The following is a 72,089-nucleotide window of genomic DNA, read 5'->3' on the forward strand; positions in this document are numbered from 1 at the left end:
GCATACACCACAGCAGAATGGAGTGGTAGAACGTATGAATCAGACCTTGCTGGAGAAGGTATGGTGCATGTTGTCCAATGCTAGCTTGGGCAAAGAATTTTGGGCTGAGGCAATTACATATGCATGCCACCTCATTAATTGTCTACCATCTGCTGCTATTGATGGCAAGACAACTCTTTGCACGTGTTTGGCTCAACTACATATTATCATGTGAAAAAGTCAAAATTGGATCCAAGGGCAAAGAAGGCTATTTTTATGGGGATTACTTTTGGAGTCAAAGGATATCTTTTATGCTGTACTATAACAAAGAAAGTAATATTCAGCGGGGATGTTGCCTTCGATGAATCTGCTATGGTAAATAAGGTAACAGAATATACCAAACAAAATAAGGGTGCTTCTAAGCAGGTGGAGTTTGAGGGAAAATTTATTTTTCCTACACAAGAAGTAAAAGAGGAAACAAATGAAGATTATCCTTTGGAAGAAGAGCCAGTAAAGATGGAGATTCCAACTCAGGAACCTCAATAACAACTTGAATCAATAGCAACCAGCAGGCCAAAAAGGACAATAACGAAACCTGTTCGTCTTATAGAGACGGTTGCTTGTGCAACCTCAATTGTAGCTGATAGAGTTCCTACCACTTATAAAGATGTAATCCAAAGTTCAGAAGAAGATACGTGTAGGATTGCCATGAATGAAGAAATGCAGTCCCTTCATCAAAATCATACATGGAAATTGGCCAATCTCTCCCGAAGGGAAAGAAAGCAATTGGGTGCAAATGGGTATTTGAAAAGAATGAAGAATTTCCTAACCAAATAGATATTCTCTACAAAGCAAGATTGGTGGCCAAAGGATATGCTCAAAAGGAGGGAATTGATTACAATGAAGTGTTTTCTCCAATTATAAAATATTTCTCCATTAGAATTATGTTGGCTTTGGTAGCACAGTTGGATTTGGAACTAGTTCAGATGGATGTAAAAACTGCATTTTTACATGGAAACTTGGAGGAGGAAATCTACATGACTCAGCCAGAAGGATTCAAAGTTGTTGGAAAGGCAAATATGGTGTGCAAACTTGAAAAATTATTGTACGGATTGAAACAATCTTTTAGACAATGGTACAAACGATTTGACAAGTTTATGTTGCAGCAAAGGTACAAGAGAAGCAAATACGGTCATTGTGTGTATTTGCGCAAGCTTAAAGATGGTTCCTTTGCATATCTTCTCCTATATGTTGATGATATGTTGATAGCTTCCAAGAATTCGGAAGAAATTGATAAGTTGAAGATTCAACTGAAGAAGGAGTTCGAGATGAAGGATCTGGGTGAGGCAAAGAAAATTCTTGGCATGGAGATAATTAGAGATAGACGTTCAAAGAAACTCTGTTTATCTCAGAAAGAATATTTGAAGAGAGTACTACAACGTTTTGGCATAGATGACAAGACTAAGCCAGTTAGTACTCCACTTGCTCCCCATTTTAAGCTAAGTACTACTATGTCGCCAATGGATGAAGCTGAACGAGAGTATATGTCAAAGGTACCATACGCAAATGTTGTTGGTAGCTTGATGTATGCAATGGTTTGCACAAGGCCTGACATTTCACAAGCTGTTGGAGTTATTAGCAGATATATGCACAATCCAGGGAAGGAGCATTGACAAGCTGTGAAGTGGATTCTACGGTATATTCATAATATTGTAGATGTCGGGTTAGTTTTTGAGCAGAAAGACAATCAGTCTGTAGTTGGATATTGTGACTCGAATTTTGCGGGTGATCTGGACAAACGAAGATCAACTACTGGTTATGTGTTTACTTTTGCAAAGGCACCAGTTAGTTGGAAGTCTACTTTGCAGTCAACAGTTGCTTTGTCTACAATAGAGGCAGAGTACATGGCTATTACAGAGGCTGTGAAAGAGGCAATTTGGCTTCAAGGATTGCTAAAGGAGCTTGGCATTGGACAAAAAAAGTATCACAATTTTTTGTAATAGTCAAAGTGCTATTCAATTAGCGAAGAACCAAGTTTATCATGCAAGTATGAAGCACATTGATGTTAGATATAATTTCGTACGAGAAATCATAGAAGAAGGTGGAGTCACGGTGAAGAAAATTCATACTACAGAGAATCCTGCTGATATGCTGACAAAAGTGGTGACTGCGGTCAAGTTTCAACATTGTTTGGATTTGATCATCATTATTGAACACTGAAGATTGAAGATGAAGGCACAACCAAAATTTGTTATTAAGAGAAATTGAAGATGTGGAATTTTGCCAAGGTGGAGATTTGTTGATTGCCAAAAATTGTCCCACATCGGTGAAGGACAAAAATTGGATGGGATTTCACCCTATAAAAGGAGGCCTAATGTTTAGGATTTAAACACACTTCTCATTTGCCTTCTCATCTTCTTAAGGCATTTGTATCTTCTCTCTTTAGTATTATTTTACTTGTATTTTTGGAGTAAAATAAAATATTGGTTGTGTCCGAGGAAGTAGGCAAAGTTAGCCAAACCTCGTAAATTCTGGTGTTCCTTTTATTGTTGTCTTATTGTCTTATTTATTATTTAGTGACTGCCATAATTTTGGTATAGTAGTTGTGACTTATTCACACTATATACATTTGGCTTCCTCAACACTTACTTTTAGCCTCGAATTTTTGTGGCAGATTTATAGCTGAGAAAAGGATCTTACTTTATTGGCATTGGTGTGTAATTCATTAGATTAAAGTTGGGTTCTTGAGAGCTGGGCTTTTCAAGAATGGCTTAAGTTGTTATTAATATAAGAAAGGGGATATCATTATATCAATGCTGTCTAATCTTGGACAGTTTGGATGGATGTGTATGAATCAAAGTTAGCATTACAGAAGCAGAATTCAACATTGGAGAAGAACAATGGAAAATCCGTAGGCCAAGAACCAGAGAAGTTAGTTCTAGGTACAGGTCACATACTCCATCAGCAGCATCCTCTGGCGTTAGATATTGCTCTTCTCCAAATGTCACAAGAACTGGAACTACTACATCAACAATGTCCTTGCCTAAACGAGCCATATCGGCTGAAAGGAAACGCCCCACCACGCCTTCATCACCTACCAGTACTACATCACGACCATCAACACCTGTACAGGATACATCTGCGGAAGAATTACTGTCCAAAAAGTTGGGAGGAAATCGGTTGCCAGAATCTTTGTGGCCCTCAACAATGAGGAGTCTCAGTGCTTTGTTTCAGTCGGATACCTTTTCTTTACCTGTAAGTAAGAGAGAAAAACCTGTTTCTCATGCTCTACGTGATCGTACTTTGAGGCCATCATCAAATGTAGTGCAGAAACAGGGCGAAACACTTCCTGCTTCATGAAAGGCGGCACCTGAGAGGAGGAGGAGTCCATTGAAGGGAAAGAATTCTGCTGATCAAGCAGAGAATTCTAGACCAGTTGATAGTTTAAATGCTCGATTAGTTGATCAGCATCGATGGCCAAGTAGAATGGGTGGGAAGGTATCATCTGGTACTATGAACAGAAGTGTTGATCTGAGTGATAAGAATAGTAAAATTGAGCCAATTAGTCACTGAGAGTCACGCCTTCCTTGAGGAGATTATCATTGGATGGTTATACCAAACCGTTGCAAAAATCTTCCAGTGACTTGCTGTCACTAGTATCATCTGATGATAGAGTAAAAGGTAGAGTTCTGTCAGTAGATGATACTTCACTTTCAATGCAGAAGCCCACATCTTGGAAAGAACAGTACAAGGGAATCCAGTAGCTAGATCTCAGACTGTTTCAGCTCCTGGATCACGACTTCCGTCACCGAATAAGGCATCTGTTATATCATCCTCTGCATCTCGAGGAGTCAGTTCATCTCAAACAAGATCAGTCCCAAGTACACCATCTAGAGGGCCAAGTCCTTCTCGGATAAGACCATCTAGTCCATCTAGACAACCCAAAACTTCTACTTCTGTCCTCAGCTTTATTTCAGATATTAAAAAGGGGAAGAAGGCAACTAACCACTTAGAAGATGTTCATCAGCTGAGGCTATTGTATAATAGACATCTCCAATGGCGGTATGCTAATGCCAGGTCAGATGTGTGGGGTCCAGCCCACATTTTAAGGAAGTTGTTTTCTTCATTTCTTCTTCATTTTCAAAGTTGGCAGAAGTAGGCAGCCCACGTTTCTCATTTTTCTGTCAAAAATGACAGGCTGCAGAAGTTGAAAGGTCAAGGTTGGTAGTCATATTTTGCCTATAAAATGAGAGCTTCGGCTCTCATTCTTTGATCACAATCTCAGAGGAAAATATATCTGAGAGCTAGAAAGAAAGAGTGAGGTTTCACAGACAGAGTATAAGAAAATAGTCTGTGAAGAAAATAGAGAGTGTGAGCAATATTGTAGTGAGGTGAAATATCAAAAGAGGGTTATTTCTTTTGAGTATTGTAGTGGTCTTTGTAGTATTTTTCTCGGGCCTACAAAGAGTAAATTCCTTACTATAGTGATATCAGTTGCTCCTCTCGGGGTCGTGGTTTTTCCCTTATTCAGAAGGGTTTTCCACGTAAAAATCTTGGTGTCATTGTTACTCTTTTATTCTTGTTAATTACCGTATCTCGGTGCTACATTATTATTCCGCTTTTATTATCGTGAATATTATTTTGGTAGGGGTTTATTCCCAACAACTGGTATCAGAGCACAGGTTCTGCTCGTTCATTGAAATGCTATTCACTGTCGGTAGTACTATACTTGGTGAAAAATAAAAATGTCCGGAGTAAAGTACTGTCACACCTCCTTTTTCCGCACCCGAGGGGGCGAAGGGAGTTTTTCCAATTAAAGGACAATCGAAACGGGATTTATTTATTTATTTCAAAGTCGCCACTTGGGAGATTTAGGGTGTCCCAAGTCACCAATTTTAATTCCCGAATCGAGGAAAATAATGACTCTATATTACAGTCTGCGTACCAGAAATCCGGATAAGGAATTCTGTTAACCAGGGAGAAGGTGTTAGGCATTCCCGAGTTCCGTGGTTCTAGCACGGTCGCTCAACTGTTATATTCGGCTTGATTATCTGATTTTATACAAGCGTGAACTTATGTGCAAAATTTAATTTTTAACCGCTTTTATCATTTACTGTTTTATCAAGAATTGCAACGTTGTGAAAATGTATCTCAAACCGCGTTACAATCAATGTACCCGTGGTCGTCGACACACTTTGACTCCATTGAGATTTGGATTTGGGTCACATCAATGTGCACCCGAGTTTAAGGAAATTAAATTATTAAGGGCGCGCCTAAAGTGACTAGCGTATTTATTTTGGGTAAGACCGTGAAATTTTACTAAGCGGTCCATCCCGAAGTCCAAATATTTTTTAAAACAAATATTTACTGAGGGCCCCACAATTTGTATTTTATTTGGCGAGGCTCATCTCATTCTTATTTTTTAAAATGAATTTGCAACGTCATGGACACGCATCTCGAACCACGTCACAATCAATGTACCCGTGATTAGAAACGCATTTCGACTCCGTTGAGAATTGGATTTGGGTCACATAAATGTGCACCCGAGTTTAGGAAGGTAAGATTTATTAAGGCGTGTCCTAAAGAGTCTAACGTATTGTTATTTTAGGAGGGTTGTGAGATTTGCTAAGCGACCTGTCCTGGAAACTAAATGCTTCGATAATATACATTTTAACGAGGGCCCCGCATCTTGTGCGTTTTTGTTTGTCGAGGCTCATCTCGGCTTTATTTTAAAAGGATATCCTATAGCAACTATGTTTCTTGTCGTGTTTGTCTCTATTAATAAAAAATAGATAGTCCTAATTAATTACGTACTTGCCAGTTATCTATAACAACATTCGAAAATGCTTAAGAATCAGGAACGAGGCTGCGTGCACAGTCAGCCGATTAAATAATCCTGGGCCCAAATCCAGCCCATGCATGATGGGCCAAACCTGGGCCACTGCTTGCTCGAAGCAGGCCTGCTTGGCCTGTTTAGACCTGAACTCGACCTTCATGAGGTTGATATTGCAAGTTTTGTGTTCTTTGTCTTAACAGGTGGTTTACTAGTTATATGAGACCATTAACCAGAAAAGGAAGAACTTAACCCATGATGTACAGTTTTCATGCTTGACATACATTACAGCATATACTGCAAAGTAAACTAAATCTGAGATGCAACCTAATTCATTGAGAATACTTTTATCTAAACAACATACATATACGAACTGATATTCAATTACCATGCATTGATATCTACTAGGCGTGCAAGCTACTTCCAACATCCAAACGAGAATAGCATTTTTTCTACATTACATGATATTTAAGGTAACAAACTATGTATAAAAAAACACATCCTTCAGATCTTTTCATTTGTATTCTTGCTCAAATTTCCAATTACATCTGACAGTGTATTAGGTGTGTACCTGGTATAGAGAACGAAAAGAAGAAAGGAATGGTCAGCTGGGCAGTATGTAGCAAACACAGCAACAGCAGATACACAACAACAACACAGCAACAAATCAAAAATCCAAGTGTTTTCCACAGCCCACAGACAACCAGCAATATTTCCCAGAACAAGAAGAACCAGCAGATAGTCGAGTACCAAATGAGCAATCCCAGGAAAGAGTGATGAAACAACAGCAGTAACAGGGTATTCAATGCAGCAACACCAACAGTCCAACAACCACAAACAGCTCAGTCAATGCAAACAACAGAACTTGGCCAAGGCAGCTTGACCAATATGAATTCTTATACAACTTTCAGATAGTGTTTGGTTACAATGTTTTTGGAAACTACCTTATGTTTTTTCAGTTTTCTTTAAACTCAGTAGACCTCTCTTCAAACTAAAAGTTCCAGCCTCAAGACTAAAAATTCCATCCCCAAGACTAAAAATTCCAGCCCCTTTTTATGTTCTGAAACAGCTTATTTATAAGCTAATAACCCAGTGCAGTCAAGCTGCCTGGATCCTGCAACTTGCAGTCTGCCCATACCTATTAAACCCATCCTTAAGCATCTTTTGATGCCAGCCCTTTGTTCCCCACGTCTGGTTTTGTTTAATCAAGAGTTATGAGCTCATTTTATTATTCATTTTAAACTCCCATGCTCTTATGTCTTGTTCCCATTGGCATTAGTTTAATCCCAAATTAGTACCCTATTTGTCAGTTCATTTAAACTAATCTTTTCTGTCCTTTTCAAACCCCAGAATACCCTTGTTGGCCCTTGATTATTACTGCCCTGCCCATTGCAGTATCAGGGCATTTTGAACTTCTGAAAGTTCAATTTCAGAATTGCCCTAGCCTGATTCTTTTAATTGTTTTTTTACAATGTAGTTACAAACTAGCACTCATAAATAATGTCCAACACTCAAATCACAATACAGGTCCATTCAGTCAAGTGAGGTTGTACATATTAGAATATTTGCACATTCAGTCGTAGGAAATTAATCGACGACATTTATCAGGTCGACTATACTAATTATAACAGGTAATAATCAGTCGCTCATATAAACAATACATTCAGGGACCTAAAGGGCATCAGACAACTTTTGTTCAATTACTGGGGGCCTATATGAATTAACTCATTTGACGACTAATCTAATTGACGATCACGTTTATCATGGGGTACATTCAGAACACAAACAGAAAACAATTGACCAAATAAGAGGCCTTTGACAGAGATGGAAGAAATCCGAATGAAAAATAACAAAATAACAAACAAACACAACGAAGCATGCTGACAACTTAATTAGAACTAAACAAAGAGAAAAGAAAACTTACCGAAAAAGTTTGAAATCAAAACGACCCAAATCTGACTCAACTTCGAACTCTTGAGGCCGAACAAACTTTAATCAGGGTGTTCTCACATGAGAACACCTTGACTAAGGTCTATTAGACCTCAAACCCCTGTTAAGACTGGCCGGATTCCCCAGGTGCATGTGTTCTAAGGTCCGGATTTTCAGATCTGGTTTTTTAGGAGTTGTGGGTAGATTCGGACCAAACCAAGCTTGGTTTGGTCACGAGGAGGGTCAGGGGAGTGTCTGGTATGAAGATGGGGTAATTTGGCATAGGTCCGGGTTCGACTCAAATCTTCAAATGAAGATTCGAGACGAAGGAAAGTAATTCGAGGCAAATGGGTAGCAGATCCATGTTCAGGAGAGTGCGGGGGACTTAGGGTGTTCAGGAGGTGGTCACCGGCGTTCGTGCCGCCGGGTTCTGGTGAAAGGGAAGCTAGGGCGGCTTGCTAGGTTTTAGGGTTTCAGGTTTGAGCTTGGGGACGATGAAGGGGGGGTTCGGATAGGGGGCGTGGGGAGTGATAGAGGGTTTATATACGGAGTAGGGGATTGGATCTGAGCCGTTAGATCAGATGATCTCAACGGCTTGGATCTGATGGTGAGAAATGAGACGGGGTCGTTTGGTAGTTAAACGGGGTCGTTTGGTTTAAGTGAGGGGTTGGGTCAGACCGGTTATTGGGTCGGGTTTGAAAACGGGTTGCTGAAAGAGGTCCTGAGCCGTTAGATCGGCCTGGACGGACGGCTCAGATCAAACTCCTTTATACGGCGTCGTTTGGGGGGTTTGCCTGAGGCCTGGTTTGGACTGGGTCAGATCGAATTGGTTTGGGCCTATTTTTGGTTTATTTTCTTGGCCCAAACCGTTTTCTTCATTCTTTTCTTCTCTTTTTTTTTCTTTTTCTTTCTTTTTCTAATTTTTTAAAACTAAAAATAAAAATGAAGTTCAAACAAACATTAATTTAACACCTAACATAATTATCAAAATATTTAAATAGGTTAAATCGCACCCTAGAATATTTTTTGTGAATTTTCTTTTACTGAACGAATTATGGTCTAATTACCATGACATACGCATTTTGTATTTTGTTTAATAATGTAAAAAAATAGCAAAAATGGACAGAACCACACATGACTAGCAGCACACGTTACGGAAAATTGAAAATTGTACAGCGAGGTCCTTTGTTACTATTTCTTTTGGAGTGACTGTCCGTGAAGCAAAAATCACGTGCTTACAGCTGCCCCTCTTTGCACGAAGACACGAAGGGTTTTCGCGCAAAGATAAAGCGAGCGATTTTTGCCCGTCCGAATACTCCGTGTGAAGCATTTTTTGAAAAAGATTTGACCGAACCTTTGCTTCAGAGGTTTCCTACATATCCTGGGCTGAAACAGGAATCAGGTCAATGTAGTTCGGGAAATTTTGGTAGCTGGGACTACCGTGTGACTGTATTGCTTGCTGCTGTTGTGCGCTGTCGCATGCTGCTGTAGGATGCTACTGCTCAACCGATCTCCCTGTTACATTGCTCTAAAAGGAAAAACAAGAAGTTAAGCTAGAGTATGAGATCTCATCCATCTCCAACTTGTTCTTGTTGTCTTGCTTTCTTGTCGGCTAACGCTTTCTTCTGACGCCTTTATTTTGTGAACTTGGAGATGATGCTGACCCTTTGCCTTTTCTGAATGTCAGTTTTCATCACTTTGCTTGATTTGCTGGGGACACGGCTTTCTTCCTTAAATCTTTCAATGGTTTCTTCAATGGCATGTTTCTCCATCAACATTGTTATACTGGGCATGCTACAATGTTTCCAAACTGCTTCTTCTGAGACGCGTTCCTTCTTCCTTTTGAATGTGCGCATGCTTTGGCAGCCTTCTGCTTCTTGGCGCTGGGGATTTTATTGTTTCCTGCTTGGGGATCTCTGTTGTAACCTTCCGTCTTCAGGTGGGGTTACTGATTCCAAGATCTAGAGCTTAAGTGTATTCCCGCATTATACTGGTGGGCGACCTAGAACTTAAATGTATTCTCGCATTATACTGGTGGGCGACCTAGAACTTAAATGTATTCCCGCATTATACTGGTGGGCGACCTAGAACTTAAAAGTATTCCCGCATTATACTGGTGGACGACCTAGAACTTGAATGTATTCCCGCATTTTACTGGTGGGCGACCTAGAACTTAAATGTATTCCCGCATTTTACTGGTGGGCGACCTAGAACTTAAATGTATTCCCGCATTTTACTGGTGGGCGACCTAGAACTTAAAAGTATTCCCGCATTTTACTGGTGGGCGACCTAGAACTTAAAAGTATTCCCGCATTTTACTGGTGGGCGACCTAGAACTTAAAAGTATTCCCGCATTTTACTGGTGGGCGACCTAGAACTTAAATGTATTCCCGCATTTTACTGGTGGGCGACCTAGAACTTAAATGTATTCCCGCATTATACTGGTGGGCGACCTAGAACTTAAAAGTATTCCCGCATTTTACTGGTGGGCGACCTAGAACTTAAATGTATTCCCGCATTATACTGGTGGGCGACCTAGAACTTAAATGTATTCCCGCATTATACTGGTGGGCGACCTAGAACTTAAATGTATTCCCGCATTTTACTGGTGGGCGACCTAGAACTTAAATGTATTCCCGCATTTTACTGGTGGGCGACCTAGAACTTAAAAGTATTCCCGCATTTTACTGGTGGGCGACCTAGAACTTAAAAGTATTCCCGCATTTTACTGGTGGGCGACCTAGAACTTAAAAGTATTCCCGCATTTTACTGGTGGGCGACCTAGAACTTAAATGTATTCCCGCATTTTACTGGTGGGCGACCTAGAACTTAAATGTATTCCCGCATTTTACTGGTGGGCGACCTAGAACTTAAAAGTATTCCCGCATTTTACTGGTGGGCGACCTAGAACTTAAAAGTATTCCCGCATTTTACTGGTGGGCGACCTAGAACTTAAATGTATTCCCGCATTTTACTGGTGGGCGACCTAGAACTTAAATGTATTCCCGCATTTTACTGGTGGGCGACCTAGAACTTAAATGTATTCCCGCATTATACTGGTGGGCGACCTAGAACTTAAAAGTATTCCCGCATTTTACTGGTGGGCGACCTAGAACTTAAATGTATTCCCGCATTATACTGGTGGGCGACCTAGAACTTAAATGTATTCCCGCATTATACTGGTGGGCGACCTAGAACTTAAATGTATTCCCGCATTTTACTGGTGGGCGACCTAGAACTTAAATGTATTCCCGCATTTTACTGGTGGGCGACCTAGAACTTAAATGTATTCCCGCATTTTACTGGTGGGCGACCTAGAACTTAAAAGTATTCCCGCATTTTACTGGTGGGCGACCTAGAACTTAAAAGTATTCCCGCATTTTACTGGTGGGCGACCTAGAACTTAAATGTATTCCCGCATTTTACTGGTGGGCGACCTAGAACTTAAATGTATTCCCGCATTTTACTGGTGGGCGACCTAGAACTTAAAAGTATTCCCGCATTTTACTGGTGGGCGACCTAGAACTTAAAAGTATTCCCGCATTTTACTGGTGGGCGACCTAGAACTTAAATGTATTCCCGCATTTTACTGGTGGGCGACCTAGAACTTAAATGTATTCCCGCATTATACTGGTGGGCGACCTAGAACTTAAAAGTATTCCCGCATTTTACTGGTGGGCGACCTAGAACTTAAATGTATTCCCGCATTATACTGGTGGGCGACCTAGAACTTAAATGTATTCCCGCATTATACTGGTGGGCGACCTAGAACTTAAATGTATTCCCGCATTTTACTGGTGGGCGACCTAGAACTTAAATGTATTCCCGCATTTTACTGGTGGGCGACCTAGAACTTAAAAGTATTCCCGCATTTTACTGGTGGGCGACCTAGAACTTAAAAGTATTCCCGCATTTTACTGGTGGGCGACCTAGAACTTAAAAGTATTCCCGCATTTTACTGGTGGGCGACCTAGAACTTAAATGTATTCCCGCATTTTACTGGTGGGCGACCTAGAACTTAAATGTATTCCCGCATTTTACTGGTGGGCGACCTAGAACTTAAAAGTATTCCCGCATTTTACTGGTGGGCGACCTAGAACTTAAAAGTATTCCTGCATTTTACTGGTGGGCGACCTAGAACTTAAAAGTATTCCCGCATTTTACTGGTGGGCGACCTAGAACTTAAATGTATTGAAATTGCTTCCCCGTTCTTCCGAGAAAATTTTCGACAATCGGCAGAAAATTTTCTGCCCCGGTTTTTGGTGGTTTCCCTGGCGTTGCGTCTTGCTGCCATCATCAATCCTTTGTTTTCCTGCAGCAAACAAAAGGTTTTAATTAGTTTTTATCGTGGTGGTAGAGGGTGCCTTTCTGGCGGATGGTTTTTCCTTTCTTCTCTTTTCTTGCTCTATGTCCCATAATTGATTAGTGGGCAGAGTTGCTTGCTGGGGGTCTCTAGCCTGCTGGGGATTGGCTTTCAATTAATCCCCTTTTCTGCTTTCTCTTTAAGCACGTGCTGTGGGAATCTGCTTTTAACTCCCGACACCACTCCCTTTAGGAGCTTACTTCCTCCAAAATTGTCGGGCACGATCACTGCATTGCCTGGGATCGGCTTCTAAGACTGTTTGTATTATCCTGCATTGGATGAATTCCCCTCCGGTTTCTGGTAGTAAGCTTTGAAAAATTCTTTTCAAGACAAATTTTAGGAAGAGAAAATAAAAGCTAGAAGAAGAAAATCTTTCTGAACCCATATTTGGTGGGGAGAAGAAACTCAGAAGAACTTATCTGGAGGACATGACTAGTCCCCGTGATCATGACGTGCACCATAGATTCCCGACCCAGTCTATTTGTATCAATCGATTTGCCCGATGGTCTGACTTGCTGGGGATGATAAATGGCTGTCCATCTCGTTGCGAATGTGGTAGCTTTTGCTGATCTGTCTTGTCGCCTCATAGTGCCCTTCGAGGGGTTTTCACTAATGAGACTCTCTCTTTTCTCTCATCTCCCGGCGCCTTATGGTGCCTGTGAAGGTTTTCACCAATAAGACTCTCTCATTTCATATCCCTCATCTTACATCGCCTCTCGGTGCCTGTGAAGGTTTTCACCGATAAGACTCTCTCATTTTATTTCTTTCGAGGAATCGGGGCGTTGTAGATACGACCCTCTCTTCTGGAGATTCCTTTGACCATCAATTCATTCCCAGTCTTACGATCCTCTTCTTTGCTGGGGATCAGTGTGTTATTCTCGGCCTCATTTGCCTGATTTGACATCTCTCGAACATTGATCGGGAGGTCTTTTGGACGTTGATGTTGGTTTTGGTGTGGAGTTAAAGAAAGGCTATGAAAAAAGAAAATAATTTGATGGGTGGTGTGCTACAACTTTTGGAATCAAACCTTTGTTGGAACTTAAAACATAACCTCTGCCCCAGTTTTCTTGCTTGGGGAATTTATTTTTTACACTTATGTTGCGCTATGTGCGTTACGCACACTGTGCCTATTATGCACACTATGTACATTATGCATCCTATATTCACTATGATGCATACTATGACCGAGCCGTGAGGCGCCTACGTATCCTCTTTGAGGAATCAGGTCAAACGTAGTTCCCACGGTTTTATATTCCTTATGATTTTATTTTTTTCTTTTCTTTCTTTTCATTTTCTTTTCCTTTTCTTTTCTTTTCTTTTTTTTCATGTCTTTTCCATTAGTGATTCCAAAAGAGGGGTATGAAAGAATAACTTAAGGCTCAAAGGGGGAAACAAGGGTTAAAAAGTGTTTGGATAGAAGAAAGAATTGCCTCCGTCATCTCATTATCCAATAAATGCCAAATACAAACAAGTAAACCAAAAATTGCCATAATTAAATAAATTACGCATAATATCTCTTGACTGCATCTGAATTGATAGCCATGTCGACACATCTACCTTCGACATCTGTCAAACACAAAGCACCGTTGGACAATACTCTGGTCACGATATAAGGCCCTTGCCAATTTGGGGCGAATTTGCCTTTTGCCTCGACCTGATGTGGGAGGATCTTCTTCAATACCTGCTGCCCTACTTCAAACTTCCTGGGGCGCACCTTCTTATTATATGTTCTTGCCATTCTCTTCTGGTACAGCTGACCATGGCACACTGCTGCCAATCTTTTCTCATCTATCAGGCTCAACTGTTCCAATCGAGCTTTGACCCATTCATCATCATCAATCCCGGCTTCAGCGACAATTCGGAGGGACGGAATTTCGACTTCCGCTGGTATTACGGCCTCAGTTCCGTACACCAACAAATAAGGAGTTGTGCCTATGGAAGTTCGGACGGTGGTGCGGTAACCCAACAAAGCAAAGGGTAATCTCTCGTGCCATTGTCTGGACCCTTCCACCATTTTTCGCAGTATCTTCTTGATATTCTTATTAATCTTTAACTGTTGGCATACCTCTCTCATCAAGCTGCTATTAAGATTTGCACCATTATCCGTGATGATCACTTTTGGGATCCCAAATCTGCAGATGATATGGGAGTGAACAAAGTCCACCACTGCCTTCTTGGTTACTGATTTGAAGGTTTTAGCCTCAACCCATTTGGTGAAGTAATCAATGGTCACTAGAATGAACCTATGACCGTTGGATGCTGCTGGCTCGATGGGCCCAATGACATCCATGCCCCATGCCACAAACGGCCAGGGTGCTGACATCGTATGTAACTCTGTTGGCGGAGAATGAATCAAATCTCCATGTATCTGGCACTGATGGCATTTCCTCACGAAAGTGATACAGTCGTGTTCCATGGTGAGCCAATAACACCCTGTTCGAAGGATCTTTCTTGCCAATACATATCCGCTCATGTGTGGCCCACAAACTCCAGCATGTACCTCTGCCATAACCGTCGTTGCTTGACTGGCATCTATGCATCTCAACAATCCCAAATCCGGGGTTCTTTTGTACAATACTCCTCCACTGAGGAAGAAACCATTCGACAAACGCCGAAGGGCTCTTTTTTGGTCCCCAGAGGCATGTTCTGGATATATCCCCATCCTGAGGTATTCCTTGATATCATGAAACCAGGGTTCGCCATCTGCTTCTTCTTCTATGGCATTGCAGTAGGCGTGCTGATCACGGACCTGGATGTGTAGAGGATCAACATACATTTTGTCAGGGTGGTGCAGCATTGATGCTAAGGTGGCTAAGGCATCCGCAACCTCATTGTGAACTCTCGGGATGTGTTTGAACTTTACCGATCGAAATTTCTTGCTCAGATCATGCAAGCATTGTCGGTATGGTATGAGCTTTAGATCTCGTGTTTCCCATTCACCCTGAATTTGATGTACCAAGAGGTCCGAGTCTCCCAAGACCAAGACGTCTTGGACATCCATGTCAGCAGCCAAGCGCAGACCCAGAATGCAAGCCTCATACTCGGCCATATTGTTGGTGCAATAGAAGCGTAGTTGAGCCGTAACAGGATAATGCCGTCCTGTTTCAGAAATGAGTACTGCTCCTATTCCAACCCCTTTCGCGTTTGCAGCTCCATCGAAGAAAAGCTTCCAACCCGGTTCCTCAGGCAATTCCAACTCATTTGTATGCATTACCTCTTCGTCAGGAAAATACGTTCTTAAGGGCTCGTATTTTTCATCAACGGGATTCTCTGCCAAATGGTCTGCCAGCGCCTGGGCTTTCATGGCCGTCCTCGTTACATAGACGATATCAAACTCTGTGAGCAGAATTTGCCATTTTGCCAACCTTCCCGTGGGCATAGGTTTCTGAAAGATATATTTCAATGGGTCCAAACGGGATATGAGATAAGTAGTATATGAAGACAGGTAGTGCTTCAACTTCTGAGCTACCCAAGTTAGGGCGCAACATGTTTTCTCGAGTTGAGTGTACTTGACCTCATGTACTGTGAATTTCTTGCTAAGATAGTAGATGGCTTGCTCCTTCCTTCCTGTGTCATCATGTTGCCCCAACACACAACCAAATGAATTTTCCAAGACTGTCAGGTAAAGGATTAGGGGTTTCCCGGGCTTAGGCGGGACCAACACGGGTGGATTAGACAGATACCCTTTGATTTGGTCGAAAGCCTCTTGACACTCTGTCGTCCAACCTTCTGCAGCATCCTTTCTCAGTAGCCGAAATATGGGCTCACAAGTTGCTGTGAGTTGAGCGATGAACCTGCTGATGTAATTGAGTCTACCCAGCAAACTCATTACCTCTGTTTTGTTCCTTGGCGGTGGCAAATCTCGGATGGATTCAATTTTGGATGGGTCTAACTCAATCCCCCGTCGACTGACGATGAATCCTAGCAACTTTCCTGATGGAACCCCGAATGCGCATTTGGCCGGGTTAAGCTTGATATCATACCTCCGGAGTCTTTGGAAAAATCTCCTTAGGTCTGCTACATGGTCCTCCTGACGCCAAGATTTGATGATCACATCATCGACGTACACCTCGATTTCTTTGTGTATCATGTCATGAAACACAGCAGTCATTGCTCGCATGTACGTTGCCCCGACGTTCTTTAATCCGAACGGCATTACCCGATAGTAGTAGGTTCCCCATGGCATAATAAACGTTGTCTTCTCAGCATCCTCCTCGTCCATTAGGATCTGATGATAACCCGCATAGCAATCCACAAAGGATCCGATCTCGCGCCCAGCGCAATTATCGATCAGGATATGAATGTTGGGTAGCGGAAAATTGTCCTTGGGACTTGCTTTGTTGAGGTTGCGGTAGTCAACGCACACCCTGATTTTTCCATCCTTCTTTGGGACTGGTACCACATTGGCCAACCACTCGGGATATCGAGTGACCCGAATGACCTTCGATTGCAACTGCTTAATCACTTCTTCTTTGATCTTTACACTCATTTCTGTTTTAAATTTCCTTAGTTTTTGCTTGACCGGAGGGTATGCCGGGTCAGTGGGCAATTTGTGAACCACTAAATTGGTGCTTAATCCAGGCATATCGTCATATGACCATGCAAAAACATCTTTGAATTCCATGAGGGTTTTGATCAATTCTGCTCTGACATTCGGCTCAATGTGGATGCTAATTTTGGTCTCTTGGACGTTATCAGCGTCTCCTAGATTCACAGCCTCAGTGTCATTTAGGTTAGGCTTGGGTTTCTCTTCAAATTGGCACAGTTCTCGGTTTATCTCTTCGAAGGCTTCACCTTCGTCACATTCAGATTCATCGTCACAAACGACCTCTTGCATCATTGAGTCGGTTTCAGATTGATTTATTAGACTAGGTCGAAGATCCGCTGTGCATGCCATGTCATTAGAACCAGTAAAAAGAGAACTGTTCAGAAAGAAAAAGAACAAAACAAAATTAAAATGGGACAAAAGAAAAGAACTTTATTAAACTTGCGGGATAAAAGGGTTCACACTTTTACAAAAACGAAAGTAAAATTTGGATTACACCCTTGAATAATCCGGACAAAACAAAACACACAAAACATAAATCAAAGCCTACTACCAAGACTCCCCTCGGACAGGAAGAGGAGTAACCGTCCAATTGTTGGTCTTGGCCTCAGGCCCCACAAATTGTATCTCTGCTCTGCTGGAACCTTCTCCAGCTTCCACCATACTGACATCCGCGAATAGCCTCTCAAAACTCTGATTCAGGTCTTCATTTATACCGATCAAAGGTCCTCGAATCTTTGGGATCGCTGACCCCTTGGCACTTGCTTTAACAAAAGACCTTGAGAGGCGTGGCACTGGTTTAGGCAGAAACCAGACCCTCTTCTTCATTTTTCGCGCTTGCTTCCTGTCTGCTGCGGTTGGTTTGAACCCCAATCCGAAAGTTTCCAGATTTTTAGGAAGGGAGACAGGTTGGACAATCCCTTGAAGCTCGACTCCCAGGCCTTTTCCCGGCACAAATCCATTACCCAGCATTTCTGAGACCATCATGACTGTTGCGGCAGCTACCCTAGGGTGCGGGATGATTTCTCCTTCAGAAATTTTGTTGGCCGACCCTGTATCGAAAATCTGGTAGACCCAAGGACCTTTGTCATCAGCGGTCTCTATGAAAGGTACAATGGCTCCGCCCATGGTGCACGTTGTATCCTCGCCGTGTAACACGACCTCTTGTCTTTCCCACTCGAACTTCACTATCTGATGTAGGGTGGAGGGCACCGCCTTGGCTGCATGAATCCATGGTCGTCCTAACAGCAGGTTGTAAGATACCGTGGCGTCTAATACCTGGAATTCCATGGTAAACAGGACCGGACCGATGGTCAGTTCAAGTACAACATCCCCTACAGTGGCCGTTCCGTTTCCGTCAAACCCTCGGACACAGATACTGTTCTTGTGGATCCTTCCGTGGTCGATCTTCAACTGGTTCAAAGTAGATAGTGGGCAAATATTGGCGCTTGAGCCGTTATCCACCAATACTCGAGTTACCACCGAGTCTTCACATTTGACAGCTAGGTATAGAGCTTTATTATGCTCCGTACCTTCCACCGGCAGGTCATCATCTGAGAATGTTACCCTGTTCACCTCGAAAATCTTGCTGGCAATGGTTTCCAGGTGGTTTACAGCAATCTCACTGGGCACATGAGCTTCGTTCAATATCTTCAGCAGGGCCCGACGATGCTCCTCAGAATGGATCAGTAACGACAACAGTGAGATCTGGGCCGGTGTTTTTCTCAGCTGTTCGACCACAAAATAGTCCTGTACTTTCATCTTCCTCAGGAACTCTTCAGCCTCTTCTTCGGACACGGGTTTCTTGGTTGCAACTGGGTTGGTTCTTCTTAGCTCCACCGGAGCAAAACATCGACCTGATCGAGTCAGCCCTCGCGCTTCACAACTGACTTCTTCCACCTGTTTTCCTTTGTACATCACCACCGCCTTTTCATATTTCCAAGGCACAGCCCTGCCGTCAATCATCGGCAGCTGGACCACAGGCTTTATTGTCACCCGTTCTCTACATACCCCTTTCAACACGACCTGCCGGTGTGGGCAGGATCCCTGGTATTACCAACTTGCTTGGCTCGGGTTTGCTTGCTATGATGGACGGGCTCTTCCCCAATATCACTACCGGCTTGACGCCTTCTCCCTGCGACTGTACACTTGTTCCTCCACTGGTTAAGACTTCTTTCGGGGCGGCTTGGATCATCATCACTGTTTGTGAGGGTTTTCTTAATTCTCCTCCCTCACACACCAACTCAATCATGTGAGTTTCGTGGTGCGCTGGCAGTGGGTTTTGGTTGATGTTAGGAGCCTCCGGTGTCTGGACCTCGATCTTATTGGTGTCAATAAGATCCTGTATGGCATGCCTTAACTTCCAGCACTTCTCGGTATCGTGCCCGAGCATCCCTGAACAGTATTCACAACTGATTGATCGATCCAAATTCTGAGGTGGGGGATTTGGTTCTCGAGTCTGGACAGGACTAACCAAACCCAATTGCCGCAGCTTGTGGAACAAAGCGGTGTAGGTTTCTCCCAGCTCCGTGAAGGTTCTCTGCTTCCGCAACCTGTCATTCCTAGCATCTGGATTTCCCCGGAAGCCTGCCCCTGAAGGGTTTCTATACGCCCTCGGTGGAGGATAGGTGTTTTGCGGTGGGTAGTTATTATGTGGAGCTGGGTATGTGTTGTGGGGAGCCGGTGCGCGCCATTGTGGGCGAACCGGAGGCTGAGTGTATGCCTGCGCTTGGTGTACGGAACAATGTGGTTCTCGAGGTGGATAGAAATTTTGTGGTGGGTTGTATGGGTAGTTTGACCTGTGAGGTCTGGGTTGGTTGTAGTGCGGCCTGCCAGCCCTGGAGCAACTGCCTGCCTCGATCGTGGCAACCTCTTCTTTCTTTCTTCTCAGCGCACCTCCCGCGCCGCTTTGAATAGCCTGGGTTGTGGCTTTGAGTGCCGAATAGTTCAAGATTTTGTCAGACCTTAGACCCTCTTCTATCATGACCCCTATCTTGACCACCTCGTTGAAAGATTTTCCAACTGTTGTCACCAAGTGACCAAAATAGGTCGGATCCAGTGTCTGCAAGAAATAGTCCACCATCTCTCCCTCTCTCATGGGAGGATCGACTCTAGCTGCTTGCTCTCTCCAACGGAACCTGAACTCGCGAAAACTTTCCCCGGGTTTCTTCCCCGTTCTCAATAATGTGAGACGGTCAGGGACTATCTCTAGATTGTACTGGAAATGACCTGCAAAAGCCTGCGCCAGATCATCCCATATGTACCACCTACTGGAATCCTGCCTGGTATACCATTTCAGTGCAGATCCGCTCAGACTTTGGCCGAAATAAGCTATCAATAGCTCATCCTTGCCGCCTGCCCCTCTCATTTTGCTACAGAATCCCCGCAAATGTGACATGGGATCACCGTGCCCTTCATATAAATCAAACTTAGGCATCTTAAAACCAGCCGGGAGTTGGATGTCTGGGAAAGGACATAGATCTTTGTATGCTACACTGATTTGATTGCCCAATCCGTGCAAGTTCCTGAAGGACTGCTCCAGGCTTTTGAACTTTCTCAACACTTCATCCTGTTCAGGAGCCTTAACTGGCTTCTCAACCTCTGCCGGCACTTCTAAATGTGGATTGTAAGCTTGAGGCTCGGGTGCATGGAATGTAGGGCTCAGGGGGATAGTATTGTGTATCGTGAGCCTGAAACAATGGCTCACTGGTCGTTCTCTGCAAAGGGGCTGATGTAGGTCCCACAAAAATGGGAATATTGGGTGTTGGGAGAGGTTGGTGGGGTGGTGGAGCTTGGGAATCATGAGGGCTTCTTTCTTGATGATAAAGGGGATTTGGGCGGCTTGTGGAAGGGCCAGAGTGAGGGTATTCCGGCATGTGTCCCAGTGTTTCGGGGCTCTTTTGTGTTTTGGCTAGGGCTAGCTGCATTGCATTCATCTCTAGTCCCATCCTTTCAATCTTTTCCATCGCTTCTTTTAGCAACTGGCCCATTGGCCTTTCTTCCTCATTACTATTCTCTGAAGTAGTCATGCTTGTTGCTACTGGTCCTTTGGATCTGGTGTGGTAGGAGTGTGTTGCCAGAGTTCTTTAACAACTAACTTGTCTGGTATCAGACAACAACAAACTTTGTTAGCGTTAGAGCTTTAACAGATTTGATCATAACACATATATGATGCAATGCTCCTAGGCAGTTAACCGTTTCTACATGCTTTGCTTCAAACAACATGCGTCATCCCGGCTTGCTCAGTTGTCCCTTTTTTATTCGTTTTTGTATTCTCTTTTCTTTCTTTATTAAAAGCGGTCGAATCTTATGGGGATTGCCTACGTATCACGTCCCCGCGTGAATCAGACCAGGCGTAGTTCTGCCATGAGGCTAATATTTATAAAAAGAAAATGAACAGACATTACATTTGAAAACTTTGTAAAAACAATGTCTTGAAATACACACATTCAATATTGAAAATAAAAAGATACAATTCTTAACATCTCATAACGTGCCCCACTTTCCACTTGTGTTGTAAATTATTAGATCATTTGCTCAAGGTGGGGCTTGACCCGGATGTCCTCCCAATGTTCGATACATCCTTTCCAACTCCACTGCTAGATGACGGGCAAAGGTGGGTGCATGCTCTGTAAACCTTCCATAATCCATTCCTTGGCAGTTTACATAACTTTGAGAGGTGTAGACTGCCAGGTCGTGGATCTGTGCCCTGAAATCTTGGAGCTGTTGGCCTTGATTCTGCAATTGCTGATGGCGAGTGGTGGCTATATCTCGGATACGGCCTTCACGATCTAGGGATGACTCTAATAGAGCTCGGAGTCTGGCCTGCTCTAATCTCATCTGCGCTCTTTCTCTATCAGTGTCTGCTTGTTGACGCTCTCTGTATCTTCTTGCCTCTTCTAGTTGTGCACGAAGTTGGTCTTCTGATCGTATCCAATGGTCTTTTTCCTTCTTGAATTGTGCCCTGTCTTTCTCGGATTGCCTATCTTGGCGTTCCTTATCAGATCTGGCTTCTTCGTTTAATTGTTGGATCCTTTCTTTTGCTTTGCTCAACGCCCTTTCTTTTGCAGCAAGAACGGAATCATAATCTTGCATTCTTTCAAAAAGATTGGCGATGGTTTTTTGATCCTTCCAATTCCTCATTGGCGTTTCAGAAGCCTTTTTCATTTTCAGAAATCGAGCATGAAGACTTTCATTCTCACAGGCTAGACTCTTCTTCTCGCCTTCAGCTTCTTGTGCTTGCAAATCCTTCTCCAGACTGAGGTTCCTTAGATTTTCCTTTAGGGCATGGATAGTTGCTTTGTACCCCTTCTCTTTTTCTCCCCAGATCAACCGCTCTTGGATTTTATCATTAAAGTTTTGAATATGGGGTCTTTTAGTTGGCCTTCTCAGCTCAGGTTCTGGTACATCATCCACGCGAGACCGTTTCTCGAACCACCTTTCATATCCATGATTTATCTCACCCTTTGTAGTGTCTGGGACTTGAGTATCGCTTTTTAAGTATCGACATCCATTCCACATCTGCTGAAGTAACGCCTCAGGAATAGTGGCCTCTGGGTGTAATTCGATTTCTTGCGTACTCAAATCTTCATCATCAGGAACTACTTGATATCTTCCTAGTTGTCTTAGGACTCTCAATGGCGCGTATGGCTGGATGCTTCTCAATCCCAATAGTAGAAGATAACTATTTGAGTTTGACATATGTATCACTTCCCTCATCGGTAGCCATCCCAAAGTCCATTCAATTTGATTTGCCGTTAGAGCCCTTAGCCGAGATACCCATGCTTCTATCCCTTCTGGAACCTGATAATTTTTCACTCTTTCCTCATAACCCTCGATGTAATTATCGTTGCTTGGCCCATACTGTATGATCTTGGGCTGTTGTTGGAGATGTTCAATCAGCCACATTTGCAACAAAATTTTGCATCCTTCGAAGACTTTCGCTCCTGCTTTACATAAAGTCAAAGCCCGATAAATGTCTGAGAGAATGATGGGGACAAGGGTGTGGTTTTCCTTGGAGGTGAGGATTTGCACAACTTTTGCGGTGCGAATATCGATTGTTCGTTCTTTGTTCGGGAAGACCATGATTCCTAGAAAAGCCACCATGAAGGCGAAACGACGGTGAACCTGCCATGCGTCTTTGTCTTGTTTGTTAGTAAGGCCTTTCTCATGAATTTCGAACCCATCTGACTTTCCGAACCTTGAATACAAAAAGTTGAAAGAACAACATCCGTTGACGACATTGCTTTTCCTGATTTGACTGCTGATGTTCAGAAGACCGAAGAATCGATGTACCGAGGGAGCCTTCGTGAATATCAAGCTTTGATTCCTTAAACTTCCGTCAAAACCAACATATCCAGCTACCTCCTCTAATGTAGGAGTGAGCTCGAAGTCAGAGAAACGAAAGACATTGTGAACAGGGTCCCAAAAAGTCACTAATGCCGCAATCAGATCCTCACGGGGTTTAACTTTCATAATGTCCGGGAGATTTCCCAAATGCTTGATGACCCACTTTTGACCATCTTCGCCTAATTCACACCACCACATTTGAAGCTGGAATAGAAACTCTTCTGTATTTGCGGAGTAAGGGTTTTGTGTGGTGCTCATTTTGTATCTGAAATTTTAATTTAACAAAGTCAAGACTCATTTTGAAAACATACTCCAATCATTTTCAGTCAAAACTATTTCAAGATTTAAAACTATTTTTGGGAATTTTCAAACTATTATCAAGATTAAATACCTTTATTTCAAGATTTGAAAACTATATTTTATTTTTTATTATATATATATATATTCTATTTTTTATTTTATTTTTATTTTTATTTTATTTTTTTATTTATTTCAAAATATTATTCCTGATATTCAAAAGTCAGTCAACACAAAAGTCCGAATCAAATAAATGCGCAAATAGCAGCAAGTAAGATGCATCAGGATGGTCATTTTCATTTTTTGGTACACCTGTCCTAGACAGACCCAACCCCTGTGTTGAGCCTCCAAAGTCAAATGCACGTGATGCAAACAAACGTTCCTACTAGGGATCCGGCATGAAGCTGAGTTATTCTAAGTGAAAAAAAACCTGAGGCATATTGTTCTAGCCCTGGCTTACCCAAGTGGACAGCTTGAGCCGAAATGGGGGCAACGTACCGGGAGCACGAAAGTCTGCCCGGCCTAGTTACTTGTCCCAACTTCGTCTTATTTGGTATGACTTCTAACAGAAAGGTGGGTCACGCGCACGTGTACACCATAAGTTCAGAAGACTCAGAAAGAAGAAGGGTTTCGTAGCAGTTGTATATACACAATTCAGATAATATTAAAGCGGTAAAAGCATCATTTAGCACATTAGGCATATATCATGTAAAAATCAGATAATAAATAAAGCCAACTATAACAATTATTTTAAGCTCGAATTCTTGAACCCTGAACCAGTGGTTCTGGGTTACATGTCCCCAGCAGAGTCGCCAGAGCTGTCACACCTCCTTTTTCCGCACCCGAGGGGGCGAAGGGAGTTTTTCCAATTAAAGGACAATCGAAACGGGATTTATTTATTTATTTCAGAGTCGCCACTTGGGAGATTTAGGGTGTCCCAAGTCACCAATTTTAATTCCCGAATCGAGGAAAATAATGACTCTATATTACAGTCTGCGTACCAGAAATTCGGATAAGGAATTCTGTTAACCCGGGAGAAGGTGTTAGGCATTCCCGAGTTCCGCGGTTCTAGCACGGTCGCTCAACTGTTATATTCGGCTTGATTATCTGATTTTATACAAGCGTGAACTTATGTGCAAAATTTAATTTTTAACCGCTTTTATCATTTACTGTTTTATCAAGAATTGCAACGTTGTGAAAATGTATCTCAAACCGCGTTACAATCAATGTACCCGTGGTCGTCGACACACTTTGACTCCATTGAGATTTGGATTTGGGTCACATCAATGTGCACCCGAGTTTAAGGAAATTAAATTATTAAGGGCGCGCCTAAAGTGACTAGCGTATTTATTTTGGGTAAGACCGTGAAATTTTACTAAGCGGTCCATCCCGAAGTCCAAATATTTTTTAAAACAAATATTTACTGAGGGCCCCGCAATTTGTATTTTATTTGGCGAGGCTCATCTCATTCTTATTTTTTAAAATGAATTTGCAACGTCATGGACACGCATCTCGAACCACGTCACAATCAATGTACCCGTGATTAGAAACACATTTCGACTCCGTTGAGAATTGGATTTGGGTCACATAAATGTGCACCCGAGTTTAAGAAGGTAAGATTTATTAAGGCGCGTCCTAAAGAGTCTAACGTATTGTTATTTTAGGAGGGTTGTGAGATTTTCTAAGTGACCCGTCCTGGAAACTAAATGCTTCGATAATATACATTTTAACGAGGGCCCCGCATCTTGTGCGTTTTCGTTTGTCGAGGCTCATCTCGGCTTTATTTTAAAAGGATATCCTATAGCAACTATGTTTCTTGTCGTGTTTGTCTCTATTAATAAAAAATAGATAGTCCTAATTAATTACGTACTTGCCAGTTATCTATAACAACATTCGAAAATGCTTAAGAATCAGGAACGAGGCTGCGTGCACAGTCAGCCGATTAAATAATCCTGGGCCCAAATCCAGCCCATGCATGATGGGCCAAACCTGGGCCACTGCTTGCTCGAAGCAGGCCTGCTTGGCCTATTTAGACCTGAACTCGACCTTCATGAGGTTGATATTGCAAGTTTTGTGTTCTTTGTCTTAACAGGTGGTTTACTAATTATATGAGACTATTAACCAGAAAAGGAAGAACTTAACCCATGATGTACAGTTTTCATGCTTGACATACATTACAGCATATACTGCAAAGTAAACTAAATCTGAGATGCAATCTAATTCATTGAGAATACTTTTATCTAAACAGCATACATATACGAACTGATATTCAATTACCATGCATTGATATCTACTAGGCGTGCAAGCTACTTCCAACATCCAAACGAGAATAGCATTTTTTCTACATTACATGATATTTAAGGTAACAAACTATGTATAAAAAAACACATCCTTCAGATCTTTTCATTTGTATTCTTGCTCAAATTTCCAATTACATCTGACAATGTATTAGGTGTGTACCTGGTATAGAGAACGAAAAGAAGAAAGGAATGGTCAGCTGGGCAGTATGTAGCAAACACAGCAACAGCAGATACACAGCAACAACACAGCAACAAATAAAAAATCCAAGTGTTTCCCACAGCCCACAGACAACCAGCAATATTTCCCAGAACAAGAAGAACCAGCAGATAGTCGAGTACCAAATGAGCAATCCCAGGAAAGAGTGATGAAACAACAGCAGTAACAGGGTATTCAATGCAGCAACACCAACAGTCCAACAACCACAAACAGCTCAGTCAATGCAAACAACAGAACTTGGCCAAGGCAGCTTGACCAATATGAATTCTTATACAACTTTCAGATAGTGTTTGGTTACAATGTTTTTGGAAACTACCTTATGTTTTTTCAGTTTTCTTTAAACTCAGTAGAACTCTCTTCAAACTAAAAGTTCCAGCCTCAAGACTAAAAATTCCAGCCCCAAGACTAAAAATTCCAGCCCCTTTTTATGTTCTGAAACAGCTTATTTATAAGCTAATAACCCAGTGCAGTCAAGCTGCCTGGATCCTGCAACTTGCAGTCTGCCCATACCTATTAAACCCATCCTTAAGCATCTTTTGATGCCAGCCCTTTGTTCCCCACGCCTGGTTTTGTTTAATCAAGAGTTATGGGCTCATTTTATTATTCATTTTAAACTCCCATGCTCTTATGTCTTGTTCCCCATTGGCATTAGTTTAATCCCAAATTAGTACCCTATTTGTCAGTTCATTTAAACTAATCTTTTCTGTCCTTTTCAAACCCCAGAATACCCTTGTTGGCCCTTGATTATTACTGCCCTGCCCATTGCAGTATCAGGGCATTTTGAACTTCTGAAAGTTCAATTTCAGAATTGCCCTAGCCTGATTCTTTTAATTGTTTTTTTACAATGTAGTTACAAACTAGCACTCATAAATAATGTCCAACACTCAAATCACAATACAGGTCCATTCAGTCAAGTGAGGTTGTACATATTAGAATATTTGCACATTCAGTCGTAGGAAATTAATCGACGACATTTATCAGGTCGACTACACTAATTATAACAGGTAATAATCAGTCGCTCATATAAACAATACATTCAGGGACCTAAAGGGCATCAGACAACTTTTGTTCAATTACTGGGGGCCTATATGAATTAACTCATTTGACGACTAATCTAATTGACGATCACGTTTATCATGGGGTACATTCAGAACACAAACAGAAAACAATTGACCAAATAAGAGGCCTTTGACAGAGATGGAAGAAATCCGAATGAAAAATAACAAAATAACAAACAAACACAACGAAGCATGCTGACAACTTAATTAGAACTAAACAAAGAGAAAAGAAAACTTACCGAAAAAGTTTGAAATCAAAACGACCCAAATCTGACTCAACTTCGAACTCTTGAGGCCGAACAAACTTTAATCAGGGTGTTCTCACATGAGAACACCTTGACTAAGGTCTATTAGACCTCAAACCCCTGTTAAGACTGGCCGGATTCCCCAGGTGCATGTGTTCTAAGGTCCGGATTTTCAGATCTGGTTTTTTAGGAGTTGTGGGTAGATTCGGACCAAACCAAGCTTGGTTTGGTCACGAGGAGGGTCAGGGGAGTGTCTGGTATGAAGATGGGGTAATTTGGCATAGGTCCGGGTTCGACTCAAATCTTCAAATGAAGATTCGAGACGAAGGAAAGTAATTCGAGGCAAATGGGTAGCAGATCCATGTTCAGGAGAGTGCGGGGGACTTAGGGTGTTCAGGAGGTGGTCACCGGCGTTCGTGCCGCCGGGTTCTGGTGAAAGGGAAGCTAGGGCGGCTTGCTAGGGTTTGGGGTTTCAGGTTTGAGCTTGGGGACGATGAAGGGGGGGGTCGGATTCGGATAGGGGGCGTGGGGAGTGATAGAGGGTTTATATACGGAGTATGGGATTGGATCTGAGCCGTTAGATCAGATGATCTCAACGGCTTGGATCTGATGGTGAGAAATGAGACGGGGTCGTTTGGTAGTTAAACGGGGTCGTTTGGTTTAAGTGAGGGGTTAAGTCAGACCGGTTATTGGGTCGGGTTTGAAAATGGGTTGCTGAAGAGGTCCTGAGCCGTTAGATCGGCCTGGACGGACGGCTCAGATCAAACGCCTTTATACGGCGTCGTTTGGGGGGTTTGCCTGAGGCCTGGTTTGGACTGGGTCAGATCGAATTGGTTTGGGCCTATTTTTGGTTTATTTTCTTGGCCCAAACCGTTTTCTTCATTCTTTACTTCTCTTTTTTTTTATTTTTCTTTTTTTTTCTAATTTTTTAAAACTAAAAATAAAAATGAAGTTCAAACAAACATTAATTTAACACCTAACATAATTATCAAAATATTTAAATAGGTTAAATCGCACCCTAGAATATTTTTTGTGAATTTTCTTTTACTGAACGAATTATGGTCTAATTACCATGACATACGCATTTTGTATTTTGTTTAATAATGTAAAAAAAATAGCAAAAATGGACAGAACCACACATGACTAGCAGCACACGTTACGGAAAATTGAAAATTGTTCTGCTCGTTCACTGAAATACTATTCACTGTCGGTAGTACTATACTTGGTGAAAAATAAAAATGTCCGGAGTAAAGTACGAGGTAGCAAAATTCAACGGAGATAACGGTTTCTCAACATGGCAAAGAAGGATGAGAGATCTGCTCATCCAACAAGGATTACACAAGGTTCTAGATGTTGATTCCAAAAAGCCTGATACCATGAAAGCTGAGGATTGGGCTGACTTGGATGAAAGAGCTGCTAGTGCAATCAGGTTGCACTTATCAGATGATGTGGTAAATAACATCATTGATGAAGACACTGCACGTGGAATTTGGACAAGGTTGGAAAGCCTATACATGTCCAAAACGCTGACAAATAAATTGTACCTGAAGAAGCAGTTATACGCCCTACACATGAGTGAAGGTACGAATTTTTTGTCACATTTAAATGTGTTTAACGGACTAATCACACAGCTTGCCAACCTCGGAGTGAAAATCGAGGAAGAAGATAAAGCCATCTTGCTATTGAACTCGTTGCCATCTTCGTACGATAATTTGGCAACAACCATCTTGCACGGTAAGACTACTATTGAGTTGAAAGATGTCACATCGGCTCTTCTACTCAATGAAAAGATGAGAAAGAAGCCTGAAAATCAAGGACAGGCTCTCATCACAAAAGGTAGAGGCAGGAGTTATCAAAGGAATTCGAACAACTATGGTAGATCCGGAGCTCATGGGAAGTCAAAGAACCGATCCAAATCAAGAGCCAGAAATTGTTACAACTGTGATCAACCAGGTCACTTCAAAAGAGATTGCCCAAATCCAAGGAAGGGCAAAGGTGAAACCAGTGGCCAGAAGAATGACGACAACACAGCCGCCATGGTGCAAAATAATGATAATGTTGTCCTCTTTATAAATGAGGAAGAGGAATGCATGCACCTGTCAGGTCCAGAGTCGGAATGGGTGGTTGACACAGCGGCATCTCACCATGCCACACCGGTAAGAGATCTTTTTTGCAGATATGTAGCAGGTGATTTCGGCACAGTGAAAATGGGTAACACAAGTTACTCAAAGATTGCGGGGATTGGTGACATTTGTATCAAGACAAATGTCGGATGCACATTGGTTCTAAAGGATGTGCGGCATGTACCTGATTTGCGGATGAACTTGATCTCGGGAATTGCTTTAGACCGAGATGGATACGAGAGTTATTTTGCAAATCAAAAGTGGAGACTCACTAAGGGATCATTGGTGATTGCAAAGGGAGTTGCTCGTGGCACGTTGTACAGGACAAATGCAGAAATATGCCAAGGTGAATTGAACGCGGCACAAGATGAGATTTCTGTAGATTTGTGGCACAAAAGAATGGGTCATATGAGCGAGAAGGGATTGCAGATTCTTGCCAAGAAATCACTCATTTCTTATGCCAAAGGTACAACGGTAAAACCTTGTGACTACTGTTTATTTGGTAAGCAGCATAGAGTCTCATTTCAGACATCGTCTGAAAGAAAATTGAATATACTTGATTTAGTATATTCTGATGTTTGCGGCCCAATGGAAATTGAATCAATGGGCGGTAACAAATATTTTGTTACTTTTATTGATGATGCTTCACGAAAATTATGGGTTTATATTTTGAAAACCAAAGATCAGGTGTTTCAAGTTTTCCAGAAGTTTCATGCTCTAGTAGAAAGGGAGACGGGTCGAAAGCTAAAGCGTCTCCGAAGTGACAATGGAGGTGAGTACACTTCAAGGGAATTTGAAGAGTATTGTTCAAGTCATGGGATCAGACATGAAAAGACAGTTCCTGGAACCCCACAGCACAATGGCGTAGCCGAGAGGATGAACCGCACCATTGTGGAGAAGGTGAGAAGCATGCTCAGAATGGCTAAACTGCCTAAGTCATTCTGGGGTGAAGCAGTTCAGACAGCCTGTTACCTGATCAATAGGAGTCCATCAGTTCCGTTGGCGTTTGAAATCCCAGAGAGAGTTTGGACCAACAAGGAGGTGTCCTACTCGCATCTGAAGGTGTTCGGTTGCAGAGCTTTTGCACATGTACCAAAAGAGCAGAGAACAAAGCTGGATGATAAATCTGTTCCCTGCATATTTATCGGATATGGAGATGAAGAGTTCGGGTACAGACTGTGGGATCCTGTAAAGAAGAAGGTCATCAGAAGCAGAGATGTAGTCTTCCGAGAAAGTGAAGTTGGAACTGCTGCTGATATGTCAGAAAAGGCGAAGAATGGTATAATTCCTAACTTTGTTACTATTCCTTCTACTTCTAACAATCCCACAAGTGCAGAAAGTACGACCGACGAGGTTGCCGAGCAGGGGGAGCAACCTGGTGAGGTTATTGAGCAGGGGGAGCAACTTGATGAAGGTGTCGAGGAAGTGGAGCACCCCACTCAGGGAGAAGAACAACCTCAACCTCTGAGGAGATCAGAGAGGCCAAGGGTAGAGTCATGCAGGTACCCTTCCACAGAGTATGTCCTCATCAGTGATGAGGGGGAGCCAGAAAGTCTTAAGGAGGTGTTGTCCCATCCAGAAAAGAACCAGTGGATGAAAGCTATGCAAGAAGAGATGGAATCTCTACAGAAAAATGGCACATACAAGCTGGTTGAACTTCCAAAGGGTAAAAGACCACTCAAATGCAAATGGGTCTTTAAACTCAAGAAAGATGGAAATGGCAAGCTGGTCAGATACAAAGCTCGATTGGTGGTTAAAGGCTTCGAACAAAAGAAAGGTATTGATTTTGACGAAATTTTCTCACCTGTTGTCAAAATGACTTCTATTCGAACAATTTTGAGCTTAGCAGCTAGCCTAGATCTTGAAGTGGAGCAGTTGGATGTGAAAACTGCATTTCTTCATGGAGATTTGGAAGAGGAGATTTATATGGAGCAACCAGAAGGATTTGAAGTAGCTGGAAAGAAACACATGGTGTGCAAATTGAATAAGAGTCTTTATGGATTGAAGCAGGCACCAAGGCAGTGGTACATGAAGTTTGACTCATTCATGAAAAGTCAAACATACCTAAAGACCTATTCTGATCCATGTGTATACTTCAAAAGATTTTCTGAGAATAACTTTATTATATTGTTGTTGTATGTGGATGACATGTTAATTGTAGGAAAAGACAAGGGGTTGATAGCAAAGTTGAAAGGAGATCTGTCCAAGTCATTTGATATGAAGGACTTGGGCCCAGCACAACAAATTCTAGGGATGAAGATAGTTCGAGAGAGAACAAGTAGAAAGTTGTGGCTATCTCAGGAGAAGTACATTGAACGTGTACTAGAACGCTTCAACATGAAGAATGCTAAGCCAGTCAGCACACCTCTTGCTGGTCATCTAAAGTTGAGTAAGAAGATGTGTCCTACAACAGTGGAGGAGAAAGGGAACATGGCTAAAGTTCCTTATTCTTCAGCAGTCGGAAGCTTAATGTATGCAATGGTATGCACTAGACCTGATATTGCTCATGCAGTTGGTGTTGTCAGCAGGTTTCTTGAAAATCCTGGAAAGGAACATTGGGAAACAGTCAAGTGGATACTCAGGTACCTGAGAGGTACCACGGGAGATTGTTTGTGCTTTGGAGGATCTGATCCAATCTTGAAAGGCTATACAGATGCTGATATGGCAGGTGACATTGACAACAGAAAATCCACTACTGAATATTTGTTTACATTTTCAGGGGGAGTTATATCATGGCAGTCTAAGTTGCAGAAGTGTGTTGCACTTTCAACAACTGAAGCAGAGTACATTGCCGCTACAGAAACTGGCAAGGAGATGATATGGCTCAAACGGTTCCTTCAAGAGCTTGGATTGCATCAGAAGGAGTATGTCGTCTATTGTGACAGTCAAAGTGCAATAGACCTTAGCAAGAACTCTATGTACCATGCAAGGACCAAACACATAGATGTGAGATATCATTGGATTCGTGAGCAGGTGACGAACAAATCTTTACAGGTCAAAAATATTCACACAAGCGAAAATCCTGCGGATATGCTGACCAAAGTGGTACCAAGAGACAAGTTTGAGCTATGCAAAGAACTTGTCCACATACACTCAAACTAGAAACTGTGGTGTTATCCCCTTCAGGTGAATGGGACTGGAGGGGGAGATCTGTGGGGTCCAGCCCACATTTTAAGGAAGTTGTTTTCTTCCTTTCTTCTTCATTTTCAAAGTTGGCAGAAGCAGGCAGCCCACGTTTCTCATTTTTCTGTCAAAAATGACAGGCTGCAGAAGTTGAAAGGTCAAGGTTGGTAGGCATATTTTGCCTATAAAATGAGAGCTTCGGCTCTCATTCTTTGATCACAATCTCAGAGGAAAATATATCTGAGAGCTAGAAAGAAAGAGTGAGGTATGAGAAAATAGTCTGTGAAGAAAATAGAGAGTGTGAACAATATTGTAGTGAGGTGAAATATCAAAAGAGGGTTATTTCTTTTGAGTATTGTAGTGGTCTTTGTAGTATTTTACTCGGGCCTACAAAGAGTAAATTCCTTACTATAGTGATATCAGTTGCTCCGTGGTTTTTCCCTTATTCAGAAGGGTTTTCCACGTAAAAATCTTGGTGTCATTGTTACTCTTTTATTCTTGTTAATTACCGTATCTCAGTGATACATTATTATTCCGCTTTTATTACCGTGAATATTATTTTTTAGGGGGTTTATTTCCAACAAGATGCAGCATTGCACGCGCAAAAACTTCAAGCAGAGGTTTGGTTATTTCCCTTGCAAAGCTTCATTGTGCCTTTAGACTTATTTCTTTAGTTACCTTATAATCATTCAAAAAAATTCCATGTACCTCCCGGAGTTCTCTTCTTCTAAATTGGTTAATGGTGATCTTATGCATGAAAATGTTCATTTGGTTCCTGAGAAGTACTGCATGACAGGAAAATCTATTAAAAACGACTGCGGTATGGACATTCTTTGGAATTGTAATACAGAAGGGGAAAGATTTTAATTAATGAATTTTTTATCACAAGCAGCAGATTAAAACCCTTTTTTATAATAATATAGAAAAACTGACATTCATTTATCTTACTAATATTGGCTACTTACTTTCTAATTTATTATTTAATTATGTCTTGTGGGGTTGGAATCATGGACTGATATCTTTGTGGCTTGATGTTCTCTGGGAGCTTTCTGATATTTCCCCATCATATAAGCGACTTGGTTGCTTTTTTGATGATTTAACTGACAGTTTTAATTTCCGCCTGTGCAGAAAACATTGTACAATGTCTGGAGGAATACGTCGGATTTATGGGCTTTTGTTACTAAAAAGAGACCTGCACTCCAACAGCTGAAGCTGAAGTTGAAGCCTTTTGCAGTCTTAAATGAAAAGGTAATGTATCTTTATAACATATGATTCGAATATCATCCCTGATGTTTTAATCTTTATGTTTTTAGTGTTTTCCAGAAAAATCTGTGGATTGTAAATTTCTAGAACTTTCTTATTATAGGATGATCCAGTTCAAAATGAAGATTTGAGTTTAGACCATATCTTTTGTCTTTTCTCGTCTGATATAGGCAATCATTGGCTTGTGGTTGAAGTTTGTAGCGATGGAAAGCAGGAATTTCATGTGGAATTCCATGAATTTTCCTCTGGCTTAGTTCAAATCATTGAACATTATATGAATGTAGTCCCCTTTTTCTGATGAGTTTCTTGTCATAATTGAACTATTAGGTATGAGTAGGACGCATTCACTTGTTAGCGAGAAGAATGCACCATTTTTAGGTACTATCCTGTTATCTGGAATCTGACACCCATAAAATGCTTGAGGTTTGATGTGAATATGTGAATTTAGATATCTTCTGTTCATAGTAGTGAAAGCTTTTAAACCTAGAATTTTGAGCTTGATTTTTTCTTACACAGAAAGTCTGTAGTCAGGTTTCCAGATTTCTTCGTAGTTCCTTTCCTTATGCTGATTTGACTTCTCTGTATCTGGATATAGTTTGAAAATGAGGGTTCAGAAGAATGGTATGTAACTATATCATTTTTTCTTTTAAGGAGGGGGGTTGAAGGAGAGGGGAGTATGAGGTTTTTGTAGCATAACTGATGTTAAAACTCACATTCATTTGTTCAGTAGACAATATGATTTCTATTTGGATGTGGCGTTATTGTTTAAACTGATTTTTTTCTGGAAATGATTGCTTCAGCTCACCTACCTCGATGAGTGGGCTTCAATCGAAAGGGATCATACCAGTTCAGTATCCCATGCTATACAATATCTACAGGCATGCACTCTCCGTCTTCCAATAATTGGACGACCAAAGGTATGCAACTTGACACTTAGTGTTCTGAGATCAATGATTCCTAAGACATAGAGTCTTATTCGAGTTGGCTTTTTACAGGGTGATATTGAAAGTGTTAAGGAAGCTGTTTGCTCAGCTGTTGATGTAATGCAGGCAATGGGATCCTCCATGCGTACGTTTTATATTGCCTAGGGTAACTTCTTACATTATTTTAAGTTGTATTTTTTCTTGTTCTTTCTTACCATTAATTTACTTTCCGTTTCTCTAGTGTTTAAGTAACATAAAATGCAATAGCAAATGGGACCAAATGGTGTTGTCTTTTACTATCAGGCTTTGTACAATCCTCAATTGTTGTTTGAGATGAGGGAAGTGAGAGAGCTGATATTAGAGAGATAGAAAAGTCATTAGCACATAGTTTTCTGTAACAGAGCCGGTAGCTACGTTCTGCTAGAATCATTTTAGTTTGTTGATCAGCAGAAGTTGCAACTTTGATTGTTTGACAAATGTAGAGATTCTCTTTGCACATTTTCTGTTAGCGTTATACTGAGCGTCGATTTTTGAAAATAATATTGATTTGACAGAATGAATGATATGCATCTCGGAAAAATTTTAAGATTCTCTCGCTATTTTTTTCTTTTTAACTTTCTTGCTATTCAAAATATGTTGCAGATGGAAAAGTAAACTATAGATGAACACTACAATGCTCTAGAATTAGGCTTAAAATTCTTTCGCTTAGGCTTCTAGATTGCCTTTGGCCTTTACTGACAGTTAGAAACTCTTAATTGCCAAAATCCACCTAAAAAGTAGTAGATTTTATTTCTTGTGTAAGATAGCCTCAATTGAAGTACTAAAAGGAGAATGTCAAACAATCTATAGGCTCAACTTGGTATCTTGATTGCTTAGAACTTCATAATTATGTCTGCACTGTACTTTTTTTTTCCTTTTGTTTTCCTAATTTTTGCACTCCGCACTTTTGCAGGTGGAAGGGATGAACTGCCTGGTTTCTGAACTTGCTGATGTGGCAGCTCAAGAGCGAGCCATGCTGGACGAATGTGAAGCCTTGTTGGCCTCGACAGCAGCTATGCAGGTGAGGCTGAAAATTTGTGGCCCCATAAAGTTATTACAGAATCTCCTCAACTACTCCTTAGTCTTCTCTATCACTTTTATCATCTCCCATATCCATATAGTGATCTTCTTCTTCTTCTGTCATTTTGACTGAGATTGCTTTTTACTTTAGTTCAGATTCATTCTTCATTCCTTGCATGTTAAGATGACAACTTATGGTCATTATGGATCTGCATTGATCAGCATTAGTTTTTACCCAACAATGAAAATTCATGGTTCTAGTAACCAACAAAATGTGCAGTATCTATTAGAGAAACTCAAAAAGTAAAGTCCCACCATGTCTAGCTTAAACATCTTAGGAGGTTAGCTCAGTGCTTAGGGCAGCCACGTGCACTAAGTTCCCGCTATGCGCAGGGTCCAGGGAAGAGCCAGACTACAAGGGTCTATTGGATTTCTGCAAGAGGTTGTTTCCACGATTTGAACCCGTGACCTCCTGGTCACATGACAACAACTTTACCGGTTACGCCAAGGTTATCTAAGTATTTGATAGTACATATAGTTCATGTAAGGAGTGTTTGTCATCTTCATTCTAAGCCTGCGCTAATTCATTTTCCATCTCTGTTCCAAATACATTACACGATGGACGGAATAGCGTGTACATTTTGATGTTCCATGTCCGATGAACTTGATTATCTAGTGCGATTACTTGACAATAATGCAGGTAGAAGAATATAGCATTAGGTCTCATCTTATACAATTGAAACAAGCTTGGAGAAGTGATGAGCAGCTGATACTTGGGAATTAGATAGCTTTTACCAAATGCTTCTCAAATGCAATTCTAACCAACTCTTCCTCGTCAAATGAATAATATGCCACATCTCCAGCCTTAGCTATTGTGTATAGTAATAGTTTTTTTTTTCATTCTAATTTATCATGGGAAATCTTGAATTATTCCATTCTTTTTTCTTATTTCTTTCTCCACATATCTTGCAAAAAGCTGTCGTCCCTATCCTAATGTAACTTTTTGTATCATCAACAAAAAAATAAATGCAAAGGAAGAACAAGATTCAAAATTAGTTATAGAAAAGAAGCAAACTTACCAAAAATCATCTCACGTTCTTAAAGTTTTCCTTAAACTCAAAGTTTTCTATTTATTCATTTACATACAAACAAATTTGACAATCATTTTTTCTATTGATCACTTAAGATTGGGATTGGAAATCATAAATAGAGAGCAAGTGACCATTGCTAAAGAAGATGACTCACTTTGACATAATATTATTTGAGTCTAGTTCTGTTCATTTATTGAACCATTGACAGCTCTATGCATATTTTGCTTTAAATTTTTTGGAAAAGCATTCAAATTTGTCCTTGTATTATTCGGAATTGCTCAAATTTGCCATTTATTGGACTTTAAGTTCATTGATACCCTTGCTTTTAGTAAATGTTTATTATTTACACCATTAAGAGACTTTACTCCCTCCGTCTCATATTATCTGTCATGATTCTCTTGTACACCCCTCAAAATATAATTAATCTTTAATCTTTTTTTCATTGGTATTTGAACAAAGTTATCCATAATTGAGGTATTTGTAGTCTTCAAGGATAATTATTATTAAGGGAAAAAAGGAAAAAGGTTTTCAATTTTATCTTGAACTTCTAAAGTGAAATAATTTGAGACAACTATTTTTAATAATCATGATTGATAATATGAGACAGAGGGAATATAATGTTTGTGCTTACCAAACAGATATACTAAATTGGGAGAATTTAAGTAGATTGTTCAAATGTGTGCAAGTAGGAGCATCAAATAACAATAACATAACAAAGGGCATTTTAATTTGTTTAAAGAATTAGAAAATCTCCAATTCATAGGTCAGTAAAACAAATCCTTCGGGGATCATTCACAAAGTTCCAAAACAACCTTAGCAATTTAGCTTATACAAAGGTTAAAAGTAGTTTATGCAACAGCCTCAGCTTTCTATCTTGGATCAATAATCTGACTGGACTTATTCCTAAATTTCCAGCCAGAACTTTCATGTATGTGTTCTCTTCCTAATTCTTACTATGTTACATTAAACATGCGTGAATATATATATATATATATATGTACATTGAAATCATGTATCAAGCCGAGAGTTTCGGAAACAATCTCTTTACCTTCACAAGGTAGGGGTAAGGACGGCGTAAATACTACCATCCCCAGACCCACAGAGTGGGATCTGAAGAGGGTAGTGTGCAGGAGCCCTTATCCCTAGCTGGTGGGTACTTCTTGCAAACAAAGATCCACAGTGAATAAAAGTGTAACCCCTACATCAAATGTTTAAAGAGGTATCATCTATTACAATGGCGTGTGCATGCTAATTTTGGGCACCGCCATTCAGCAACAGCACATGCCAAGTTACAAGAAGAGATCCACTATTTACAAATGGAAGAGCAAAACAGAGCAAAAGCAAAGTGGGAACATTGAAAGCAACCAACACTTGTTTAAAACTCGCAAATCACAATGATATTATCAAACAATCGTATCACGAGCGTGTACATTGTCATGAGGCTGATTTCATCATTGTGATTGCTAGTTACCCACTGAACATGACAGTCCCCTTTTGAGGCTGAAGTTTTATTTAGTCTTCATTATCATCATCCTCAGCACCTACCTGAATAAGCTGATACCCGATCATAATGCGTATATGCGATTTTCTGGGAGTGAGATCTGTTCCAAACCGCTTGCCTGCAGAAGAAAAAAATCATCTTGCACTGGTTAGAAACAAGGTGAGTGCTCCTTTGGAACAAAAAATATCTTGCTACTACAACCTTGTGGAGAATGTAGATCAAGTTTTTTTTATCTATAACTTGACTACCAGAAGATAATCAATGAGACCCAGCATCTTTTTTCTCTTAGTACCCCAAAACATTAGCCAAGAGAATAGAAATTACCACTCTGGATATATGAAAACTCGAATATGCAATGGCGTAATAGTGTAGCAAAAAGGATTATAGAGAAGAACACATCGAATGATGAGATCCCCAGAAGATAAAAAGAAACAGAGAAAGCACTACAAAATTCAGAGTCACTTGGACTCAATTTATCAGGAACACCGCTAGTTGATTCCTCTTCAGGTTCCTCCTCATCGGCATCTTTTTCCTGCTCAGATTCATCTTCTGACTCATTTACATTATTCTTCTTCGCAGCCTTTTCTGATGCCGTTTCGGTCTTCTTTTGGCTCTGTAAATAAACCAGAGACATGATGTGAAAAGGTCACAGAACTCAAAGAAAATACTGGCGTGAATGCACAAAACTCTCCCCTATCCTTTCTCTCGATTTCCATCTATTTCTTTTTCCATTTGGAAGGATGTAACAAGAAACAGCTCAAATTAAAAAGCTCTATGGTAATAAACATAACAAATGTTAAAGCATTAGCAGCAATCCAGACAGCATAATTTAGCTCATTGAGTACTCCACTTCTTTTACACCCAAAGATAAAAGTTCCTCACTCTCTCCAAAATCAGGATTAGAACACGATATCTTCCCAGACAAAGCCAACTCAAACAGCAGAGAAACTTTGCGAACAATTTTGTCAGCTTCTATGCTGTTAACTCATATGATGATTTTTTATTAACCCTCTGAGACCTTAGGATGTGGATGTGGAAATTCAAGTTGAGAACAGGCAAACGTACAACCAAGGAGCTTTGAAATGAAATTTAATAAATTTATTGTTAATCAAATTTCTCCATGAAATTTCATATAGGCCACAGAGAATACAAGTTAGCAGTTGCAAGCCAAAATCATCTCTCAGTTTGTATTTCAGTACTAAAACATAGTTAAACGTTGATAAGAAAGAAACATACCATTGGCTGAACCTTTCGAACTAACAGATGCTGATGAGGGATTTTTTGTGCTCTCTCTTCTGCGCTTCTTTCCTTTACTTGACTAATCATTTGACCAGAGATGCATCAGTACACTATAAATAAACAGAACAATCACAGATGCTTTTATCACATTCAGAGGTCAACCTGTTCCTTCTCAGCAAGCAACTCAACAGTCGTACCATGACGAGCTTCCAAAAAGTCCATCAACTTTGGCACTATGTCCTCCTAATGCATATGAACTCTTAATTAGTTAAGATACTTGGAAGGAAGATTATATACAAATGCCAAATCTCCACGTAGTATGAAGTGCCAAGTTGAGGATTAAAACAATGCCTTCACTCTTAAGACCCTTTCTCTTTTTGATATGTAATTCACTCATAAGATAAATTACAGCTGACTAATTTAAGAAAGAACTACTTGAGTCAAATAAAAAAGACCTAACATGCAGCAAAAGATATGAACTCGCCTTCCTTGCTGTATAGTGGTGAACAGGTATATTTAGTTCAATGCAGAATGTCAACAGCTTCTGTTCGGAATACTTGTCAAGCTTTTCTTTTACTTCCATCTTTTTATCTTGCAACTTACGATGATATAACATCAAGCATTCTAAAAGCTCAATCATAAGATAATCAATGAGATACATTTACAATCAGTACGACCAAGCAAGCAAAGAGAAGGTTAATGTTCAAAGTTTCCCAAACCACCATCGCAGGTATGAAAAAGCAAGATATTGGATAGTCATTTACTCATCTATGCATCCTTTCGCAACATGAGATGTCCATTACAGCCATTCACGCAACACAGAGTAAGGAAACTGTGAATTTGGTGTTCTCGATCTGAGCCTGCAAAGGACAAGAACTATAAGCGAAAAGAATAAAATGTTGAACAAGCACGACGAGATGAGAAGTGAATATCATTCTATCGGGTATAAGTCGCTGACTAGTTCCATAAGCGGAGATCAAGTATCATAAGGAATAGTCCTAATCAATTGTCGGTAGAAGGATCGTGCGAAATGCTTTGAATCATCATCATTGCCAGATGAAAGAAGGAAAATCCTGAGAAATCCCGAGTATAACAAAATGGTAGAGAAATCACCAAAGCTTTGAATCCAATGCCTACTATCTGGTAAATATTTCTCACAGATAATAAAACTTTCTGCTTGCTTGCAAAGAAGAAAAGTACCATATATTGCCATCTCAAAGGAAGAATGATATGGCACTCGTGTGGAAAATATGCCTCTTTAGAAACTTGTGATCCAAAAAAAAAAAAAGGAATAAACCATTCCTTTTCATAAAGAAATACAAACTTTTCATGGAATGACGCTGCAAATGATTTCATATTTTTCTTTACATCATTTTAATTCTCCACATTGTTTTGACTAGCGAATGAAGAAAGGTAGACTAACAAGATGGCCAAAATAAATGGCTTTAAAACCCACAATATTTGTTCTCGAGTAAAATGACATAAGCAATTTCTTCAAGATAAAAGAAATAATTGCAACTTCTCCACACTTCACTACAATTTTACCTAGATAAATGGATTGCTGATAGAAAATAGTAGAGAACCAACAGCCAACTCATCCCAACTGATAAATGTTGTGTTGTCACCAACTATTTTCAAAAGAACCCTACAACTCATGCCAACTGATCAAAGTTGGGTGGTCACCAACTATTTTCAAAAGATCTCCACAACTCATAATTTTCTTTCCTACTTTCAACTACTACCCCATCTATTTTACTCTCATATTTATCGATTTAACCACCTCAACATTTACAAAATCTGTTAAGGCATGCAAACAATGGATGCAAGAGCGTATTATTAAGTTGTCCTTTTAAGTCTTGAAGACATACCTTTATCCGCCTATTGTTCCACTTAGTAATACTTGCTATAGTCCTCCAGACCTTCATTTCCTTGACCTTCTTGCTTAGCAACTTCCACAGGCAAGGAAGAGCGCCAAAGTCAGCAATGCGCTGAGTTATGAAGATGGTTGACATTAGTAAAAAATAAGGCAATATCCATGTCTGACGCAGTTACGTTTTAGAAGAAGATCGAAACAAAACACAAAAATAAAAAATCTGGTGTAGTCTTTGCACAGTGTGCTCATTCTCAACAATTTAGCACATTGAAGGAAGGATGATGTTATAGTAACTTAACAGAACAGCATAGGAGACAATTAGTCCCAAGACACTAGTAAAATTAACAAGGGTGAGTCAAACTCTCTTTCCCTTTTCACACTTGAGGTATGCAAGATGTGTACAAGGGGCACAATCCATCAACAAGAAAGCTGCTTGAAAGAAAACTCTTCAAGTATCAACTGAATTCTCTTTTTATTTTATTTTTCCAAGAAAAGGCAAGTACCAACTGTATTCTCATTTCAATCAATATCACATAACTTCAAGCTCATATTTTGCAAAATAAACTCAGCAAAAAACACCTATAGAAAAGAAAATAGCTTGTGATACAGACCTCTCCATAGCATCTTAAGGGGTCGTTTGGTAGGATGCATAAGAATAATGCTGAATATGGTGTATTAGTAATGTTGGTATTAGTTATGCTTGCATTAGTTATGCTGGTATTAGTTATGCTGACATATTTCTTATCCATTGTTTAGTTTGATGTATTAAAGCATTGCACAATTTCTAAAAGAATTGCTTGTTTACAAAAATACCCTCAAAACCAGTCCATCACTCTAAAACTTTTTAAAAGAAACATATGTTGAGAAATATTTTTATATGAAAAAGTTTAAAAAAATTATTTGATTTGTCTACCTATATTGTAATATAGAACTAAATATTTATATATAAAAAAGGAAATATGCTAAGTATTTTTTTATTTACTAGATATATAATTTTATTTCGCACTATTTGAATTATTTTAAACTTGCATTAATATAATAACTAGCATATTTTAATCAAGCATAAATTTTAAAGGATAATTTTGTCTTTAACTAAGCTAATGCATTGCATGCATTAAAACCCATTGCATTGCTAACTAATGCATAAGTTAGTTACCATGGTTTTCTATGCATTAGTTATGCATAGGATAATACCAAATAGGAGGTATAACTAATGCATAAGTTCAAAATGTCTACCAAACAAGGTATTATTAATACACAAAGCTAATGCAAGCATTATTTTATCTAATGCAACCTACCAAACGACTCCTTAAGAGAATTATGAAAGTAAAGGCCCCATTTGGGAGTGTAAAAGCACAATCTTTAAGCATGTGAAGATATTTTCTTGACTAAATCTAGACAACTCCAAGTACTTTTCTTTTCTTATTCTATTTTTTAAAACTCAAGGACAACTCCATGTTTCTTATTACCAACTTGCATACATAGATATTTTGTCCCATGGTCGTATCAATATCTAAATAGGCTAAGTTAGAGACACTAAGAATTGATGACCCAAAAACTCGCGGTCCAGATGGCAAAGAACCTGCTTTCACACCTTCAGACGAACACACTTACAGAAGGAAGAACCTTTAAAAACTCGTTTGGTGGGAAGCTTTACCAAAATGGGTTGGTTCTTCGTAGGCCATTAGAAAACGCAGTGCAAGCTAGGGTGGCCATTAGAAAGGCGGCGGAAGCTACGATGGTAGATGCACTTGAAGCGATACAAGATTTCTTCTCTGATTTTCCGATAAAGAGTTAAAGACCAGGCAACTAGAGTTTCATATGAAAGGCACAAGTGGATGGGAGAAGTTCCATGAAGCTGAAAAGGTGGGAGGAGCAGTCGGGGTGTGTCGATTCTAAGCACAGGATTGGATAACCATTTTGATTTAAGATGCAAAAATAAAATAATACCGGTCCATATGTTTACTGCATAAAAAAGCCCATCATTAAGATAGCCGCTTTAAATAGATGTACATTTAATTATGCTATTGACTACTATTACAATACTAAATAAAAGTAAATTAATCTTATCCACAAATCTCTAAACTAAGAGTAGCTCCGTAGGAAATAACAAAAACTACATACCAAATGTAACATGCTAAGGTGGCGCAGCTGTATAGAGGAACCGACCAAATCCAGTAATGAATGAAGCACAATGCAGTGGCAGAGACATGATTTTATATAAGGGAATTCAAAAATGTCACATATTATGGTATTTGAACATGTGACTTAAAGTAAGTAACCCCCTTTGCCACTTTTCCAGAATATTACTTATTCTAAGGGGTTTCACCAGCTTATAAAACCAAAAATACTAGTTTTTATCCTATTACCGTGTAATTTTTCAGTAAAGATGACTCAATTGAAACCCCCTTCTACAAGCTACCTACACTTCCGGCACAATGTTGTAGAGTCAAAAAAATGAACGGATAAGAAGATGATATTTTAAAGTTGATTCATGAACATGCCGAATTATTTTCTCAATACATATTGTTTAAGATGTTTCCACCTCTCAATCATTTTATTTTATCTCATCTCATTCCTTTCTTCATTGGTCCATCCATCGAACAGTTTGGATCGAACCATGAAAGCTTCTAAAAGCTACTTGAGACCCAAATACCTGAGACTGGATGCCGTCTCTGAAAACAATATGTCCAAGCGTACGGAGGGAAGGGATGACTACTGAAGGGGACTGATGTCTGAAACATCAATTGACATATATATCAGGAAAAATCATAAGTTAGACATGGAAAAGTTCCTTAAATGAGGAAACTGTAACATTCCACTCACTTGAGGAGTCCAACTAGCCGTTGACAAACACCATCACCAATGATGACTTGAGTTTTACAGTATGTGCTACGAGTAAGACAAACAAGTACCCAGCATGCAATTGATAGTACCTCTTCATCGGTTAAACTAAAAAGGCGAAAAAGTTCCCGGAGTGATGCTCTCACCTGACAAATAAAGTGTAATTACTAATTTGAAGCATCCAATAAAGTTTTACTTTTTATTTTACCAAACTAGTCTCTTGGCACATGTGTTGCAAGTGGATACGTATCAATGATAACTTTAAGAAAACTAAGTAAGTACTATTCAATAAATGCAAGTTACAAAAATAAAATTAGGGCATGTTTAAAAACCAATGTGTAATTACTAATAGTAATTACACAGCCTATTAATTACATAGTATAGTAATTACGAAGAGTTGTTTGTTTCCCACAATGCAATTAAACTATAATATCTAGTGTCATGGATGGTTGCACAGGCGTAGTAACATAACTAGATATTGTTTAAAGTTAATTTTTAAATAAACTACTTTCAAAAGAACATGCAAAAATCTAACGTGTGCCAATTATATGTGTACATAAGAAGTATTAAATTATATTTATTATTAAGTATTTAAAATACAGATTCTTGTGTAAAAATATACTCCTCCAGTCCTAATTTATATGAAGGTATTCGGATTTTGAGAGTCAAATGAATCATTCTTTGACTGTGATTATTTCATATGCCTTTTAAATAATTTAGACTATTAATTATTGTGACTTATTCTTAGGTTTCGATTACTACCTGATGTTGCTTTTGCATTGGTTCTGTTGCTATCTTAGAGGTGTTAGTGCTTCTTTTCATGACGCTTTTACTACTATATTTCTTTAACTGATTGTTGTGATTATGCATGCCTTGAGTGTAGGGTCGACCCAAAACAGTCTCTCTACCTGCTCCAGGTTAGGGGTAAGGTTGTGTGGACACTACCCTCCCCAAACTTCACTTGTGTATGTTGTTTGTATTAATTATTGCAACTTATAGTACTTTTTACGTAGTTTCCAAAAATGTAAATTTTATTTCAAAAAAATTAGAGATTATATGTTCAAATTCGTGGTCAAAATTGAAAATTTTGAATCATGATAAGCGAGAAGTGCCCCTCGGGCTCAGTATCCACAAACCTGCCCCTGAGGCTATATCTCAGTACAGAGCCAGCCCCTCGGGCTCAATCTCATATCACAAATGAGTACCCGCGCTCACTAGAGGTGTACAAACTCCTGGAGGGGCCCCAAACTCCTGGAGGGGCACCTCGTGGCATATATGTAACTCAGGCCCTCGGCCTCAAATCAGTATCAGTGTTCCTCAATATAGGCCCTCGGCCTTACTCAGTCCAAAAATCATCACAAGCCTCTCGAGCAATAAATAGACAGTGTTTTCAGCCCAAACATTATTTAAAAATATCATTTAAGTCTTAAAATCTGAGAAAGAATGGCTTAATAGTAAAATAGTAGGAATTACCAGGACTGAGTTCAAGTAATAAGTCTAAACAGTGAGGAAACAATAATAAAAATCCCCGAAGGGTTCAAGTAGTTGGCACGAAGCCCAAACATGGCGTTCAGCCCAAGTCATGGTGATAACAAATAACTTTCAGTCAAATATGCGGTAAAATCATCAACCGGGACGGACCAAATCATAATCCTTAATAGTATACGACCCTGCGCTCGTCATCCAATGCGTGTCTCACCTTAATATAGCACTACAATATATAAATCCGGGGTTTCAAACCCTTAGAGCATCATTTACAATCATTACTCACCTCGAACCGGCTAAATCTCTAGCTCGCGACGCCTTTGCCCCTTGAATCGGCCTCCACACGCATCGAATCTATCCAAAATTGGAACGAATACGTCACAATATGCTAAGGGAACAAAGCCCATGCGAAAGCAATCGAAAAATACCAAAAATTCCGAATTTAGAAAAACCGAGCCCCAGGCCCACTACTCGAAACTTAGAAATTTTCACATCATTAGATTCCTTGTCTTCCCACGAATTCATACATATCAAAAAAACAAAAATCGGAGTCCAAATCACCCCTCAAGTTTCCATTTTAAGCTCTCTTAAACTCAAGCCCTAATTCTCCATTTTAGCCTTTAAATTCCTTTAATTACAGCCCTAAGTCCATGGAAATCTACCATAGAATTGTGTTTGGTCCAAAATCCTTACCTTAATGAAGTTCCCTTGAAATCCTCCTTCCAAATCGTCCAAAAGCTCTCAAGCCGAAGTTAAAAATGGTGGAATAGCTCAAACTCGCGAAGGGAAATAACATATATGCTCTGCCCAGTCCTTTTCGCATCTGCGGCACCATAGCCGCTTCTGCGGTACCGCATTTGCGGTTTACTATCCGTTTCTGCGGAATTCACTTAAGGGACCAGGTCCCGCTTCCGCGAAACACCCTCCGCATTTGCGACTCCACAGATGCGGCTAACCTGACCGCTTCTGCGGTCCCTAACAAACTCCTCCTCGTCCGCTTCTGTGGCCAATCCAACACATATGCGGCGCCACACCTGTGGTCCCCCAATCGTGCTGAAATTCAGAACATGAGACGGATCCCCAATATACTTCCGGAGCATAGAAACATGAAACACCGGATGCACACTCGACAAGCTGGGTGGTAAAGCAAGCTCATAAGCCACCTCCCCAATCCTCTGAAGTACCTCAAATGGTCCGATGAACCGCAGACTCAACTTCCCTTTTTTCCCAAGTATCATAACACCCTTCATGGGTAAAACCTTCAATAGAACCTTCTCGCCAACTATGTAAGTTACATCTCGAACCTTCCTATCAGCATAACTCTTTTGCCTCGACTGCGCTGTACGAAGCCTCTCCTAAATCACCTTCACCTTCTCCAAAGCATCTTGTACCAAATCAGTCCCCAATAGCCTAGCCTCACCGGGCTCGAACCAACCAACTGAAGATCTACACCGTCTCCCGTACAAAGCCTCATATGGAGCCATCTGAATACTCGACTGGTAGCTGTTGTTAAAAGCAAACTCTACGAGCGGTAGAAACTGATCCCATGACCCTCCGAAGTCAATAACACAAGCACGCAACATGTCCTCCAATATCTGAATAGTACGCTCGGATTGCCCGTCCGTCTGAGGATGAAAAGCTGTGCTCAACTCCACCTGAGTACCTAGCTCTCGCTGCACAGACCTCCAAAACTGGGAAGTAAGCTGAGTACCCCGATCTGAAATGATGGAAACTGGGACACCATGCAACCGAACAATCTCCCGAATATATATCTCTGCCAACCGCTCTGAAGAATATGTAGTACATATATGAATGAAGTTCGTGGACTTGGTCAGTCGATCCACGATCACCCAAATTAGCATTGAACTTCTTCAAAGTCCATGGAAGTCCAACAACAAAATCCATAGTGATCCTCTCCCATTTCCGTTCAGGAATAACCATCTGCTGGAGCAAGCCACCCGGTCTCTGATGCTCATATTTCACCTGCTGACAATTGAGCCACCGAGCTACAAACCCCACAATGTCTTTCTACATTCTCCTCCACCAATAGTACTACCTCAAATCCTGGTACATCTTTGTGGCACCCGAATGAATGGAATACCGCAAGCTATGAGCCTCCTCCAGTATCAACTCCCGAAGCCCATCCACTTTGGGCATGCAAATCTGGCCCTGCATCCTCAACACACCATCATCACCGATGGCCACATCTCTGGCATCATCATGCTGAACTCTGTCCCTAAGTACAAGCTAATGTGGATCATCATACTGGAGCTCTCTGATGTGATCATATAAGGAAGACCGAGATACCACACAAGCCAATACCCGACTGGGCTCAGAAATATCCAACCTCACAAAACGATTGGTCAAAGCCTGAACATCAACTGCACAAGGTCTCTCCGCAACTGGAATATATGCCAAACTCCCCATACTCATTGCCTTTCGGCTCAAAGCATCGGCCACCACATTGGCCTTTCCCCGAATGGTACAATTTAGTGATATCATAATCCTTAAGCAACTCCAACCATCTCTGCTGTCTCAAATTAAGATCCTTTTGCTTGAACAAATGCTGAAGACTGCGATGATCAGTGAATACCTTACAAGACACGCTATACAAGTATTGCCTCCAAATCTTCAATGCGTGAACTATGGCAGCCAACTCTAAATCATGCACGAGGTAGTTCTTATCGTGGGGCTTCAACTAACGGGAAACATATGCAATAACTCTACCCTCCTGCATCAACACACAACCAATCCCTACTCTCGAAGCATTATAATATACTGTATATAAACCTGAAGCTGATGGCAAAACTAACACTAGAGCTGTGGTTAAAGCTGTCTTGAGCTTCTAAAAGCTCTCCTCGCACTCGTCCGACTATACAAGTGAAACACCCTTCTGAGTCAACTTGGTCAAGGGTGAAGCTATAGATGAGAATCCCTAAAAAATCGGCGATAATATCCTGCCAAACCTAGAAAACTGTGAATCTCAGTAGCTGAGGACGGTCTGGGCCAACTCTGCACCGCCTCTATCTTCTTCGGGTCAACTTGAATACCCTCACTAGACACCACGTGTCCCATGAATGCCACTGACCCGAGCCAGAACTTGCACTTGGAGAACTTTGCATAAAGCTTCTCCTCCCTCAATCTCTGCAATACAACCCTCAAATGCTCCGCGTGCTCCCCCTGACTATGCGAATATACCAGAATATCATCAATAAAGACTATGACAAACGAATCAAGATAAGGCTGGAACACAATGTTCATCAAATGCATGAACGCTTCTGGGGCATTGGTCAGCCCAAAAGACATAACCAGGAACTCATAATGACCATATCTAGTCCTGAAGGCTGTCTTAAGAATATCCGAATCTTTGATCTTCAACTGGTGATAACCCGAATGGAGATCAATCTTGAAGAACACCCTCACTCCCTGAAGCTGGTCGAATACATCATCAATGCGAGGAAAAGAATACTTGTTCTTAATTGTTACCTTGTTCAATTGCCTATAATCAATGCACATTCTCATTGTGCCATCCTTCTTCTTCACAACAGAACTGGCGTACCCCAAGGTGACACACTAGGCCGGATGAACCCCTTATCTATGAGTTCTTGAAGCTGCTCCTTTAACTTCTTCAACTCCGCTGGTGCCATACGATACATCAGAATAGAAATGGGCTGAGTGCCCGACACCAGGTCAATACTAAAATCAATATTCCTATCCGGTGGCATGCTTGGCAGGTCTACAGAAAATATATCAGGGAAGTTCCTCACAACTGGAACAGAATCAATACTGGGAGCCTCAGCTCCGACATCCCTCACAAAGGCATGATACGAGAGACAACCCTTCCCAACCATGCACTGGGCTTTAAAGAAAGAGATCACTCTACTAGGAACATAATCAGTCATGCCACGCCACTCGATCCGTGGTACACCCGACATAGCCAAAGTGACTGTCTTAGCATGATAGTCTAGAATAGCACGACACGGACATAACCAATCCATGCCCAAAATGATATCGAAATCCACCATACTCAGTAATAAAATATCAACTCGGGTCTCCAGACCCTCGATAGTCACCACACATGACCGATACACACGGTCTACAACAACAGTATCGCCCACCAGGGTAGATACATGAACATGTAAAGCAAGAATCTCACGGGGCGTACCCAAATAATGAGCAAAGTATGATGACACATAAGAAAAGGTGGATCTGGGATCAAATAATACAGAGGCATCTCTGTGGCAGACTGAAACAATACCTGTAATAACAACATCGGAAGTAGTGGCATCGGATCTGCCTGGAAGAGCATAGAAACGAGCCTGACCGCCCCCTGATCGATCTTCCCCTCTGGGGCGACCCCTGGCTAACTGACCTCCACCTCTAGTTAGTTAGGCGGGTGGTGGCGAAGCAACTGGCGCTGAAGCCGAAGACTGACCCCTCTGCTGGGATGAACTAGAAGCACGACGAGGACACTGCCTCCACATGTGGCCCATCTCGCCACACTCATAACAAATCCCAAGTGCTAGAGAAGGGGACTGAAGGGAATCCCTCATACTTGAGTGACTAGCAGATGCACTCGGCATAGAAGAGGCCTGAGCTGATGGAGCACGGGATGAACTTTGAGCTGGAAGGGCGCTGAGTGATGACTGGCCCGACTCAATCTCACGGGTGATATCAACCACCTCCTCGAACGTAGCACCAGATACACTCTCTCAGGCATAATAATACGGAGCTGATAAGTAAGACCATCAACAAATCTCTTGATCCTCTCTCGATCTGTCAAAATCAACCAGATGGCATGACGAGCCAACTCAGAAAACCTCGACTCATACTGCGACACAGTCATCTCCCCCTGTCGCAACCACTCAAACTGTCTACCCAGCTCCTCTCTACGGGACTACGACAGATACTTCTCCAGGAAGAGAATGAAAAACTGCTGCCAAGTAAAGGGCGCTGCACCAATAGGCTTATGCCTCTCATACGCCTCCCACCAAGTGAAGGCAGCCCCAGAAAACTAAAAGGTGGTAAATGCCACACCACTAGTCTCAAGAATCCTGCTGTACAAAGCATCCGCTGGCACTTATCTAAGAAACCATGGGCATCCTCGCCCTCTGCACCGCTGAATGTCGGAGGCTAAAGTCTACCAACCCTCTCAAGTCGACACTGCTCATCATCCAGCATAACTGGTACTACAAACTCCTGGACTGGTGCAACCGGCTGGGCTGGAGGTGCCCCCAGTGTCTAGAGTCCCTGCACAACCTGGTTGGGTGTGCGAGCAATGAGGGTCTGGATCCCTCCCCCGGTCTATGAAGTAGCTACGGCTGTAGTAGCTGAAACCGCCTGAGCCAAACTGGTACACACTGATAAGATCTGAGCTAAAACCTCCCGAAGGCCTGGAATCATAATAGGCATAGCTGGTGCCTGGACTGGTGCTGCTGGAGCATCCATAGCTGGAGCCTGATCCTGAACTAGGGCATCTGGTGGATCAACAGGAGCTGCCCTCGCTGCTCTGCCTCTGCCACGACTACAACCGCGTCCACGACCTTTGGTGGTCTTAGCTGGTGGTACTGGTGGTCATCCACCCCGTCCGGTAGCTCGTGTCCTCACCTTCTGTGAGAGAGTAGAATAACAGAAGATTAGTACTCGGACCAACAAGTTCGCACAACAAGAATTTCAAGAATATGAAGCTTTTCCTAAAGGTTCTCAGCCTCTCGAGGATAAATACAGACGTCTCTGTACCGATCCGCGAGACTCTACTAAACCTACTCATGACTCGTAAGACCTATGTAACCTAGGCTCTGATACCAACTGTCACGACCTTAACCCCGAACCCGGTCGTGATGACGCCTCTCGTGAAGACAAGGCCAGCCAATTAAAAAATTCTCAGTTTTAAATAGTTAAATAGCATAATAATAATCTACACATGGTTTAATAACACGAAAATAGCGGAAATACTAATAACAAATGCGAAAACCAGCCTGACACAACCTTAACCGGGGTGTCACAAGTCATGAGCATCTAAGGACCCTGATACAAGTATGCTAAATCCAATATCTAGTACAATGTTTGAAAGGCACAAAAATAGTAAGATAATAGAGACACAGGGCTGCGGACGCCAACAACTACCTCGTAGTTCCGAATACCGCTTGGGACTGGAAGAATTAGCACTCAGGAATGGAACCAGCGACGACTGAATCTGCACACACGGTGCAGGGAGTAATGTGAGTACTCCGACCCAGTGAGTAGCAAATATAAATAATGGCTGAAAGTAAGAAATCACATAAAGCACAAGGCATTCTATAGTGAAGCAGTAAAACATCATTTGAAAGCAGTAACTCAGTAAAAATCAAGTAAAATCTCTTTTCACATGTAAAACAGGTAATTAATGTAAGGTAAACAGATAGAAGTTTGCCCCTCGGGCTCAGTATCCACAAACCTGCCCCTCGGGCTATATCTCAGTACAAAGCCAGCCCCTCGGGCTCAATCTCATATCACAAATGGGTACCCGCGCTCACTGGGGGTGTACAAACTCCTAGAGGGGCCCCTTACGGCCCAAGCGCAATCATAAGCCATCTCGTGGCATCAAATCTAGGCCATCGACCTCATATCAATCAAGCCACCTCGTAGCATATATGTAACTCAGGCCCTCGGCCTCAAATCAGTATAAGTGTTCCTCACAATATAGGCCCTCGGCCTTACTCAGTCCGAAAATCATCACAAGCCCCTCAGGCAATAAATAGACAGTGTTTTCAGCCCAAACATTATTTAAAAATATCATTTAAGTCTTAAAATCTGAGAAAGAATGGCTTAATAGTAAAATAGTAGGAATTACCAGGACCGAGTTCAAGTAATAAGTCAAAACAGTGAGGAAACAGTAATAAAAATCCCCGAAGGGTTCAAGTAGTTGGCACGAAGCCCAAACATGGCGTTCAGCCCAAGTCATGGTAATAACAAATAAGTTTCAGTCAAATATGCAGTAAAATCATCAATCGGGACGAACCAAATCACAATCCCCAATAGTATACGACCCCACGCTCGTCATCAAACACGTATCTCACCTCAATATAGCACTATGATGTATAAATTCGGAGTTTCAAACCCTCAGAGCATCATTTACAATCATTACTTACCTCGAACCGGCTAAATCTCTCGCGACGCCTTTGCCCCTCGAATCGGCCTCCACGCGCGTCGAATCTATCCAAAATTGGAACGAATACGTCAAAATATACTAAGGGAACAAAGCCCAAGCGAAAACAGTCAAAAAATACTAAAAATCCTGAATTTAGCAAAACCCGAGCCCCGGTCCCACTACTCGAAACTCAAAAATTTTCACATCATTAGATTCCTCGTCTTCCCACGAGTTCATACATATTAAGAACACAAAAATCGGAGTCCAAATCACCCCTCAAATTTCCATTTTAAGCTTTCTTAAACTCAAGCCCTAATCCTCCATTTTAGCCTTTAAATTCCTTTAATTACAACCCTAAGTCCATGAAAATCTACCATAGAATTGTGTTTTAGGTCCAAAACCCTTACCTTAACGAAGTTCCCCTGAAATCTTCCTTCCAAATCGTCCAAAAGCTCTCAAGCCGAAGTTAAAAATGGTGGAATAGCTCAAACTCGTGATGGGAAATAACATATATGCTCTGCCCAGTCCTTTTCTCATCTGTGACACCATACCGCTTCTGCGGTACCGCATTTACGGTCTACCATCCGCTTCTGCGAAATTCACTTAAGGGACCAGGTCCCGCTTCTGCGAAACACCCTCCGCATCTGCGACTCCGCGGATGCGGCTAACCTGACCGCTTCTGCGGTCCCTGACAAACTCCTCCTCGTCCGCTTCTGCGGCCAATCCAACGCATATGCGGCGCCGCACCTGCGGTCCCCAAACCGAAGGTGCGAAAACACCAGAAGCAACAAAACTTCAGCAGCTGCAATTACACTTCGATTTCCCCGTTAACCACCCAAAATCATCCCGAGGCCCCCCGGGACCTCAACCAAAGGTACCAGCAGATCCTAAAACCTTTTTCAAACTTGTTCCAATCATCAAAACACCTTAAAAAACGTCAAATCAATCAAAACACATCGGATTCAAGCCTAAGTTTTCAAAAATCTTCCGAAATACGCTTTTGATTAAAAACCCGACTAAACCACGTCCAAATGACCTGGAATTTTACACACACATCCCAAATGACATAACGAAACTGCTGCAACTCTCGGAATTCCATTCCGACCCCTGGATCAAAATCTCGCCTAACAACCGGAAATCGCCAAAATATCAACTTCGCCAATTCAAGCCTAAATCTACTCCGGACCTCCAAAACCTATTCCGATCTCGCTCCTAAATCACAAATCACCTCCCGAAGCTAACCGAACCATCGGAACTCACATCCGAGCCCTCTAACATATAAGTCAACATCCGGTTGACTTTTCCAACTTAAGCTTCCTTAAAAGAGACTAAGTGTCTCAAACCTTACCAAAAATCATTCCGGACTCGATCCGACCAACTCGATACCACAAAACACGGATAACGAAGCAATAAGAAGCATAAATGGGAGAAACGGAGCGGTAGCTCATGAGACGACTGGCCGGGTCGTCACAAGTAGCCTTTTTACTATTATAGTTTAAAATAGCAATGACGCCCACAATAGCCCAAATGAGGAAGAAGGCTGGAATTGTAGTGCCAAGAATTATAGGCAAATTGTTTTTCTTCTTCTTCTTCTTTGGCGATTTGGCGGATCGAGTTGTTGGCTGATTTCCTCCTGACGATGAATCAGTGGTCTGGCAAGACTCATCAGATTGACTGCACAAATCTGAAATGCCTGAAATACTAAATATATAGTAGAAAAATTGAGTCAAATTAGTGTTTAGCACATTACAAGTCCAAGAAATAGAACATGTAAAAATTTTGCTAGTTGCTTTTCTTACTCTATGTTTAGTCCATTTTTGTTTGACAATGAGGCAGGTATTGATCCACTGAACTGGTTATTTGACAAATTCCTGGAACAAATCAAAATCAATTGTCACTATTTGTCATATTAAGATGGAAAAATTTAGCATATTTATCATAATAATAAAGTTTAGGTTTTACGCACCGACAATCTAAAAATATTTACATAATGAGATCATGTATCATGTTATCATTATACTGTCAGTGTATATAACTTAAATCAATCAGAATATAACGTATTTATACTAGCAGTTCTTTAAGATTCGGTAAGGTGCCAAGGAAATCAGGAATAGGTCCATCCAAATTGTTGTCACTCAAATCACTGCAAAATAATAAAAAAAGAGTAAGAAATTAAAACACCCCATTTGCTAGGAATAATTTGTGTATTTAAATCAAATTAATGAGGAAAAAGAAAAAGAATAAGAAATACATTGTCTGAAGAGCATCCATGGAACTAAGATCAGGAAGTAATCCTGATAGGTTGAAGCCACTTAAGTACCTGTAAATTAATTATTTCAACAAAATTTTAGAATTAATATAAAAGCATGTATTATCTTATCAATTATATTAATAAATAAGATGGTGCTTACAGTGCTGTTATGCGAGGTGGATCATCACTGCTACAATTAGCCCAATCCCAAGTAAAGGATGTTGGAAGACAAGGATCACCATTCCATTCTTGTAATACTTCAAATTCATCTTGCAGTGATACTAAGCTCTCCACTATATAAAAAATATCATATACTACTTAATTAAATATAATATTCCATATATAATTCAATAACATTAAAACCATCAATAAATAAAAGATTTAAGTTATATACACTGATAGCATAAAGAATTTTACATTATCGTGCACTTTTATCATCTATAAAAAAATTTATTACTCATTTTTTCAGATTGCTACGAAAGAGTTACTCTTTGTTGTAGGTGATCAACTTAACCTAATTGTGAAAAGAGTTTATACACTATCAATACATAAAAATTTAAACTCATAGATGAATGAATTTATCTTCCACGCACCAATAATGTAAAGAACTTTTAGACTACCAGGTTGAATTGACGTACAACAACAGGTAATTCTCGATATTACGTAATTATTATAATATATGCGTGAAAAATGGGTCGTTTGGGTTGGTATTTTGGCCGGTCAAGATTGACTGACTCATTAAATGGGTCATTGTCCCCAAAAGTTCGCTTGAATTAAGATGGGATAAACAATAAGTTGTAATCCAACATAGTATGATATGATGATTAGTAAAATAAAATATCACGTTATACATATTCTTTACGGTGTTATTGTGCATGACTTAACTTTGATTAAATAGTAGGGTACGTAGTACGTACCATCTTGACTGTTTGTTCCATCAGTCAACGCATCACTAATCTATATATATATATATATATATATATATATATAAAGCAGGGGAATGGAATGCTGCTGTGGCACTCTCATATCCCAACAAATATATTTATCTAATTTCTCAGATTTTCAAAATTTTCCTACTCACTTTAACTCAACAAATCAATTATTAAAAAATTAGGCTCAATTACAGCCCCTAATAAGGAGGAAACAGATAAAGCGGCGGTTTCAAAATTCTCTTCATACCGTTTCAAGCACAAAATCCATATCTGAAAATCAAAAAGTCATCATATTGAAACGCTGCTTCTTATTAACAATCTATAAAAGCAACAGAAGAAACCGTATGATTTTCCACTCTCTCCTCTACAGGTTAGCAATTCTGATACCCACATTGAATTTCATTAATTTCTTAGAAATTTTATTAGTATTTATTTTATCATTGTTTATACATATGATATTTGTTGTCTAATGAATTTGTGAGTTTATCTGAATACATTCATTTGTTATACCCTATGTCTGTTGTGGTTAAATTAATCTACTAAGAAAGAGTGGATATGTCTGAATATAGGTGGAAGAATTGCTAGCAGAGCCATCTCGGCTTTGGTGAGAACTGAACTAAGTTTTTTTTTCCTCTGAATACTTGGAAAAATGTCTTTTTATGTTACGGGTTTCAGAACTATTTGCCTTAAAAAAGTGAGAAAACATCTTCCCTTCTTGAATCTTTCCCTAGCTCGATCGGTTTGTTTTCACATCCTCGCAATCTTAGGTATGTACTCCAAGACATGGTTAAACTCCTGCTATTGAAAGTTTTCTCTAGTGATGCTATATGCCCACGTGAAGTATGTCTCTTTCTTTTTATTTCAGTCCAACTTATTCGGAGTTCGAAACTCAAATTTGTTGAATTGTAGAGAAATCATGGCCACACTTTCATTGTCTGTCACTTGAGCAATACGTGTGTGCGAATAATTTTACAACTCAGACTCTCACTCTATTTTGTTCTTCTTTAAACTGTGTACCAGTGGGTCTAGGTGGATTAACAATGGCTCTGAGTTCGATCGAGTTTCTTTACAGTATCCACCATTCACTTGTGTCAAATCAGCTTTTCAGAGTATGACTTCCATATTTTGACTACAATTCTTATCAGAAGGCATGATAGTAATAAGTGACAAAGATGCAAAAAACATAAAAGTTGTCCTCCACTTTTGGTTAGAGGCTGAAGATGAACTTTCTAGGTTGGACATTAAATTCAGCAGCGGCACAATATAATCTTGAGGGAAGAAAGCCTTTTCAAGAAATGGTTCTGTTCCGTTACTAAGAGACACAATGACTGTTACTCTTCTATTGTTCCGTTACTGAAATAGTTTGAAGTTTTGAACTTTAGATTTATTTCCTTTTATGAGACTCTACAAATCTTAGTTTTGTTGGTTATTGGGGATGTTTCACCGTCTCTGAAATAGTTAAAAAAATTTAACTTTAGATTTTTGATGCTCCTTTCTTCTTCTTATGTGAATGCAAAAGCTGAGTGTTGGTTAAAAGTTTTTAACTTTAAATTCTTGATGCTTGAAGGGTAACACGACTAAATTGGTATCATGGAAAAAAAGAGAACTTACTGTAGGCAAGAAGACCAACTTGAAATGCTTTGTTTGTCCTTATTTCAGTAAGTTATGGAATTACCTTTTTCTCCTATATAAGAAGCACGGTAGAAACATTCTATTTATAAGACGAGTTCAAGGAATATTAAAATAGAAAGAAACAAAACTTTTGGAATTCTGTGGAGGATCGAGAACTAAAATAGAAATTTGTAATGCACCATATATAATTGATTTTTATGCATATATACTTATAAAATTGTCTTTATCTCAACAAAATTTATAAAAAAATTAATTCTAAATAGACATTTCTGTTATTTGTAACCGCCCGAAGCGCGTCAAATTCTCTAGTGATGAATAATTCCAAGGCATTGATAAGAGGAGGAAGTGTTGAATCAGGAGTAGGGACAAGAGAAAAAGTAGTGTTTGGTGTAACAGTAAGATTACTAACAAACAATTGAGTAAAATTTCCATATGGTGGTAAAATAGGGTCTGAAAAAGGCTCAATATCTTTCAAAATTCTGAAGGATCTTGTTTGGTTTGAGTCAAGTTGAGTCACTTCAGAAAAATACATGTTCATATAAATTGGAACTTCAAAGGGAAGAAATTTCTGTTTAAAGTTATGAAATTGGATGAATTGATTGTAGAAATAGTATTTTGTAGCACTTGTGGAGGATGATCTACTTGAGTTGTATCAATGTTTATGGCATCGTTTGAGACTGATATTAATCCATTTCCAGGAATTCCTGGCACCCATATTCTGTCATAGGGATTATCTATGTACCTGTTGATTTTAATAAAAAGAAATTTATTAATGAAAAAAATAAGTAATTATGTATCAACAACAACCGTAATGACTATGCTTCAATAATTTCAGACAAATTAAGGTCGATTATATAAATTTTCACTATTCATATCATGTTGCTTCATATATGCCCGCTCTCAATATAATATTACAAAAAGATTAATTTCTCTAACACAGAAAGTATAAAATCAATCTAATATGACAACATAAAACCAAAATATATAGACATATTTTTGTCCACAGCAGCACCTGCAGGAACGGAGCTAGATGGTTAGAAGGAAGTTCAATTGAATCTCATTTGGCGGAAAGTTTCATATACTGTGCAAATAAAGTATATAAATGTGACATTTCAGAAGAATTCCACATCGACAAAACACGGGAATAATACTGAGTATATAAGTAAATAAGTCTTAGACCCTAGTGATTAAAGTCGTGCGGACCTAAGCCCTAAGTGAATTTATTACATATGGTATCAAAGTCACTCCACGTGCAACCTTAAACGATGGTAGGACAAACCTCAACGGTCAACTGTGTTTAGGCTGAGTCCCTGAGGGGGTGTGTATATGTGGCACCCTAGGTGAATTCCACATCGACAAAACACAGGAGAGAATCTGGGTATATAAGTAAACAAGTCTTAGGCCCTAATGACAAGTTTTAAAGTTATGCGGGCTTAAGTCCAAAGCGGACAATATCACTAGTAGGCTGAGTTGTTATAATAAATAAATTCTTTGTATGTAGATAAATTGTGGGATCTTTTTAACCTAAGTGAAACTTCTATTATGATGGTAAATGTGACTCAATAATTGCTTTATGTAGCAAGTCTAAATACAACTGACATCCTTTATTCGAATTTCTGACTCCACTACTGACATTGGATCGAAGACTAACACAAAGAGAAGCAAGATAATATTGAGATAGTTTTTATACCTGATAGTTTGGTTGGAACCATAAGCAACTCTTCTGTTCAAGAACAAAGCATAATTTGGATCAACATGACTATACATATTAGAATCCAAACTACAAGTGCTGAGATAAAAGGAAACTGATCAGCCACTGTTTGAGCAAGACAGACACTAAGGTAATCCCCTTTAACAACATAAATTGTCTCGTAATAAACAAGTTGGTCACTAGTTTTGACATTGGCCCAATTATTCCCATCAAATTGAAGTGAAAATGATGGAGGTGAAGATTTTCCATCATAATTTCCATAGTTAAAGCTCGCTCGAATTAAAACTCGAACGCCTTTTTCGACTTTAATGAGGTAGCAATTCTTGTTTCTGCTTGTGAACACTCTAAGAGTGTCCATTACGTGGGATAATGAGTTGCTGGATTGTACAACGTAGGATTTTCCATTGGTAATATAATCTTCATCTCCTAATCAGACTATTGAATTTTCGTCTGTGTACGTTTCTGATGATCCACAATCAAGCTCACAAACACTGCAAATAAAGGGAAAAAATAGAAAAGAACAGAAATTAATTAGCAAGATATATTAAATAGAATATGGTTTTCAGAAGGTATAATTAATTAAGCTATATAAGCTTTTACCATCAGCAGAAACTGAAGAGAAAACACAGAGAACTAAAACAAGTAGGAGAAAGTGGCTGCTAGCCATGCTGAAGTATAGAATAATAGATAATGAAACTTGGGGCTGCATTATACATACGGACAATTTGTTATATATAATTAATTGTTAGATAGTGATGGTTTAGTGTCTATTTTAAACCAATGAATTTGCAAAAGTTGACCTTGTGTTTGGTGTATATTCCCCCTTTTCACTCGTTTACTAGCTTTTATGATGTAATATATTTTTATCGAAATAATAGGGTATTTATTCCTGCATCAACGAACTAACAGATATTTTATTAGATAGTAATACCTTTGGAAATCTGTATGCATGAAAGCCCCAAATAAGGCATAACGTAAAAAGATTGATCACTTTACATGTATAATAGGGGCAGATGTAGCTTACCGGCTATGGATTCATCAAACTCATAAATTTCCACACTTTATATATCAAAAAAATGAATTAAATGGAGAGAAACAAATGGTCTGCTACTCTGGTAGTATAACTAATTTAACTGAACAGTTTTAGTAAGAATCGAAGAATTTTACACGACCAATGCTAATTAGGGTATAAAATGGTAAACTTTATTGCGTTGACTTATTTTTACTACGTTGACTTTGACTTGACTAAGGAGTTAATCTAGGAAGCCAACTAATATCCGAGATGATATAAAAGGGATTAAAGACTTTGAACTTGTCAAAGTAAACTGCAGAATTTGTACATAGTGAATGAATGTATCATGATCTGTCGATCTATCTCTCCATTTTGGATTATGTACCAACTTCCTGCATTTCTTCCGCGTAGAAAATGCAGACGACAATGGCTTTTGTGAGGTATGTCACCAAAGATGCTTCATTAGCACCATACGTTTATTGGTTGTTGCCGACTTCGTGCGAAAGAAAGGGAGCCAAAAAATGTTAGAAGTATATATATCTTATTACAATTGTCAAGTGTATTGGCCTGGGAGTAAGATTACCGAGTCACGCCAAAAAATGCCAGAAGATACAAGTGCATGTCATTCAATCCATCAACTACGGGATTAGTCTCCATATAAACACACGAGCAATAGAGACCACCCAATTCCCAACCAAAAGGTAACGAATAAGGTTGACAACATCACCATGTTGATGAGTCAGAGACCCTCCAGACCGCAATACATTATCCTGCACTAGAATTATCAATTTGTAAAGTAATTCGACGCTACCCCATGTTACAGGCTAGTTGAAAACTATTGAGAACTCCCTACAGCTCAACTCTAAAAGGATGTGCAGTCCCTATTTTTGACTGAAAAATTTCCAAGCCACTTACCATCAGTCATGAAAATGTAACAACCCAACTTGTCATTTTAAGAATTTACGCCCCGTTCAGAGACTTAAGGCCTTGAGCAACTTCGTAATATGTATTATGACTCTATTTCGTAACTTAAGGCCTCGAGCAACATCATACAACCTCGTGGTTGAATGGGCATTCATATTTTGTAAGTTTCGTCGAATTCCGAGACGTGGCCCCCATGGGTGATTTTTGAGTTAATTTTAGATTTTATTGGAAAATTTAGTATTTTAATATGGGATTGATTCCTATAATTTGTGTTGACTGTATTGAATTATTTTGGCTAGATTCGAACCTTCAGAGTTGGATAATCGAAAAAAAGTTCTACTATGTGATTGAGATAGCGTGATTTGAGGTAAGTATCTTGTCTAACCTTGTGTGGGGGAATTTCCCCTTAGTCATTGAGTCTTATGTGAAAATTGTGTGATTGAAAATCCTGTAATCGAGTATGTACTTGGTTTATATGTGCAAATTATATCGGTTAAAATTCGTAGAAACCCTTATGTATTAAATTAAAAAATTGTTGGAACTTATTAAATCACTTGTTTGTCATGCCACATTCCTTGTTTGACGATATTGTTTTTATATGATAATTTGGTGTGATTGCCACTTGACCTTTATGTGAACTTTGTGTTTGTTTGAGATGCCATTTTTATTGCAAATACTTTTTTTTATTGATTTTATATACAAATAATTTAAATGGAAAATTTATTTAATAAGTGATAAGTGGGGATTTTAGCCTATTATTTGCTCTCTTTTACTTGTGTTTTGGGCCAAAAATGCGTGAAGGTAAACCCGAAAACTAACTTAATATGCTTGCTTGCAGGTATTGTTCAAAATGACCCAAAGGAGACATACTCAACTCATAAAGGAGTCAAAACTGGAACAATAACCAAGACTGTGCCAATAGACGAGAAACGCGAACCACGCCAAGATTGTGCGGCCGCAAAAGTATCAACGCGGCCGCGAACACTATTTCGAGGTCTGCGAAATGAAGAATCAGAGAGTGCATTTTCAGGCCAAATGTTAAGCGAGATTCGCGCCAGAAATGTACGGCCGTGAAAGTCTCACCGTGGCCGCGAAGGAAATTATGAGTGTTATACCCCATTTTAACATAGGTCAAATAGAGTACAACGTATTGGTAATTATTGAATTAATTATTAACTAAAGAGTTGCCACCTAACTATATTAAAGGGCGAGTTAAGGCACCTAAAATTATCAGTTATTAACTCTGTAAGGTCTACTAAACATTAGAGATTCTAAGGTAAGGGTTTAATTAATCTTAAAGAGAAAGCGTGAGGCACTCTTTAAGATCCATGTTTAAATGGTTTACCGATCGAACCAAAGTCAATTAAGGACGAGTGTATAGCTATGAAATAATTGATTAAATTAATACAAAAGTAACTTGATTTAGAGAAAAAGTTATCATGAAATTAGGGGTGGGCATAATACCGACCGAATCGAAAAAATCGGTCGAACCGAAAAATTTGATTTATTCGATTTCGATTTATTCGGTCGATTTGCGGTTTATAATTTTAAAAAATTCGATGTTCGATTCGGTGGTCGGTTTTAATAGTTCGATTTTCGGTTAAACCGAAAAACCAAATTTCGGACCTCTGCAATAAGTAGCTACGCCTGACGGTGAGAAATCCAAAAGAAAAATGCATGTGCTTATGTGTGTGTCTATACATATAGTATCAATTTAATCTCGTATGGTAACATTAACATTAACTGGTTTCATGCATGACGTGTATATATATGTATATATATGTATATATATATATATGTTCATATATAAGAGATAAATACAAGTTTCTTCCGTTAAAACTGAAAAGTACAGGACTAGCTTCATCATTTTTTTAATAATATGGTCTAGATGTTTAATTTTTTGAAGGATCCTGTACTTTGACTAATTAACTAATTAGCTTTCCATTGATATGCTGATACTCCATAATTTCATGCGTAGTTTTTTTTACTCATTATAATATTATATGGTGCAGAATCTTAAAGTACGCAATTTATGTTTCGAATTGTCTACTTTTAACTTCGCAGTTTAATATTAATATTAATATTTTATCTATATAGTAATAAATTTTTATACCACAAAATTATTATACTAATAAGTTTAACACTATATACTTTAGTATTGTTTCTTACTCAAATTCCTTTTTTTAGTAATATATTGTTTCGTTGTTTCGTACTATTTTTGCCATGGCTTGAAACCGAAAACCGAACCGATTAAACCAAACGGAACATGAATAAACCGAACCGAACTGAAGCTATTATGGTTCGGTTTTGATTACTAAAATCACAAACCGAAAGCCGAATTGATCGAACCGAAATTCTACAAAACCGAACCGACCGATGCCCACCCCTACATGGACCGACTCATTTGTCAAACAATTGAACCTCAACGTATTAGGATATTGAAGAGCAAAAACCATTTCTTTTATAGTTAAACTAAGCTTAACAAAAAAAAGTGTCAGGCTCTATTAGTTTAAAACAATGTTTAAAAGATTTGAGTCTCTTCGTGATCGACTACCGAATTATCTGAAATGGCCTATTCTGACAACATTATCAAATACTCCCCAACCAACTATTTCAAACCAAATTATTGTTCTAAGTCATCAGGCTAAGCTATAGTAGCAAATAAGTAAAAAAAGGTGAAGAAATAATGAGATTGTTGATTTAAAGTTTTCTTACTTTGCTATATTCCTATATGATAAAAGTAGATATATATACTTACTTATTATAAAGTATCACATATCAAATAAAGTCCAACACAACCATATATGTAGAGGAAAAATCAGGAAATACAAAGAAAAGCTAAGGGGAAGGAGCAATATGAAAATTCAAAAGAGCAATTGACTGGCTCTTCCGCCAGCATCCCAAAGGGATAATTTTCTTGCGGCGTAATGAGAATGTGAGACGGATGTTGACTCCATGGTTGGTGCGGTGTTCATGCGAAACAAAGAAAATAAAGTAAAGGGATAGGTTAGAAACACTCATACTTAGCAGTCTAGTATGAAGGAAATTCTCATAGGATAAAATCATATAAGCTGTTTAATGAAAGAAAGAGGGACTCGTACTTGAATCACAAGCAGATACTATGTGAGAGACATAATCTAAATGTAAAGGAAAGAAATAGTAGCCATTTTACACTTGAAATCAAGGCAACAGTATGTAACTTTGAGATTATGAGCATACCGTTTTTCAATAGACCTGAATAAAATAATTCCTAACATCATGATATCTAAGCACAAATTAACATCATTAATTTATGAGAGCGTACAAATTTATATTGCAACTAAAGGGAACCAGAGAGAAGACTTAACCCAATTTCCTTTAACTTAATCGCTAATTTATGATATATGACTTGACAAAAGTAAGAAACCTAAAGTTCAAACCTGGTGTTTTAAAAATACTTAGGCAAATGATAGAATTATTCATTTAGTTTAACAAGAATTCGGCAAATATGTGAGAAAACACTTTACTAGATCATAAATTCGGTATACAACATATTAACCATCAATACATTTATAATCTACTCCTATGTGAGAATAAAGCATCAACAAGACAATAAAATTTCTAGAAAACTTATAAAAAGAGATACAGAAGAAAAAGGATTTTTATAAGCTCGAAATCACTAAAGTTGTCAAATTACATTTAGAAAACATAGTGAACGAATTTAAGCAAATCTTAACATCACAAGGCTACACATGTATCTCTAAATCCTGACTAAAAAAATTAACCATTTCAAACAAAGCAATTTTTTTAAACGAACGAAGTAATAGAAATTCGGTTTAGAGCTAACCTTTTTGGAGGCAGTGAACTAAAACTTTGAGATTTCAGATCTACTCCCTCCACGTAACAAGATCGAACTCTGTTTTAGCAAACTAAATAGGGACAGAGATTATAGAAAAGAAAAGAATTACTTGTTGACTCGATTTTGCCGTGTTCTAACTATTTTTCGAGGATTCCCAGATGATCTTTCGGCTTGAGAGTTGAGGAGTATTTATAGGAGAAAACTAGGGTTTTGAAAGCGGGAATTGAAAGATCCGTTTGAAATTCAAAATTGCTCGTTCAAGATCCGTCCAACCTGTGACAGAAAGAAGATCAACAAAATCGTCCTCTTGCTTCAGAGAAACAGCGATTTGGTCAACTTTGATACCAAAGTTTTCAGCTTTTCATTGAATATGTAAGAGAGAGAATGAAAACTTTGATGAAAATGGTGAAACCATTCTGATTTCATGGTGAAAGCGAGTTGGAATTTTGTCGGGTGGGCGGCTGCATAGCCGACACATTTCCATACTTTGTATCTGGAGTACTTCATTTAATTTCTTCTGCAGTATTGGGCTTTGGCGGCATTTATCATGCACTTCTGGGACCTGAGACACTTGAAGAATCTTTTCCCTTCTTTGGTTATGTCCGGAAAGATCGAAATAAAATGACCACAATTTTAGGTATTCACTTAATCTTGTTAGGTCTAGGTGCTTTTCTTCTAGTATTCAAGGCTCTTTATTTTAGGGGCGTATATGATACCTGGGCTCCGGGAGGGGGAGATGTAAGAAAAATTACCAACTTGACCCTTAGCCCGAGTATCATATTTGGTTATTTACTAAAATCCCCTTTTGGAGGGAAAAGATGGATTGTTAGTGTGGACGATTTAGAAGATATAATCGGAGGACATGTATGGTTAGGTTCCATTTGTATACTTGGTGGAATCTGGCATATCTTAACCAAACCCTTCGCAAGGGCTCGACGCGCACTTGTATGGTCTGGAGAGGCTTACTTATCTTATAGTTTAGGCAGAGATTGAGATTTCAAAACCCTAGCAAGTCTGAATACTATTAGGTTTAAATCTTAAGAAAGGAGGATCATTGGATCATTCTAATTTTAATCCTACGGCCGAGATAAGAGCTCCTGGAGGATTCTTTTAGATGGGTTAGGTAGATTGGGTTTCAGTTGGGCTTAAATGAAAATCTAATAAATTATATTTGCGCTCATTAGTCTTCAAAAGAAATTTTATTACATGGGCTAACCATTTTGGCAGACTTTGGGCTCATCTATAAAAATGGGTTATCCTTTGAGCCTAATTTGATGGCATTTTCTTTCTTCTTATTAATTTCTTTGAGCTTCCTTTGTCTTGCTAATTTGGACATAATATAATAATATGATAGACATATAGATTATTCAAAATATGTAGTTAGTTTATATAATTAAAATATAATATTTTAATACTAATGACAATATCAATAATAATAATAATTATGGTATTAATAGTAACTACCGCTACTAGTAATAATAATAATAATTAGTAATAATATTATTAACAGTGATATTAATCCTACAAGTAATATAATTATAATAATGGTAATAATAACCATGAAATAAATAATAATACATATTAGAGCATTAATGACTAGGAAGCGCAAGGAAATTAAGTAGAAAAAAGGAGGGACAAAATTGGATGTCAACAATGCGGACCGCGGTGCATGAAGTTCAGAGAGCTCACAACTTAAGCAAAAGAAGGAAGTGTGGTCCGCGTCAGAAGTACACGGCCGCTATGAAAATTACGCGGCCCTCGAAACCATGCTCAACCCAGATCCAAAATTTAAAAACGCGGACCACAGTCAGAATTACGCAGCCACGAAAGCGAGAGTGCGACCGCGATGAAAATTACACGGCCACGAAACTTCCGCAGGGATATTTTTGTCCGAAAATTTCAACTTAGTATAAATAGATATTTTTGACATTTTTAGTTTAAGTTATGTTTTAGCTGAGCACGTGAGACGGCTGAAAATTCTGTTTGGGCAATTTTGTACTAGAATTATCTCTTAACATTAGATTTTCATCTTTTAATCTAGTATTATGAATTTTATCTTTATTTCATCTCAATTTCTGCTATTTCCATGAGTAGCTAAACCCATAGCTAGGGTTGTGACCAAATCCTAGTGTGGATATTTGATGGGTATTGCATTTTAGTGCTTGAATGTGTATGAGTTAGTGATATTTAACATAGTTCTTGCTAGAACTATGGAATTAGTGGTTGCAAATACTGATTCCTGCCTTTATAACTTAGTCTCTACTTGAGAAAAAAGGAATAAGTCTAGGAAAGCTAGGGTAACAAGGAATTTGGGTGAACTCAAGAAATTGATAGCCCCAATTAAAGGGTTAAACCTAAAGATAGTAACACCCGACTTGAGCTAACATCACTTGAATTGCATAAATACCCATTTGGACTTGAGAAAGCCAAATTGGGCAAAATTACTCAAACTACCGAGAGGTATAGAGTGAGTACCCGGGTGTGATAGTCATATTACGACCCCAATTAATCACATGATTGCCCTAGATTCTTGCTACCCGTTAGATATCCACCTAGGTAGAAGTCACTACCGTAGTTCCTTTAACACTTGAAAATCAACAACACAAATATTATAATATTGCATACTATAAATAGAAGTAGAAGTAGAAAACAAACCAAACATTTGTGGAAGTGTAATTAAGAGCAAAACCCGCACCTAGACTTGGATATAAATCTAATCTCAAACAAATTAACTCCCTGTGGATGATCCCGACCTAGTTGGGTAAAACTGCATCGACCATCCTCGCTACTCAATGGCAGTGCAGGCTTGGACACGATCAATGCCGTTGCCGGAGAGTTAGACGGTTTTAGCTATATATCTGAGTATTTGTGTGTTTCGTTCTTCTTTCCTTTCGTTTTTATAATTTGTGTGTAAATTGCTTTTAGGTACCAAATGGCTCTTAACAATGAAGCCCTCGAAAATTTACCATTGGGGATGAGGTAGATGATGATCACGTGGATGATATTCAACCCGAACCTCAAGTACAAAGGAGCGGCCGATCGCCTCATGGTAATATTCCAAACCCTCCCCCACCTCCTCCAAGGGCAACACACCAGGTGTTGCCCAACGAAGGCTATGTAAGTACAATAATCCCGCCCCAGATTAGGGCAAGCAACTTTCAAATAACCAATGTCATGCTTACACTCTTGGAACAAAGGGGTTTCTTCACCCCGGAGCTCCACACTAAAGCGCCTACAAGCATCTCAAAGGTTTTGTTGACACATGTTGGGGGAGCAAGCAAACTAATGTCTTTGAGGACGCATTGAGGTTAAGGCTTTTCCATTTTCTCTAAGGGGCCTTTGGATTGGCTAGAAAGGTTAATTACCCAACCATTACATCACCACTTGGGATGAGTGGGACGAGAAGTTCATCGCAAAATTCTTTTCTCTGGGACATATGGCGACGCTAAGAGATGAGATACTTGCTTTTAAACAAGAGCCAAATGAACCATTACATAAGATTTGGGAGAGATACCGGACAATGGTAAAGGAGTGCCCAAACAACGATATGACTGAGGCCATGATCCAACAGACCTTCTACAGGGGGATCAACACTACAAACCAATGCGTAGTTAACCAACTCGCCTGGGGGAACTTTATGAACACGCCATATGCCGAAACGTGTGAAATACTTTACGAGATGGAGGATACCTCTTTGGCGTGGCAAAGTCAAGCTAATGTGCCACAAGGTGATCCTAATGTTATTCACCTGCATAAGGAGCTCCATGACCACGACCAAGCTATAACCGAGTTGACTACTACTATGAACCAACTGGCCAAGGCTCAGTTGCAACAAGTTCAAGGGCCAAAACAAGTGAATGTCATGGAATAAGTGAATATGATGATCAACAAGAGATGACAACTAGGTCAACAAGTTCAAAACAATCCAGACCAATTTGAGCAAAGTGGTAGTGGTTACAATTAAGATGATTCATATGATGATCAAAGTGAAGAGGTTCAATATCCGAACAAGTATCAGGGTCAACGGGTCAATGCTCCAAATCAACAACAATGGAGATACATAAGGAAATTAAGGTAATCAAGGAAATCAAGAAAATTAGGGTGGCAACAATAATAGTAATTGGGGAGGCAATAACAATCAAGGGGGTTGGAAAAATAATAATCAGGGGAATCGAGGGTCGGGCTTTCAAAGGCCTCCGATGTATCAACAACCAAACAACTTGCCTCCATATTCATCACAAGGTCCTAGATCTTCCAACAATGAGATGGGACGGATTGAGATAATGTTTGAGCAAATGATGAAGAAAAATGCCGACTCCGATGCTCAATTAGCTTCCCACAACACTTCTATCCGTAACTTAGAAGTCCAACTTGGCTAAATTTCTCAATCTTTGAATACTCACCCTAAGGGAGAACTGCCAAGTGATACGGTAGTAAAGCTAAAGGGTAGGAACAATACGGGTCATGCTATGGTGGTGACTACGAGAAATGGTAGAGGTGGAGTTGCTAGTACCTATAATCAAAGAAAGACTGTGAGTGAAGATGTGTTGGTGCAAGATGATGATGAGACACGCAATAATGTGCAAGTGAGTGATGAGAATGTGAATGATAAAGCGAGGATAGACATTTATGACAACGTGGAGAAGAAACAAAATGATGTGAACCCGTTTAGGGAACACGTGATAGACATACCGAAAATGATAGCACCCGAAGCCAAGGCTCCTTTGCCAAAGACTCCTCCATCATATCCTCAAAGGATCACAAAGCAAAACAATGAGAATCAGTTCAAGAAATTTATTGATATGATGAAAAGTTTGTCCACGAATGTGCCTTTGGTTGAAACTCTAGAGCAAATGCCGGGATATGCCAAGTTCATGAAGGACTTGATAACAAAGAAAAGATCAATGAACTGTGAAATAATCAAAATGACACATCAAGTGAGTGCCATTGTGCACTCTATGGCTCCAAAGTTAAAGAACCTGGTGCCTTTACAATCCCATGCACTATTGGTAGTGCCGATTTTGCCAAAGCTTCGTGTGACTTGAGGGAAAGCATTAACTTGATGGAATACTCTGTGTTCAAGACATTGGGGATCGGGCAACTAAGTCCCACATCCATGAGGTTGCAAATGGCGGATAGAACAATAAAGAGGCCATTGGGGATAATTGATGATGTGCTAGTTCAGGTCGACAAGTTCATACTCCTTGCGGATTTTGTGATACTTGACTGTGAGGTTGACTATGAGGTGCCAATCATATTGGGGAGACCTTTTCTAGCTACAAGGAAGGCCTTAGTTGATGTGGAAGCAGGAGAACTCTCCTTCCGGGTGGGCGATGAAAAGGTTGTGTTCCATGTTTGCAAGTCAATGAGGCAGCCTAACAGCGTATCATCTCGGCCACTGTGTGCAAATCATCAATGTATACCAGCTGATCAGGTGGTGGTACGTATATAACATCGTAACCTTTTCCCATATCCCATTTATATATATATATATATACATACATATATACGTGTATATAACGCCGTCTGGTCATGTATCAATGTACATGTATAAATGAATGCAATGCATGAGTAGTACGTCAATAAAATCTCTCAAAACGTCATAAGACCATTATGCCTCTGATTATTATCATGAAATAAATTTTATCAATTTACGTATTTTCTGAGACCCATGAACGCACGATAGAATAATAAGACATATGGGAATTCAAGAACAAAGGCACCTCTAATATTTCTATGAATAGAGTCATTTATAGAGGCTATGCATACATTAGAATTAGTTCTTGGCAAGCTGATTTCCTATGTATATTAGTTGTGATGACTTAGCCATGCAAGCGGCTGCATTCCCTCAAGTGTACTATTTGGTTTCCAAGAAGATGTTACATAACCAAAGACTTGAAAAACTGGTGTTATAGTGAAAGATTGGGTAAAACAGAGAATTAAAGAGCATGGTTTGCTACAGAGGTGGCTGTCCAAAAACTATGAACAACCACGAAAAAGAAAAATTTTATACAATATTTTATAATTACAGTTTGCATTTCAGTGGCTTTTGATTGTTAAACACCCAAACGTCTTCTATTAAAATTGTAAAACTTTGCAGTAGCTTATATACAATCTTTTAAATGAAAATCCACCTCCAACCGTGGGCAATATGGCAAAGGTGATTTTAAAAAAACTCATATAGTTTGTATTATGGATCATGCCAAAAGAAAGAAGGGACGACCTTAACATACTTGAGCCGATTCGCTAGAAAATCCCTTCAACACATGTCAATCGCGACAAAACACGTAACGAGTAGATCGAAGTGGAAAGCAAAATCCGTATATTATCTTTGACAAAAATTGCACCGTACTCCCTTAGAATTTCAAAATCCCGTTACTATTACGCAATATAATTTCATATGATTTTTTTGCATAATGCCGTTACTTTGCTTTGCTTCTCAAGAAATTGTTAAGCCTCATCCCTTTCAGTTCAATGAATCCTACTAATATTATAGTAGTAGTAGAGGAATGGAAGTAGCTTCACTTTTGTCTCCAAAAGTAATATTGTTACGTGGTATTTTCTTTGATCAAACATGTGTTACGTTTTTTATCAAATGAGTTATCAAGCCTCCAGCTAGCTAATCATAAGAATAGCCCCTCCTTTAGGTGTAGCAACGTCAACTATGTAGTGATTAGTCTTTCTAGTTACATTAGTGCCCACACAATTAGGGAATTATCTTATACTTAAAATACTACTTACTTTTAATACAATTTATATATCATACTATAATATACTTTACTATTATGGTCATGTGGTACCAAACAAAATAAATACATACACTATTATTTCATTAAAACGTCCATTTAAAAAAATGCACATATTTTCTCAACTTCTAATTTTTCTAATCTCATATAAAGAGTACAAAATTTCGTACACTTAATTCTTAAAATGGTTTTAAAAAAAACCTTAATTTCTTGTGAAAAAAATAATTCATATCTTTACGATAAAGAATATCTGATAAACTTTTCTCATTTTATGT

The 72,089-nt window shown here is 39.6% G+C and overlaps 2 protein-coding genes across 4 annotated transcripts; one reads left to right on the forward strand and one right to left on the reverse strand.

Annotated features, from left to right (window-relative positions):
• Window positions 1-1,883: 1,883 nt before the first annotated feature.
• Window positions 1,884-36,390, forward strand: LOC104212399 (AUGMIN subunit 8-like). The gene is made up of 13 exons (XM_070162067.1): window positions 1,884-1,960; window positions 2,844-3,234; window positions 3,343-3,526; window positions 3,702-3,976; window positions 33,490-33,609; window positions 33,728-33,904; window positions 34,425-34,541; window positions 34,620-34,673; window positions 34,815-34,889; window positions 35,500-35,607; window positions 35,758-35,860; window positions 36,000-36,115; window positions 36,307-36,390. Exons 1-13 carry the CDS (start codon window positions 1,884-1,886, stop codon window positions 36,388-36,390), a joined length of 1,881 nt encoding a protein of 626 aa, XP_070018168.1.
• A 1,402-nt stretch (window positions 36,391-37,792) lies between these two features.
• LOC104212397 (uncharacterized) lies at window positions 37,793-43,187 on the reverse strand. Of its 3 annotated transcripts, XM_070162847.1 has the most exons (7): window positions 42,968-43,187; window positions 41,306-41,425; window positions 40,202-40,297; window positions 39,600-39,680; window positions 39,435-39,516; window positions 38,523-38,811; window positions 37,793-38,316 (listed from the first exon to the last, which is right to left on the reverse strand). In XM_070162847.1, exons 4-7 carry the CDS (start codon window positions 39,635-39,637, stop codon window positions 38,210-38,212), a joined length of 516 nt encoding a protein of 171 aa, XP_070018948.1. In that variant the 5' UTR covers window positions 39,638-39,680; window positions 40,202-40,297; window positions 41,306-41,425; window positions 42,968-43,187; the 3' UTR covers window positions 37,793-38,209. The 3 variants fall into 3 exon arrangements, with proteins under 3 accessions (XP_070018948.1, XP_070018949.1, XP_070018947.1); XM_070162848.1 differs by having other exon boundaries at window positions 38,646-38,811; window positions 39,600-40,297; XM_070162846.1 differs by having other exon boundaries at window positions 39,600-40,297.
• Window positions 43,188-72,089: the final 28,902 nt, after the last annotated feature.

Source organism: Nicotiana sylvestris, chromosome 11 (assembly GCF_000393655.2).
Source record: "Nicotiana sylvestris chromosome 11, ASM39365v2, whole genome shotgun sequence".
Classification (NCBI taxonomy): Eukaryota; Viridiplantae; Streptophyta; class Magnoliopsida; order Solanales; family Solanaceae; genus Nicotiana; species Nicotiana sylvestris.

What these genes read in the sequence shown, in the direction of transcription:
- LOC104212399 (XM_070162067.1), top strand. Translation starts at nt 1,884, where the DNA reads ATGGCTATTACAGAGGCTGTGAAAGAGGCAATTTGGCTTCAAGGATTG. An exon ending in CAGCTGTTGATGTAATGCAG is followed by an intron (nt 34,674 to 34,814) that starts GCAATGGGATCC and finishes AAAATGCAATAG; the next exon opens with CAAATGGGACCAAATGGTGT. An exon ending in CCCAACAATGAAAATTCATG is followed by an intron (nt 35,861 to 35,999) that starts GTTCTAGTAACC and finishes CGCTATGCGCAG; the next exon opens with GGTCCAGGGAAGAGCCAGAC.
- LOC104212397 (XM_070162847.1), bottom strand. Translation starts at nt 39,637, where the DNA reads ATGGTACGACTGTTGAGTTGCTTGCTGAGAAGGAACAG. An exon ending in TTCGAAAGGTTCAGCCAATG is followed by an intron (nt 38,812 to 39,434) that starts GTATGTTTCTTT and finishes GTTTATTTACAG; the next exon opens with AGCCAAAAGAAGACCGAAAC. An exon ending in GTTTTCATATATCCAGAGTG is followed by an intron (nt 38,317 to 38,522) that starts GTAATTTCTATT and finishes TTTCTTCTGCAG; the next exon opens with GCAAGCGGTTTGGAACAGAT.